The sequence below is a fragment of the Tachyglossus aculeatus genome, chromosome 25 (genome assembly GCF_015852505.1).
Source record: "Tachyglossus aculeatus isolate mTacAcu1 chromosome 25, mTacAcu1.pri, whole genome shotgun sequence".
Classification (NCBI taxonomy): domain Eukaryota; kingdom Metazoa; phylum Chordata; class Mammalia; order Monotremata; family Tachyglossidae; genus Tachyglossus; species Tachyglossus aculeatus.
In genome coordinates, this window is record NC_052090.1 from 27,091,037 (window position 1) to 27,141,715 (window position 50,679).

Below are 50,679 nucleotides of genomic sequence, written 5' to 3' on the forward strand. Positions count from 1 at the left end.
CATCTCCCAGCCCGGGGAACTGGTGGCAGGACCCCGTGGGCAGCGGTGCCCGGGCCAGGCCAGTGGGTGGGTCCGTGTTGGGTGGCGGGGTCAGTGGGCCCTCGGCCTTGCTTGAGATTGAAGATGAGTTTATTTTCCTACGCTGTACTATCAGGTAACTTTAAATTGTGCTAGTGGTGTGGAAAACGTTGAAGCTTGCAATTCTGCCAGACCCACCCACCATCAGGGTCAGAGTGGACGTGTAAGTGAGGAGACGGAGCTCTGCGCCTCCCCACCCCCCCTTCATTTCAGGGGCTGCCCGGCTTCGTGTTTCTGCTGGATGAGAGACCCAAGCCAGAGTGCAGAACCCTCTCTTGTCCTCAGATTGTTTCGTGTGTACCTTCTCCATCACTGTCAGCTGCCCAATGACGAGTTCGAGTTTGATTTTGGTTTTAAACCGGAGCCCCATCTTCCTCCTGCTCCTCCTCCTCCTTCCCTTCTTCCCTCCCCCCCGCCCCCCTCCTCATTGTTCTAGACTGAAATGAGTAATGTGTAATTCTGGTGGGGTCCAAAGTAGAAATTAGTTGGGCAAAGATACTATGAATGAAAAGTATTTTAAACGTTAAAGTAATGTTCTGCTTTGTGAATATGTAAGTATAGTATAAAGATTTTTTTCATCCCATTTATCCCCCTTAAAAAAAATCCATAGTTTACAATTGGTAGAACTGTCTATATATATATATATATATATATAAATATATATATTAAAAAGATATATATCTGAAATTCACCTAAATCTGCTTTATTAGAATCCAGCTCACTTACTGCATAGAAACTGGACCTAGCTTTACATTCTTAATGTACTTTTCTTTTTTTTTTTTCCTCCTCCTCAAGATATGAACTTACTCCTCTTGAAACTGAATCTTTTACTACTTCGATCATTTATGTATATCTGGTAAATTCTGACCAAATTTGTTGTTAGATTGCATACAGTAAATTGAAATATACACTTGGTACAACACTACAGAATTGTTGTGCTTTTGTTTGGGTTCCAGCAGGAACACGAGGTTGCACGTAGGCGCTTTGTTACCGCTGGATGAGAAATAGTCCATCGCTGATAACCCACTGCCTCTTCCGTTGTGACAGATGGCCTACGTTCTGGCTCATCTGATGTTTGATACTTTTTTGAAGTTTGTTTTTAGACGGGCAATCCCCAGGGAAGACGTTTCTACTCCTGAATTTATTAGCTCCGGCCTGGAAAAGCCCTTGCCGTAGGTAAACCCCTTTTATAACGGGAACAGACTTGCTACGTTTTCTATGTGCCGATGACTAAACTTACTTTTCAACACTCAGTGCCGAGGTCTCTTGCCGGAGTTTTTATTTTGACAAATAGATCCTGTATTTAACTTGCTATGCAGCGGAGGAAGCCGGGATCCTCCAGACCATGACTACGGGCTTGGGGAGGCCGGGTCCTTGGCAGGAGCTGCTGCCCGGCCTTTGGGGGTGGGGGGCTTTCGGGGGGGCCCTTCGACGAGGCCGGGTACCTCCACCCACGGTGGGCTGGAGGGGATGGTTGGGGGCGGGGATCCTGGAGAGCCTCCCTCAGCCTCCTGCTTAGAGGACGGGGAACTGGACTGCCACCTAATCCATAGCGAACCGTCTGTCTTTCTGTCCACTCTGTCCTAGAGGATAATGGTGAGAGCGACCCTGAGGGCTCTGGAGGAAGACCTCTGTGCTGTGCTGGGGCCACGGAGAGCAGTGGAGAGTTCATCGGGAGGTTAAGCATACCAAAGGACCCCAGGGCAGGCAGGTGGGGTGTGGCAGGGAAGCCCAGCCCTAGTTTAAACTCCGTTTTACCTCTACCCACCATTAGGATGTAGGGCTAAGAAACCAGAAGCTTGGCATCGGAGCCCAGTTGGCTCTGACTTGACAAGACACAGGACCCCGTGGAACTGTTGGGATGGGATGGTTGGAGGAACTCTGCGTTGTCCCAGCCGGAGGGGCAGGTTGCATTGTGGGATTTTAGGATGTGGGAGCTTGGAAGAGCTCTCAGCCCAGAAAGCCGACGGGTAGGGTCTTCTCAGCTCCGGTCAAAAACTCCCGCATCTTGTTGGAGGTTGGGGCACATGAGGCTGGGAGTCTATCTCTCACAGCCCTGGGGGCTGTCACCCTCCTGGAGTTGCAATCTGGGGCGCCAGCTCTGGCTCTGGGTCTGTCTCTCTGCCCACCTGTAACAGCATGGGACAATTAATGATCTCCTCCTTCCTTGTTTGAGGTGATTGTCGCCCTGGGTGGTGCAATTAATCAGTAAGCCAAAAATATTGCATGCCTACCATGGGCAGAGCACAGTGCTATGTGCTTGGAAGAGTGCCGTGGGGTTGTTAACACACAACCCCTGCCCTCAAGAAGCTAAAAGTCTAGTGGGGAAGAAAGACACTAAAATGATTTGAGGTAGTTGGAAGGAATAGAGCCTAAAGGTATGTGCATTGTCATGTGTGTGAACACGTGTGTGTGTGTGCATGCGCGCGCGTGTTTGCTAAGGTGACTATTGGGGCATAAAAAGTGGGGAGTTGGGAGATTGAGGAATCATTGCAAACTCAGGTTAATATTTTCCCCTCCTGGAAATTCAGTCTCTGTGGAAGGAGTTGGGTTGAATGAAGGCCGTGCAGATGGTGGGTTTTTTTCTTTTTCTTTTTTCCTCCTTCCGGAGTGGTAGCACACCTTGAGCCTGCTCTCAGGGCATCCTGGCGAGAAACGGAGCAGGGTGAGGGGAGGGGCACCTGCTCACCCTCTCCATCCTCGACCATCTGGTTCTGGGCTGTAGGAGATTGGAACAACTGGGTCTTGCATTCATGTTAGACTGGTGTCCCCAAGGTTGCTGTTTATCTTGCACAGGCCACAGGATCAGATTTGAATCAGAATCAGATGGAAGGGAATTCTCCCTGCTCTCCCCCACCCCCATCCTTCTCCCCCCCACCCCCCCAACACACACGTGGTGCCATTCAGTCACCCCGATCCTTAACGGTGGCATTCCTATCACTGTCCTGTCACGAGTCACAGTGGCCTGAAATTCTCCCCAAGCTACAGCTGCCCTCCTTATTCCTGCCCCCCATGGCGGGGGGCGGGGGGGGGGCACGGGGGTTGGGTGGCAAGGAGGAGCCCCTCTCCCAGGCCTGCGGGGAGTTCTTCACCAAGATAACAACTGGCCTGGGGGAGGGTGGGGAGGGGAGAGCAATCTCTGAACAGGAGCGTCAGCATTTTAAACAGTGTAAGCCTCAGAGAACACTGCCTTCTACATGCTGTTGCTTGCGAAAGACCACCTTGCGATGTAATCTCTCGGCTAGTAAAAGTGTCTTGAGACATGTTTGTAAACTTCCAAAAAGGTTCTGTCGCTATATTGAGAAAATACACCAGATTCTATACCAACCTAAAAAAATATAAACTTGTGAGCACTAAATTCCTTCCTGTTTTGTGGATTTATTTACCCTTTCTGACTCAGTAGTGAAGATCTGGACTGGGCTGTCTTTTCAGAAACCACAGAGCTAGAGCCTGCCAGAGTTCTAGGGGTCACCTTGGCTCACTCGGACATATGGATGGCGGAGAGTCCACGGTGGCGGTCGGCGCCCAATGGTCACTGGCCGTGGAGAGGGCGAGGCCAGTCTGGTGGAGTGGCTGCAAGGGACCTTGGGGAGTGGCGGGGCCGGGGGGTGGGTTTCTCTTGGTAGGGAGGGATGAGGACGCACACATTCCCGATCAGTGAAAGCTTGGGGCACCGGCCACAGATTTCCCTGCCCGGAGCTACCTGCCACAACTGGGGGCGGGGGAATGGGGCCAGGGGCCGCAGCAGGAAAACCCACTTCCCCTGAGCATGCCCCAAAAGAGGAAATCATCTGATCTGCTTAGCCTGGAAACGGGTTTAAGGGGGAATTTCTCAGTCAAGATACTGTTCCTGAAAACGAAGGGAACTGTAGTGCCCCTAGCACAGTGCCTCACACCCGGTAAATGTTGGTGAAAATGGGTTCTCTTCCTAATCTGGGCCTGAGCTGTTGGGGTTGTGAGCAGCCCTGTCTCCACTCAGGAGAAGCGATTTGGGAAACTGTCGCTCCATTCTCTCCTTGACCCCCTCCCATCTGACTTCCACCCCCTTCACGGACAACTGCCTCTGACACCGAGGACCACCTCCTTCTGGAAACATTATCTCAATCACTTATTGAGTGCTTACTGTGTATAGAGCACTGTACTAAGCGCTTGGGAGACTAGAATATGACAGCGAGCTTACAGTCTAGAGATCTAACCTTGGCTTCACTGCGTTGTCCTCTGGTTCTCTTCCTTTCTGTCTGGGTGCACCTTCTGAGTCTCTCTTGCCTGCTCCTCCTCTTCCTCCCACCCCTACCTAGGAGTGTCCCTCAAGGCTCAATTCTGGGTCCCCTTCTCCACCTAGACCCATTCCCATGGAGAACTCATAGGCTCCCATGGCCTCATCTCTAGGCAAATCTACATCTCCAGCCCAGACCTCTTCTCTGCAGTCTCACATTTCCTCATGCCTTCAGGACATCTCTACTTGGATATCCACCTGACACCTCAAACTTAAGATGTCCAAAACAGAACTCATTTTCCCACCCAAATCCTGTCCTCCCCCTGCCTTTCCCATCAGTGCAGACAGCACCACCATCCTGCGTATGTCACAAGGCCATGAGCTTGACTTTATCCTCCACTTATCGCTCTCATTCAACCCACATATTTAGTCTGTCGTCCAGTCCTCTCTCTTCAACCTTCACAACACCACTAAAGTCCACCCTTTCCTCTCCATTCACACTGCTACTATGCTGAACTAAGCGCTTATGATAGCCTGGTTTGATTACAGGGTCAGCCTCCTTAGTGAATTCCCTGCCTTCTGTGTCTCCCTTCTCAGTTCGTACTTCTCTCTGCTGCCCATATCATTTTCCTAAAAAAAAAAATCAATCTTATTGAGCACATAGTATATGCAGAGCAATGTACTAAGTGCTTGGGAGAGTACAATTAGAATACAGCAGAATTAGCAGACACATTCACTGTCCATAATGAGCTTACAGTCTAGAGGTTCAGTTTGTGTTCATTCATTGTCATATTTATTGAGCGCTTACTGTGTGCAGAGCACTCTACTAAGCACTTGGGAAGTACAAGTTGGCAACATATAGAGAATGGTTCCTGTCCAACAACGGACTCACAGTTTAGAAGGGGGAGACAGACAACAAAACAAAACAGGTGGTCAGGTGTCAAGTCATCAGAATAAATGGAAGTAAAGCTAGATGCACATTATTGACAAAATAAATAGAATACCAAATATGTACAAGTAGGATAAATAGAGTAATAAATCTGTATAAACATATATACAGGTGCTGTGGGGAAGGGAAGGAGGTAGGGCCGCGGGGATGGGGAGAGGGAGAGGGGAAAAGTGGGCTCAGTCTGGGAAGGCCTCCTGGAGGAGGTGAGCTCTCAGTAGGGCTTTGAAGGGAGGAAGAGAGCTAGCTTGGCGGATGGGCAGAGGGAGGGCATTCCAGGCCCGGGGGATGATGTGGGCCGGGGGTCGATGGCGGGACAGGCGAGAACGAGGTACGGTGAGGAGATTAGCAGCAGAGGAGCGGAGGGTGCGGGGTGGGCTGGACAAGGAGAGAAGGGAGGTGAGGTAGGAGGGGGCGAGGGGATGGACAGCCTTGTAGCCGAGAGTGAGGAGTTTTTGCTTGATGTGTAGATTGACTGGTAGCCAGTGGAGATTTTTGAGGAGGGGAGTAACATGCCCAGAGCGTTTCTGCACAAAGGTGATCCGGGCAGCAGCGTGAAGTATAGATTGAAGTGGGGAGAGACAGGAGGATGGGAGATCAGAGAGGAGGCTGATGCAGTAATCCAGTCGGGATAGGATGAGAGATTGAACCAGATGTGTTCATCTAACAGCCTTCAGTGGTTGCTCATCCAGCTCCGCATCAAACAGAAACTCCTTCCTATGGGCTTTAAAGCACTCCATCAGGTTGCCCCCTTGATTTGACTAAGGAGCAAAGGCCTCTGGAGAGACGCCTCAAGGTGGCGAGGGTGGACCTGAGCTAGAGCAGTTAGCAGTTTGAGAGTCCTGAGTCTGAGCTGTCACAAGAAGAGCGAGTGATGGACCTGCCCTTGAGGAAGAAAGAATTTCTGACAGGAGCTGAGTGTCTGTGTTCACATGTGATAATAATAATTGTGGCATTGAGTGTTTACTATGTGTCAAGCACTTCACTAAGCACTAGGTTGGACTCAGTCCCTGTCCCACATGGGGCCAAAGTGTCAGTCCCCATTTTACAGATGAGGTAACTGAAGCACAGAGAAGTGAAATGACTTGGCCCAGGACACACAGCAGGCGTGGCAGAGCGGAATTAGAACCCAGATCCCTCTAATTCCCAGGCCTGGGCTCTAGCCACTAGGCCATGCTGCTTCTCGATCCACTAGGCCATGTTTGCACTTGTGTGTATTTGTGTGTGTGTGTGTGTGTGTGTGTGTGTGTGTGTGTGCGCACTTTGCGTGTGCATGGGCACGTACCATGCCACATGGATGGTTCCCTGGGAAGAAACTGAGAACGCGGATCACCTGGAAGCCCTCTAGCAGTGCCCATCCCGGTGCCATCCCTGCCAGCTGTTTTGGCCAGGAACAACTGGAGGTCCTGGCTGCTTTGGGCAGAGCACTGGAGCTGCCCGCCAGAACCCACACCCACAGGGCCTGGGAGCTGAGTGACCAGACATGGGTGGACCGAGGTAGGGGGTGGACATAGGGATGGGGGCGGCCTCACTGTGGAGCATGAAGAGCTGGCCCCAGGGCCTGCCAAAGAAAAGGAGTATGCAATTTCTTCCCTGCCAACCAGAACAGAGTGCCCGGGGCACAGTTCATCCAAATGACACATTTGGGCTTCCGGTGCCAGAGACGCTATGTTGCTTAGCCCCGGGCTGCCCAAGGAAATCCCAACTAATTGGCTTCTTAATTGCTGTACAATTTTAACATGCAATCCTAATTGTGCCACGGGGTATACATTAGCCCAGGAGATGGGGGTGGGTATAGGTGTGGAAGTTCTCAGCTACTTGGTATTTTCCTACATTGCCAATTTTTAGCCCGATTTGTTTCCGCCCTCGTGTTGCCAACCCTTCATCCACAGTCAGTGACATGGGGTCTTTGTAGGGAGGTGAGATGGGAGGAAGGGCATCTGCCAGCAGGGAAGTAAGGCCCAGACCAACACCAGTGCCGTCCTCTCAGCGCCACGGGAAAGGAGCCGGCCGGCCCAGTCGGAGAGGCCTTTTGGCCAGGAAAGATGTATCGTTTAGTCTGTCCAGCCGGGTGAGCTGGCCCGCGTCCTCTGGGAGCCTCCCGTCCCGGCGGATGTGTCCGGTGACGGATTGCATCACCTTCCAGCAAGCTGGAGGCCCAGAAAACCCGGCTTCTGGATGGATGTGGCACCTACTGTTAGTGTCTTACTCTGGTCCTGTGCGAACCCGCTGCTCCCGTAAAATTCCGGGTGGGACATTGTGGCCGGTGGCCGGTGAAGGTGTGTGTGTTTGGCGGTGGAGAGGCGTCCAAGACCGACTCGTCGGAGCACCCAGGAGGAGAACGGCCGCAAGTGGAGTCGGTCGGGGCAGGGCGGGGCCCTCTTCCTTTTATGAGGTTGGACTAAGGCTCATCCTTGGGCCGGCGGAAAGGCCGTCCGACTCGGCAAGGGGCCGTCCAGGCCGTTGGGCTCAGCCTAGAGTGATTCTCGTTCCAATTCACCACTGAGGGAGTTCCACTGGAGCAGCTGTTGTGAGCACTGGATTAAGCACTGGCAGAATCCCAGCCCTGTCTTTCTGCCAGAGAGGCCCCCAGGGGATCAGATTCACAGCCCCACGTTATCTGTGCACTTCCGTTTGGGGGAGGGCCGTGTCCATGGACTCCCGTCCTTTCCTTCCTTCAATCGTATTTATTGAGCACTTACTGTGTGCAGAGCACTGTACTAAGCGCTTGGAAAGTACAATTCGGCAACAGATAGAGACAATCCCTACCCAACGACGGGCTCACAGTCTAGAAGGGGGAAGACAGACAACAAAACAAAATGATAGTCAAAGTCCAATTTTTTAAATGGCATTTGTTAAGCGCTGATTAGGTGCCAGGGACTGTACTAAGCGCTGGGGTGGATCCGAGATAATCAGGTAGTCCCACATAGGGTCATCATTCTTAATCCCCGTTTTGCAGGTGAGGCCCAGAGATGTGAAGCGACCAGCCCCGGGTCACACAGCAGGCAAGGGGCAGAGGTGGAATTAGAACCCGGGCTCGAAATTGCCTTCTGGGCAGCCTGTGGGTGGTTTCCTAGCCAGGGGGAGAGGGCCTGCCTGGGGTTTCCCCGGAGAAGAGTAGGAATAATGATAATAATAATAATAATGATATTTGTTAAGTGCTTACTATGTGCAAAGCACTGTTCTAAGTGCTGGGGGGAGATACAAGGTGATCAGGTTGTCCCACGTGGGGCTCACAGTCTTCATCCCCATTTGACAGATGAGGTAACAGGCTCAGAGAAGTTAAGTGACTTGCCCAAGGTCACACAGCAGACGTGGGGGAGCCGGGATTAGAACCCATGACCTCTGACTGCCAAACCAGGGCTTTTTCCACTGACAGCGTGGTCTAGTGGATAGAGCATAGGCCTGGGAGTTAGTAGGTTTTAATTCCAGCTCTGCCACCAGTCTGCTGTGTGATCTAGGGCAAATCGCTTTAACTTCTCTGTGCCTCAGTTACCTCATCTGTAAAATGGGGATTAAGACCGTGAACACCATGTGGGACATAGACTGTGTCCAACCTGATTAGCTTGTATCTACCCCAGTTCTTAGCACAGGGCCTGGAACAAAAGGAAGGGTTTAAACATACCGTAAGAAAAAGAGCACTGTTGATTGTGTGTGGCTGAGTGTGGAGAGCTGTGTGTAATTGGTGTATCTTTTTCAATTGGCTTCAACCCTGTGACCAAAAGATAGTTTGTAAATCTAATCTGAGAGCGTTTTGACATTGGGAGAGTTTCAAGCATCTTTAATTCTATGAGACAGTTGTTGGAAATTAGGTCGTCAACGTTCCCTTGTGCTGCTGTCTGATTCTGACGAGTTAAGTCTCTGCCACCTCCCAGCTCTGGGAGGGGTCGCTTACTCACCCCTGAACTCTATGGAGCCTCTGGTGTGGAAAACCTCTCCAGAGGGCTGGGGTTTGACGGATGGAGGCGGGGCAGGGGAGGTTATTGGAAGGGAAGATGGGCTGGGGGAGGGTCCTGAGGCTGGGGGGTCAGGAGTGAAGGATGCACTCTGGCCCTCTGTTCAACCTGCTATTCAGGGCGACTCTGTCCGCAGTCGCCCTCCCTCCACCCCTGCAAGCCAACCAGAGGTGTGGTGTTGATTATAATACAAGGGGGTCAGTGGGCCGAGGGGCCGTCTTGAGTCCGGGTAAGAGGGCCAGGACAGCATCTCTGCGTTCCTTCCAACGCCTCCCTTCAAGGCCCTACTGAGAGCTCACCTCCTCCAGGAGGCCTTCCCAGACTGAGCCCCTTCCTTCCTCCCCCCCTCGCCCCCTCTCCATCCCCCCATCTTACCTCCTTCCCTTCCCCACAGCACCTGTATAAATGTATATATGTTTGTACATATTTATTACTCTATTTATTTTACTTGTACATATCTATCCTATTTATTTTATTTTGTTAGTATGTTTGGTTTTGTTCTCTGTCTCCCCCTTTTAGACTGTGAGCCCACTGTTGGGTAGGGACTGTCTCTATATGTTGCCAATTTGTACTTCCCAAGTGCTTAGTACAGTGTCTGCACACAGTAAGCGCTCAATAAATACGATTGGTGATGATGAACGCCTCCTTCTGTACAATCAGTCAGTGGCAGTGGGGCCTACGGTATGCAGGGGCGCTGGGTTGATTCTTGGGGCAGGACAGTGGAGGTAAAAGCAATAGCTCCTTCCCTCAAGGAGCTATCAGTCTAATGGAGGGGAAACAAGAAAAATATTACTGTTCACCAGGACCCCAAAAGATTCCACATTCATTTCCCCATTTTCAAGTCAGCCCAGTGGTGTTCGGGGATTTGGCAGGAGCAAGTCAAAGTTATCTGACAGCAAGTGACACCCGTTACGCGAATAGAGCTAATTCCCAGCAGAACCCTGTCCCTGGGAAGAGCGTCCCGCAGAGTGACCCTGTAGAAAGAACCCCGTAGAGGTTGTCGAGAGCAGAGATGGGATCTATCGGTTCTGTATTGTATTGTACCCTTCTAAAGAATTAGTTGAGTGCTCCGTACACAGTAAATGCTCAATACTATTGATTGATCGATAGACCCCATAGAGACAAACCTGCCGCCTGGCACTCGGGTTGATATTTTCTCCCCCGCATGGTTTGCGTGCAGGCCACCCAGAGGATGGAGAGATGTCGGTCACTTCCTTCTCAACCACCCAGCCTTACTGTGCCGGCTTAACGTGTGCTTGTGTTTTACATTCGCTTGGTGTAACCATTCAAATGAGGCTCTCGCAACGTAAAAATCATCCTGTTTTCCGCTGTGCAAGTCTGGTAGTCTTGAGTGGGGGCTAATAGGGGGGCAGCCCACCACTGGCTAGTCACTCTTGGCATCATTTCGAGGTCTGCCCCTAGTAGGAATAATAATAATCATAATCGTGGAATTTGTTAAATGAGAGAGCGGCATGGCCTAGAGGATAGAGTGTGGGCCTGGGAGTCGGAAGGTCATGGGTTCTAATTCCGGCTCCGCCACGTGTCTGCTTTGTGACCTTGGGCAAGTCACTTCACTTCTCTGGGCCTCAGTTCCCTCATCCGTAAAGTGGGGATTAAGACTGTGAACCCTCTGTGGGACAGGGACTGTGTCTAGCACAACTATTTGTATCTATCCCAGCACTTAGAATGGTGCCTGACACATAGTAAGCACGTAACTAATATTCTACCACCCTCTAGACTGTAAGCATGCAATGGACAGGGAATGTGTCTGTTTATTGTTGTATTTTATTTTCTCAAGTGCTTTCTACAGTGCTCTGCACACAGTAAGCGCTCAATACATACGAATGAATAAATGAATGAAACACTTACTGTGTGCCAGGCACCATACTAAATACTGGAATAGATTCAAACTAATCAGGTTGGACACAGTCCATGTCCCACGTGGTGCTCACAGCTTTAATCCCCATTTTGCAGATGAGGGAACTGAGGTACAGAAAAATGAAGAGACTTACCCAAGGTCACACAGCAGACAAGAGGCAGAGCCGGGATTAGAACCCAGGTCCTCTGACTCCTGGGAACTTGAATATCGTGGTGGCTAGCTGGAGCCGGGGCTTCTCCTTTTCTTTGGCTCCGAGCCTTTTATGTCCGCTGGGCCTGCAGGCGCGGGATGTGCTCCCACCCGCTCTAATGAGCACTCTGAGATCTTGGCCGGCGTGGCTGGTGTCGCTTTTGCTTCTGGATGAGGCCCCAGGGCCCTCCTGACCAGGGCTTCACCAGAAAGGGGGAGACACAGGAAATATTGGGGCTTTCAACCCCTGCAGAGTGGAGTGCATCCGCACACATGGATAACCCCAAGGCCCCTTTAGCTACCGTGCCCGATGGTGGCCACTCGGAGCTTGGCCCGGCTGCCGCTCCACGCTCAGCAGGGCTTCTGTCCAGCCTCGTGAACTCCACGGAGGTGACCTCTGACTTCTGAACTCCCCAGGCAATGAGGCAACCTAGGCCAGTGACAGATGTGGCACCAGGCGGACACCTACTGCGGGCCCAGGGGCTGCCGGGCCATGGGGTCGCCGATTCACACCTACCCCAAGGGGTGGAAAAGATTCTCGCTCCTCCATTTCCTACTCACTCCCTCGCTCCGGCAGGGACGGCTCTGGGCCGAGGGGAGGATGAGAAAGGGAGTCACCACTGGACCAAGATGGCAGTCAATGCCGGCCCAGGCTTCTCTGGGGAAAGGCCGGTTTGAGCTCGTGGGCAGGGAATGTGTCTGCTTTTATATTGTACTCTCCCAAGGACTTAATAAAGTGCTCTGCGCACAGTAAGCGCTCAATAAATACAATTGAACAAATAAAAGGAGTAGCAGGGAGCCCTGCTCTTTCTCTCTGCCCCCAGAGATGGGCAGGAGGGCTGCTGCTCTGTTCCCCATCATGCTGAGGGGCTCCTGCCAGGAGTGTGAGGTGGGGAGTTTAGTGGTGTTGGACTGTAGCTTCAAGGAACAAACAGACTGGAAAGCCACCATTTTGGGTCTATTTAACCCGGACTGGATACTCTATCAGGTCTGGTCAGAGATGTGGGCTGAACGAGGCTGGGAGTACATGGAAGTGATGCCAGCATGGGGACCATCCCCACCTCCCTTGCTCCAGAAGTGGGCATTTGGGTAGGATTTCAGCCACATTTAGACCCTGGAGTTGGGGTTGGGAATGAATTATAATGCCTGGAATAAGCCCATTGTTCTACTTCAAAAATTAATCAAAGAGTTTAATTCACATTGACAGGAAACAAGTAGTGCAAGCCCTCCTTTGCCCCTTATTCAGTTGTCCCATTCTCCACCTCCCCGCCCACTTCTCCCTGGGTCACATGGCTGAAGATACTGAGTGACATCGGTTGGCTATTTCTTCCACGTTACATTGGACTGACACTGTACTGTATTCTACGGGATCTGCTGAAAGGGTGAGGAGGAGGCCGAGATGGGGTCATGATTGAGCACTACAATTTCATGAAGAGGGTAGGCAGTGTGAACCAGAGGGATTTGGGCAGGTGCCGGGCCCCAGGGGGTAGGGTCAGGATGTGTTGGATGGTCCGTGCTGGGTCGCTGGGGGAGAGTCTGGGATGGAGGGGATAATTGGGGTTTTTGGTTGGTCCGCGCTAGGACACTGAGGGTCAGGGGTGTTGGACGGTCTGTGCTGAATCACTGGGGGAGAGTCAGGGATGGAGAAGGGAGAGTCAGAGGAGTTGCAGGGTCTGTGCTGGGTCACTGGAGAGAGTTAAGAGCTGTTGGATGGGCCACCCCCGTCCATGAGGGCGATCAGCTCATGCTTCTTCTTAGGGGAACAGGACCAGAGCCCCCAGCCTTCCCTGAAATGTGCTGTGTCCCTCAGAGGCCACCATGCTCACTGTTTGCCACCCACCTCGAGGTTCCTTTTTGGTTCTGACCCAGCAACCAGTACATACTGTGTCACTGGGTTGGGCATGGAGTGAGGGTGGGGCAGCACGGGTATTGTGGGGCGATTCCCCTATTACCCCCCCTCCCGATTCCCTACTGGTCTAGGTGGAAAGACCAGTTGTCCCGAGGTTCTGGGAACTGATGCCTTACAGGAAAGGGGCCACCCACTCTGTCTGGGAAAGGAATTCCGGTCTATCATGGTCTGGGGATCATTGGCTCTGAAAGGGCAAGGAGAGAAGATGGTTTGATAACTGCACCTCTCGTTGGAGCCAGGCTCCGAGGTTGACCAAGTGAGAGAGGAGGAAGATTTCCAGGAAAGCTGGGGACAGTGTGCTCAGCAACAAGAACCTCTCTGGGCTCCTTTCTGCCCAGTGATCCAGGTGCCCTGTCTGCGGCTCTGGACACCAGCGGTGGGTTTACGTTGGGCAAAGACACGGGTTTCCCAGATAAATTGGGCGACAGCTTGGCGAGGGAGGCCACTTTTGGGAAATGCATCTCTGGATCTAATGTATTGAGGGCTGGCTGTGGGCCAGGGATGATGGATGGTGCCACTGCACGACAGTTTCTTCCCTGGATGTCCATACGTGGCCCAGAGCTCTGAGTCTCCGTGGGGCCGGCTCTCTCTGACCCCACAGCTGGACAGCTTGCCTCCTGCCTGGGACACCCCCTTGAGAAAGGCTGGCTGGTGCCTGGCAGCTGTGGGGATGGCTGGGGGTGCACTCGGGTTTTGGTTTCTGTAGATCACGGTGTGTGTGAAAGAGAAAGGAAGAGCGAGGGAGAGAGAGATGACTGTCCGTAAAGAGTCTGGTGTCTTCAGAGCTGACCTTGCTGGAGCAGCTCGCCTCGGAGGAGGATAGCCCTTGGTCTAAGAAGACAGTGTGCAGCAAGTTCTGAGCCTGCGAGGCAGGCCGCCTCGGCCCGTTTCAGGAAGAAAGTCAGGTCCTTCTGTGCCAAACAAGCTCCCTGCGGTTCCCAGACCCTTGTCCCCTGGAAGACACAGCCAGTGGATCTCTGATCCTGCTGCCCACCCTACTGGGGCCCGGGTCGAATGAACCAGTATCCCAGGAATTGCATTAGGAAAACCAATTTGCCTAGAATTTTTCGGAGATTTAATTTTCAGCTTTGGCATTCCAAATACCATTCTCAATCTACGACCGTCAGCAAAGTTACAAAAAGTGAGATTGTCTTGCAAAACGTAAATCTCTAGAAAACCCGATCACGGAGGGCAGCTCTTTCTGGGTGGCCCATCCCCCACCCCGGGGGACCCTGGGGTGGAGAGGTCAGAGGTCAGAGAGAGTCGCTCCACGGTTGCCCGAGGACTGGATTGCCGGCTGAGGACCAGCCAGTGTGTACACAGAGGGATGGGCTGCTGGAGGCTAGGACAGCAGTTGGCAGGAGGAGCCAATGGACAGGGAATGCTTCCTGGCTCCAGCCTGTCCGCCCCGGGGGTGGCTGGAGAAGGAGAAGGTTACCGCAGAGCCTCAGGCTTCTGTCTGGGACCGCCACTGGCTGGCAGCTTCTTCTTTGACAACTGGCTCCATCTGGGCTCCCAGTGTGTTTCCCAACAGGCCTCACCCTGTTCTTCCTTGGCCAGCGAGCCGGCCTCACTCTTGCTCTCCCTGAGGAAGTGAGACGAGTTTGCATTTACGAGGGTTGGAAGGGATAGTTCTGGATAGGATGAGAGATATTTTCGGCGGGGGGAGGGGGAAGAAATGTCTCTGTGGAGGGACTAAGGGAGAAGAGACATCTATGCGACAGAGTGGGGGCTCAGAGTGGGAGGACCATGCCCTCTGTGCCCTGGAGGACAGAACTCTGAGAAGCTGGTGGGGGGAGAGGGAGGTGAGGAGAGCAGGAGGAGGGATGCTCAGTGCCACCTTCTCCCCTGCTCTCTGGGGATCTGTGGGAGGGGAGCCTGTCTGGTGGTTCCCCACCCCCCACAATCCAGCTGCATGTTTTTGGGGTCAGCCCCGAGAGGCTCCTGCAGCTGGGGACCCTCCCCCAAGTTTGGCACCCGTCGCAGCCTGGTTGTAGGTGGGTCATCCTGTAGAGGTGCTACCGGGGCTACTGGCCCGTGGCCAGGGAGCCAGACGGGAACATGTCCAGGCTGGGAGCCAAAGCAGGAGGAAGCAAGGCCACTCTGGCCCTGCTTTGCCGCCGGCCAGGGCCCAGCCATGAGACCAGCCACAGGACTGCCCACGGGGTGGCCTTTCGGGAGGTTTGGGAGAGGCAGCAAGCTTCCCTAGAAGGGGGACGGATGAAAAATCTGAGTTTGGTCTGACAGGCTGGGCGGGGCCTATGCTGGTTCCTTCTGGTGCCCGGTTCTTACCAGCGCTGCTGTTCTTGCTGTCACTGCCAACAAATCCATTGCCGATCTGCTACTGGAAATGCCCCTTCTTGCTTGATTCCATATTGATTATTTCCCCCTGGAGATTTCCACATGAAACCCCCAAGAAACAGTCACGGTGGGCCAGGATGACCTGGGGGTCCACGGGGGAGGAATTTCCTGTGCCTGGAAGATGAGTCAGGGAGCCTGGGATGACTCCTGGGAGCCTAGCCCAAGCTGCCCCGGGCCGTAGGCCTGACTCTCAGATTGGCATTTGCCCTCCCATGGCTGGGCCAGGGCTGGTGCCAGGCAAGGCCAGGGAGTGACTGTCTTGTGAGGGAGAGGTGGACAGGGCTGTTGTCGAGGTTGGAGAGAGCTTTTAGATGGTAGTTCCATATTGGCCTAGGGAGGCCGGATGTCACCAGTGTTTTCTGAGCCCTGCGGTTTCGTGGCTTTGCCCCAAATGGGCAGGCTGGATCGATGGGCCAGTCACCCACTGGGGCTAGAAGAGTCCAGCGGGGCAGGGGAGACTGTGGCTAAAAGATAAGAACATCACGGAGCGGGGTAGGGACGGGAGGTGGAATGGGCATTGAATGGCCATATGCCAGCTGCCTTCACTTCCTTTGCCAGAATAAGAAATGAGCCCTTGGCAGGTCCTAGGTGACTCCCAACCCACCCTCTTTCGGTGGTCACTGTGACACCCCCGGTTGACAATCTCCCCAGGCACCCCTGCGACCCCTGCCCCCGTGACTCAGTCCTGAGCACACCTCCTCTACAGTGCTGGCTTTTGTTGGCTCGGGAGGAGAGAGTAACCTCGGGGAGAGCAAATGTGGCTCTGACCTCTGGATGGCCAAGTCTCCCAGGGGCTTCCCGGCGTTCAGAACGTCAGTTCGCCTTCTGGAGGAATGGTGATTGGCAGCCCTGGGCTTTCTTTCTCCCTGTCCTCTCCTGTCTGTCCCAAGGGCACAGAGCCCTGGGAGTGCATTTGGAGTGGACGCTGCTCTGGAGCTCCCTGGAAGGGCAGTCCCCACAGGGCAGAGCACCACACTGCCAGGGGGCCCGCTGGGCCCGGAGCTCATCAGGGAAAGGGCCCCCTTAGATTTTGGGGCAGGCTGAGGGCCACCTGCTTGTGCCCAATCAGATATCGGTGAGGGGTGGCTGGGGGCTGCAGGCCAGGAGGCATCGGGTGCAGCCTCGGGAAACATAAGGAAGGGCAGGGTCTCTGGCAATACCGAGAATGAGACTCCTCCAGGGTCTCCTGGCCACGAGGGCTGGGCGGAGCATAGCTCACGGGGCTCCCGTCTGCGCGTGCTGCGGATGTAGCTCACGCTGTGGCAGTGATGAGGCGGGAGTCCGGGGGAGGGCTGCCTTCGTTGGGGAGAGACCTAGGTGGTGGTGGGGATTTTTGCTGCTGTTTGTCTGGGGGTCTGAGGTGCTGCTGGCTCTGTGGACTTGACATAGAGAACAAGTCCTTTTCCAAACCCGGCATGGTGGGCCGGGGCAGGGTCCGTGGCGAGGTCCGGGGAGGGGTCGGGGGTTCTATCAGCTCCTCAGTCCGTGAAGCGCTGACAGGCCTTCTTCCAGCGGCAGGCCGTGCACCAGAGGTCCCGGTTGTCCGTGCCGTACACTTTCCGGCACTTCCTGCCCTCCCCTCGTGGCTTCCTGGAAGACAGAGGCGGGTGGGTGCCGGTCACTGGCAGTTTTCCCACCTCCCACCACCCCTGCTCTGGGCAAGCTTGGGCAGCTAATCCTGGCTGGGAACCTTCTGGCCCCAGGGGTCGAACCCAGACCTGGGTCTGGCGGCTCCCCCAGTGATGGGTCCCGGGGTCCTTCATAGGGAGGCTGTGCCCCTGAGGCGATGGGGCTCTGCTGCCCAAGCCGAGCCTCTGCTGCAAAGCCGGCCTAGAGCGTGTTGTCTTCTCAGGACCTCGGCCGCTGTCGGCAACAGGAAGCCTGGTTCTGGAAGAACTGGCAGTGTTTCCCTTATAATAATTCATCATTTTGGTGTTTGTTAAGCGCTTACTATGTACCAAGCACTGTTCTAACCTCTGGGGACAGGTACAAGATATTCAGTTTGGACACAGCCCCTGTCCACATGGGGCACATAGTTTAAGTATAGGAAGTAGAATTTAATCCCCATTTTACAGATGAGGTAACTGAGGCACAGAGAAGTGAAGTGACTTTTACACAGCAGACAACTGGCAGAGCCAGGATTAGAACCCAGATCCTCTGAATCCCAGGCCCGTGCTCTTCCCATTAGCCCATGCTGCGTGGCTTAGTGGCAAGAGCACAGGCTTGGGCGTCAGAGGATGTGGGTTCTAATCCCAGATCTGCCATTTATCTGCTGTGTGAACTTGGGCAAGTCACTTCACTTTTCTGTGCCTCAGTTACCTCATCTTTAAAACCGGGATGAAGACTGTGAGTCTCACATGGGACAACCTAATTACCTTGCATCTATCAGCATTCAGAACAGTGCTTGACAGCGCTTAACAAATACCATTATTATTCTTATGCATCAGTCACCCTGCCACAGAGGTAGGTGGCTCTGGTTGGGTGATGGGATTGTATGAGTCCAGTACTAACCCTGGGCAGCTGCTGTCATTCAGGGACAAAAAGAAGAAAACCCTGTTGCAGAGCCTTGTGAGCCTACATGCTCGCGCTCTTTCTCTCACATGTGCATGCGCGCACACACACACACATGTGTACATATGGCCTTTCTGAAGGTAGAACCCTGCCTTTTGCCACAGCTTACAGCTAGACTATAAGATCGTTGTGGGTAGGGAGTGTATCCCTTTGTTGTTGTATTGTACTCTCCCAAGCACTTAGTACAGTGCTCTGCACACACTAAGTGCTTAATAATATGACTGACACGTGTGTGTGTGTATGCATGTGCAAGGTGCGTGTACGGACTGCAGCGTCTTCCACTCGGACAGGAAGTGAGGGCGAGGGGATCGGCAGGGGATGGGGTGACCGGACCAGGCCAGACGGTACCTCAGGCTGAACACTCCTCTGGGCGGGGAGGACAGGATTGCTTGCACGTGCTGCCTCTGCTCAACCTGGGCCGCCGGGCGACAGTCCACCATGGGGGACACCTATAAGGCATGAGGAAGCACAATTGGGCATTGGGAGTTCTGGGTCACAAGGTGTGACCCTCACCCCCTTGGGGCTAAGCCCAGGGGGCGGCAGAGCCCGAGTCCTGGAGGGAAGGAAAGGGGTCCCAGTTGGTGCGGCTTGTTCAGGTCAGGTTGCACCCGTGGGGCTCTGGGGAACGTTTGGGTGACGATCCAAGCCTGCCTGGATCGGGCACGCGTTGCCCCGGCCCAGAGAACCGCCGCTGCTGTTCAAATCTTTCCGGGTGAGGGCACCGGACCCCTGTGGACGTGGGTGCTGGGGGATGTGAGCCTCCTGGGGCCTTGCACTTGTCAGGAGGGAGCGGCAATCACGACACCCTTAGTTTAGGTGAAATGGTTCAGCCTCTCAGTACTTGTGAGGTTCTTCAGGCCGTCATGATTTAAAGCCTCAAACCTAGTCCTCTTCCTCTCACACTTAAATCCCTTTGTCTGTTCCCGCACACGTTTCCTTTCTTTTTGCCTAGGCCAGGCCAGGCCTCGCAGAAAGGTCACCGACGGGTTTTTGTTTGTTTGGATCCCAATATCCATAAAGGGTTCTTCCCAAGGTATGGCTGTTCTGGGTCCTGGCCCGGGCCTCGGATCCGCGGGCGGGAGTCCAGATGAGGGAGGGGAGAGGAGCTGTGTATGGCGGGGGACGTTTGAGGACAGGCTTGGAAAGAGTTTGCAGCCCGGCCCAGGGCCCCAGACAACTTCCCTCATGCAGAAGTGGACACAGTAAGCATCTCGGGGAGGTCATTTGTTCCCCGTGAACGGATGGGATGAGATCTCCCAAGTTTATTCTTTCCTGCCTTAACTCTGCCCTCTCCTCTGCCAGGCAAAACTATTTCTCCTCCCTTATTGACACCCATGCCCATCATCCCCATCAGCTCTTCCGTTCATTTAACTCCCTTCTCAGGGCCCCTGTTCCTCCCCTTCCTCCATCCCTCACCCACAACGATCTGGCCTCCTACTTCATTAGTAAAATTAACTCCATCAGGTCTGAGCTCCCCAAAGTCATTCCTCCCCCTTCTCCAACACCCCCGCTCTCAACCCTCTCCGCTACTCTCCCATCCTTCCCAGCAGTATCTTCAGATGAGATCTCCTCCCTCCTCTCAAGTGCTACTCCATCCACCTGTGATTCAGACCCCATTCCTTCTCATCTTAGGAAATCTCTCGCCCCTTCCCTCCTCCCCTCCTTAACTTCCACCTTCATCAGCTCACTCTCCACTGGTTCCTTCCCCTCTGCCTTCAAACATGCCCACATCTCCCCCATCCTAAAAAAGCCCTCTCTTGACCCCACCCCCCCTTCTAGTTATCACCCTATCTCCCTCCTACCCTTCCTTTCCAAGCTCCTAGAACGACTCGTCTACACCCGCTGCCTCGAATTCCTCAACGCCAACTCTCTCCTTGACCCCCTCCAATCTGGCTTCTGTCCCCTACATGCCACCAAAACTGCCCTATCCAAGGTCACCAACGACCTCCTTCTTGTCAAATCCAACGGCTCCTACTCTATCCTAATCCTCCTCGACCTCTCAGCTGCCTTCGAACCTGTGGACCACCTCCTTCTCATTCTTTCATTCATTCATTCATTCATTCATTCAATCGTATTGATGGAGCACTACTGTGTGCAGAACACTGTACTAAGCGCTTGGGAAGTACAAGTTGGCAACATATAGAGATGGTCCCTACCCAACAATGGGCTCACGGTCTCCTCAACATGCTATGCAACCTTGGCTTCACAGACTCCGTCCTCTCCTGGTTCTCCTCTTATCTCTCCCACCATTCATTCTCAGTCTCCTTTGCAGGCTCCTCCTTCCCCTCCCATCCCCTTACTGTAGGGGTTCCTCAAGGGTCAGTTCTTGGTCCCCTTCTGTTCTCTATCTATACTCCCTTGGTGAACTCATTCGCTCCCACAGCTTCAACTATCACCTCTATGCTGATGACACCCAAATCTACATCTCTGCTCCTGCTCTCTCTCCCTCCCTCCAGGCTCATGTCCTTCCTGCCTTCAGGACATCTCCATCTGGATGTCTGCCCGCCATCTAAAACTCAGTATGTTCAAGACTGAACTCCTTATCTTCCCTCCCAAAACCCTGCCCTCTCCCTGACTTTCCCGTCACTGTAGACGGCACTACCATCCTTCCTGTCTCACAAGCCCGCAACCTTGGTGTCATCCTCGACTCCGCTCTCTCGTTCACCCCACACATCCAATCCGTTACCAAAACCTGTCAGTCTCACCTCCGCAACATTGCCAAGATCTACCCTTTCCTCTCCATCCAAACCGCTACCTTGCTGGTTCAATCTCTCATCCTAGCCCAACTGGATTACTGCATCAGCCCCCACTCTGATCTCCCATCCTCCTGTCTCTCCCCGCTTCAGTCTATACTTCACTCTGCTGCCCGGATCATCTTTGTGCAGAAACGCTCTGGGCATGTTACTCCCCTCCTCAAAAATCTCCAGTGGCTGCCTGTCAACCTACCCATCAAGCAAAAACTCCTCACTCTCGGCTTCAAGGCTGTCCATCCCCTCGCCCCCTCCTACCTCACCTCCCTAATCTCCTTCTCCAGCCCAGCCCGCACTCCCCACTCCTCTGCCGCTAACCTCCTCACTGTACCTTGTTCTCACCCATCTCGCCGTCGACCCCTGGCCCATCCTTCCCCCGGCCTGGAATGCCCTCCCTCCACACATTCGCCAAACTAGGTCTCTTCCTCCCTTCAAAGCCCTACTGAGAACTCACCTCCTCCAGGAGGCCTTCCCAGACTGAGCCCCCTTTTTCCTCTCCTCCTCCCCATCCCCCCGCCCTACCTCCTTCCCCTTCCCACAGCACTTGTATATATATATTTGTACAGACTTATTACTCTATTTACCTGTACATATTTACCATTCTATTTGTTAATGATACGCATATAGCTTTAATTCTACTTGTTCTGATGATTTTGACACCTGTCTACATGTTTTGTTGTCTGTCTCCCCTTTCTAGACTGTGAGCCTGTTACTGGGTAGGGACTGTCTCTATATGTTGCCGACTTGTGCTTCTCAAGCGCTTAGTACAGTGCTCTGCACACAGTAAGCGCTCAACAAATACAATCGAATGAATTAATGAATCTCACTGCCCTGCTCCCAGACATTCCTAGAAGTCAGGCCCCAGCCACCCAGAAAGGGACATGCTCACCCCGCTTTCTGGCTGGCCCGCCCACCCACCCCATCCCTCCCACCCTCCCGCCCGGCTCACCGGCGTGCCTGTGAAAGGGACCGGGGGGGACTGCCAAGAGATGCTGAAGCTGCCGCCACTGGGGGTGAACCTGGCTGGGCCAGGGATGCTCACCGGGGGTGTGGCCTATTTCCGTCCAGGAGATGGGCACAGACACGGAAAGAGAGACCAGAAGGAAGGAAGTGAGAAGCAATTATTACTTTGCAGGCCACCCCCAACTCCTCTCCCTCCTCCAGCATCACCACCATGCCAAGAAAACAGCCCAGTGGGATCCACGGCCGAGAAGAGGGTAGCTAGCTGAGCTGGGGAGGCAGTTTGGGTTTTCTGTTTGCTGTTCAAACCTCGGGAGCACAAACGCCAGTCCCGGGGAAGCCCCACCAGCTTTGGCGAGCGGGAGCCCTGGTGGAGGAGCTGGGAGACAAAGGACGGTGCTCCGGGCCGACAGGTGAGTTCCTACCTTGGAACCCCAAGCAGCCCAGAAAGGGTGATCAACGAGGGTGGAGTCTGGGACTGGAGATGGCCCACAGCCCCTGGCCGGCACCTCCTGGCCCCGGGGAACCTGGGCCATCGCCCCTCCTGTGGGCCGGGATCCTTCCTTCTCCCTCCCGCTGCAACCTGCTCCCCATCTTCTAGGATGCCCCGGAGAGCCAGTCCCCTGGGGTGAAGTCAGAAGAGGGGACTGGGGAGGTAAAGCCTCCTCCTCCTCCTCCTCACAGTCCGCCCCCTGCCCTCTTCACCCTCATTTATTACCTGGTAGGCATGGTCCGTGTGCACGAGGTAGAGGGTGCTGGGAGCCGAACGGCTCAGGGGTGTCCCCGGTTTCATCTCCTCGGGCTTGGCGACAGGCCTTCGGCCAGTGGACGCGGTCCAGCCCCCATCCGGGACGGGGAAAACGATAGGGGGTGGTGCGAGAGGTGGGGAGGGGGATGCCGGGGAAAGGCTGCCGAGCCCCTCAGTGACTGAGTCGGTGTTGAGTTTTATCTCCGTGTAGTAAAAATCCTCCTCGCCATCGCTGTAGTCCGAGTCACCCACACGCCTAGGATGGAGCAGGTGGAGGAAGTGCTCGCTGGGCTCTGCCCAGCTCAGGGGCCTCGAGTTCCCTGGGCAGCCTGGGTCTCCCTCCGGGCTCAGCCGGCGTCCTCCCAGGAAACCCCGAGTGCTTCCAGCTGGGCCACGCAGGACCCCGTCACACTCCAGCCTGATGCTTAACAAAGGCATGAGCTCCGGCGGATGGCGGGGCAGAAGGGACGGGTTCCCTGTTCCTGGCTTCTGCGGATTTGCCAAACCAACAACGCTCTCAAAAACCCTCTTTTTCAACATTCCTGCTCCACAGAAGTTATGCTTGGGATGGATCCTGCCCTTCTGCCATCAGACTTCTAACAACCACCTAGTAGCTACCAGCTCTTAAATGGCAGAGCAGGACAGGAGTGTAAGACCCTCTGGTCCATCTCTCTGCCTCCAAGCAGGTAATGCGCTGCCCCGTCTGGGTCGGATGGTGTCTATTTTCTTCTTAAGGCAGGGAGTGGGGAGAAGGGGCATGGCCCAGTGAATAAAGCTTGGAGCTGGGAATCAGAAGGACCTGGGTTTTAATCCTGGCTTTGCCACTTGTTTGCTGTGTGACCTTGGGTAAGTTACTTCACTTCTCTGAGCCTAAGTTTCCTCATCTTTAAAATGGGAATTAAGACTGTAAGCCCTTTGTGGGACAGGGACTGTACTTAACCAGATTAGCTTGTAACTATCCCAGCCCTTAGAACAGTGCTTGACTCATAGTAAGTGCTTAACAAATGCTATTATTATTATTACTAGTGTGTGTGTATGTGCATGCGCACGTGTGCACAGACCCTGCAATTTCACCCCTTGACCCCCTGGCCATCCCCGCCTGATCTGTCTACCTCAGGGTGAAGCCCCTTTTCCCACTGCTGCCCATCACAGAGGGCGAGGGGCCTATAAACATCCTCAGCAATCCTTCTCATGGTTCTGCCATTTCCTCTTCCCCCTCAGCCTGGTCTCCTCCTGTCCCATCTCCCTTCAACCCTGTTTACAACCCTTCAACCCTGGGCTGGGCAGAATTGGACTAGGCCAGGCCGGGCCAGGCAGGGCCGGGGGAGCAGAACTGTTGACTCATAGAGTGGGCAGTTATGGCAGGACTCCAGGTCTCCCCATCCAGCAATGCTGCTGTATCTGACGGCTCTGGCCCTTTCCTGCTCCTTCCCAGAGGAAGCTCCTCCTCTCTCCCCCAGGGACGACCACCCCGGCTCTGTGGAGGTTGGGAGCAGTGGGCTCTGGACCGGGCTCTCACAAGCATGGTTGTCGGGATACCCGATTGGAGGGAGACCGTCCCATTGGGATGAGGGATGGGACAGGTTCCCACTGGCCCGGGGAGTGGAGGGAGGCGGCGGGGGATGGATGGATGGACTGACGAATGTGGGGAGCTGCCTTACCCTAGGTGGACAGTCCGGATATGCTTCTGGATCCCGGCCGCAGTGCTCAGAACTTTCCCGCAGTTTTTCCACAGGCACTTGAACACCACCTTCATGGAGTTCTGCCAAGTGCGATGGCCAGAAGATTAACCAGAGCCCGGCCACGACTGGTCTCCTTTGTTACTGCCGTGTGGGCAATTCCCATGGAAGGGGCCTTGCACCCTTCGACCCAGAGGGAGGTCCCGGGGCCGACAGAACCTGTTTTTCCTGGACCCCAGGGGTAGCCCAGGATGTGAAGGGGGGGGTCTCTTTCTAGTAGGGGAGGGCGGAGTCGGCCTACCTGGCCCCCTTATCTCCCGGGAAAAGCCGGAGCCAGCTTTAGCCCCCACCCAAGAAGAAGCGTGTCTGGAGCTGGAGAAAACAGGGTACTACTCCTTTCTCGAAGCTTCTGCGAGCCCCTTCTCCCGACTGAATCCATACACCTCACTGGGAGGGGCCTCTCCCACCCCTGCGGCCTGCTCAGTGCTCTCTCAGGCACAGTTCCTATTGAATATTTCATTCCTCCATGCGCTTGGATCTAATTGTTTGTGTCTCTTCGATCACTCTAGCCTTTCCCACAACTAAAGTGAGCTCCTTCCCCTGGGCTGGGTTGCACCTCCCGCCTTAAGAAGCAGCGTGGCTTAGTGGAAACAGCACAGGCTTGGGAGTCAGAGGACCTGGGTTTTAATCTCCATTCTGCCACTTGTCTGCTGTGTGACCTTGGGTAAGTCACTTCGCTTCCTCTGTTCCTGGGTTACCTCATCTGTACATGGGGATTAAGACGATAAGCCCCATGTGGGACATGGACTGTGCCCAACCTGATTAGCTTGTGTTTACCCAGGGCTTAGTGCAGTGCCTGGCACGTAGTAAGCGCTCAACAAATACCATACCAAAAAAATTAAGTAACGCTCATTGGGTTCTCAGGGCTGCGGGCTGAAAGGGCACCAGTGGCCTGTTCTTTGGGTACCCAGGGCTGGGCTCTGTGGGGCATCGAGTACTTGCTCTCCAGGTGTCCAGGGCAGTGACTTGAGTGCGTACTGAAGGTGCCCAGAGCTATGCTCTGCGGAGGCACCAAGGGTACCCTCTCTCCCAGCTTGCTACCACCCCGGGGAAACCAGAAGATATTTCTTGGAGGGAAAGGCGGCAGCAAGCAGGAACTGACCTTCCTTTTCCTGGGAATGGGCTCATCGAAGAGAAGGCTGTTGGCTTCTGTTTCGTCGATGCCGTCGTCCGGCTGCAAGGGCGTCCGGAAGGGCTTGAAGCTGTCCGCAGAGAGCGGGGGCGATGGGGTGGAGGGGTTGGACTGGTCACTAGGCACGCTCCAGCTCCAGAAGCCGCTGCTGCTCGCGCTCGAAGGCACAAAGGCTCCTTCCTTCCACGACCCATAGAGGCCCTCTGGGAAGTCACAGAGACGAGCCCAGTGTTAACACCTGCTGCTGCTGCTCGCTGCCCATAGGGCGGGTGCCTGTGGGGACGGCTGGGAACCGGGTCAGGAGGCTGAAGGTGCCTTGGTCCCTCACGGCCAGCCTTGGGCCTCAGATGGTGCCCCAGCGTCGCCAAATCCATCAGGCCAAGACTCACTTGCCAGCCATTTCTGAACTCCAAACACCGGATCCAAACGCAGTCCTGGGGAATGCGCAAGCTCCTTCCCCGCTGCCTGTTATCCTTGTGATCCCAGTGCAGAGAGGGAAAGTGAGGTGCCCAGTCCCCATCCTGGATGAGGTGCAGAATTGGCAAATGGCACGGAGCTTCCTTACCTCCTGCCTGGCCACAGGTCAGCCCACCCCACCCTCTGCCCCTGACTCGATAAGTCTTCGTGCCAAGGGCACCTGGGGGACCGGCCGATACCTGCCCAGACACCCCGACCTGGCCCTCGGGGAAAGCTGGCACTGGGCTAGGGGATGACCAGCCCAGCCCTCTGCATGGTGGCTTTGTTGGGGCACAGGTAAGGACCCTAACTCTTCCATCTGTTCTGGGTGCTGGAGGCTGCTAGGGTAGACACATTCCCCCACTCCCACTGGAGCACGGTCAGGGAGATGGTTCCGCTGGTTCCCTGATGCCACGGAAGCCCCACGGACGGGCTCCATGTACACATGCATGCATGCAAACACAGCACTCGTCATCTTCCCACCTACCCCTGGGGACCTACCTTGGCACCCACCCTGGTGACCTTTGGCCACCTCTGGCCAGGGAGGGAGGCAGTATGGACACCCCCTCCTCCCAACCCGGCCGCTTACCACCAGGGCGAACAGGCGGGCTGCGGACCAGAGGGCTGGTGGATAAACTGGTGAGCACCATTGCTGCAGTCACTCGGTCCATGTCCAGTTCTTGGGAAGACTTCCTGCAGCACACAGGGTGGAGGAGGAGGAGAGTCAGAGGTGACCGGGATGCTGGTAAGAAGACACCCCCCTGCCCTCGCCGCTGGCTTGAGGAAGACGTGGCAGCCCTTAACTCTGGCCAACTCACCCAGGACCCAGCACTGACATGAAGGTAAGGCGACTGTCCCTGTGGGCAACAAGACCCAATGGGCAACCCCTCCCCTCCCCCCTCCCTGCCCAAACTCCACCTCCCATCCAAACCAGCTGGACAGGATGGAGTTTATTACTCCGGAAAGGGCCTGGACCTGGGAGTTGGAGGAACTGGGTTCCAATTCCAGCTCTGTCTCTTGCCTGCTGTGTGACCTCGGGCAAATCACTTGACTTCTCTGACCCTCAGTTTCCTCAACCGTGAAAGGGGGTTAAATACCTGTTGTCCTTCCTCTTTGACTGCTAGTTCCCTGTGGGATGTGGTCTGTCTGACCTAACTGCCTTGTATTTTTCCCACTGTTCAGTACAGTGTTTGGACCACAGTATGCACTCAAAATATACCACAATGATTATCATGACTCCGTGGCCCCACGGAACTGGGCCAGCCCCGACTGGAACACAAGCATGTCAACAGTGGCCAGGGTACTTCCCAAGCGCTTAGTACAGTGCTCTGCACACAGTAAGCGCTCAATAAATACGATTGATGATGATGATGATCTCGCTGTCCCCAGGGGTGGGCTTTGTTCTCCACTATGGTGGAACTGGGGCTCTGGGTGCTTCCCAGAGGCCTGCAGGGCTCTGAGGGTGGGCTGGTGGGGTTGGCAGGGCCGTGGCCGATCTGCGAGAGTCCCTCCATCGGGATCATCACCCCAGATGCTGCCCATGGCAGGAAAAAATAATAATAATAATAATAATGATAATAATAATAATAATAATAATAATGGCATTTATTAAGTGCTTACTATGTGCAAAGCACTGTTCTAAGCACTGGGGAGGTTACAAGGTGATCAGGTTGTCCCACTGGGGGCTCACAGTCTTCATCCCCATTTTACAGATGAGGTGACTGAGGCAAAGAGAAATTAAGTGAATAGCCCAAAGTCACACAGCTAACAATTGGTAGAGCTGGGATTTGAACCCATGACCTCTGACTCCAAAGCCTGGGCTCTTTCCACTGAGCCACACTGCTTCTCTCACAGGAAATCATTTCTTCCTGTGAGCTGGAGGCTGACCTCCACCCTCCAGCCGCCACACAACCTGCTCCGGAGTCAGGCCCGCTCTTCTCCTGACAATGGGCTATGGGATTTCCTGTCAAACCATGAATTACTTTGTTCAGAAACGGGCTACTGAGAAGCAGCGCGGTCGAGTGGCTAGAGCATCGGCCTGGGAGTCAGAAGGACCTGGGTTCTAATTCCGGCTCTGCCACTTATCTGCTGTGTGACTTTGGGCAAGTCACCTGACTTCCCTTTGCCCCAGTTACCTCATCTTTAAAATGGGGATTGAGACTGTGAGCCCCACATGGATCAGGGACTGTGTTCAAGCTGATTTACTTGTATCCACCCCAGTGTGTAGTACAGTGCCTGGCACATAGCAAGCGCTCAACAAATACCACAATTATTATTACTGAGTTGGGATTGGTGGAGAGGAAATGCGATTTTGAACTTGCTTGGGCCTCGCTCTACTCCATCATTGTTTGCTTAGCCAGCTAACCTCTCCCGAGGAGTTCTGGGAAGGTCACAGAGAGCATTAGGTGATGGGCAAGACTTTCAGAGGCCAGCACACCGGACTGAGATGGGTGGCCACACATGAGCCAGCAGCTGGCACACTGGGAAAGGAAGGGGGATTGTTTCTCTCAGATGCTACTATGTCGGGATAAGCCGGGCGGCTGCACATGTCCCAGAGGCTGGCACGCCAGGGCAGGGAGGGCGTCCATGCCTTGAGGAGCCGGACCCCAGGCTGGAGAATCGAGGGGCGTCGGGAATGGTCCCTAAGCACTGGAGGTCACAGTGACCACAGGCTCCCCGAGTGTGCCTGGTGTGCGGTGCCACCTGGTACCTCTCCTCTGGGTCTCTGGACCTGTAGGCCAGGAGAGGAGGTCCATTTTGTCTGAACCGGTGATACCCTGCGGCCTGGCACTCACTAGTTAAGATGAAGATCGACTTGAGAGCAGAGTTCCCTGCCTCCTCATCTTCCTCAAACCCACACTGAGGCTGCTGGTTGGTTAAGCAGCAAGAGACACAATTTACACCAGATATCTTTTCCAGTGCTGGAAATAGAATTTTGCTCTCCGGTGAAAGGCTTGCACCAGTAAAGTTCAAGATACGTTTGAGTCTTCTGGGGAAGTTGGAATTCTGGTGGTGGGAAGCTACCATGTTGGAGTCAGTGGCTCAGTTACTGATTGGATCTGTTTGGCATCCAACCTTGCAGAACCTAGCCAACAGAACAAACACGTGCCACCTCTGGCAGGGGAGAGCCCCCATCCTCCCCCACCTGACCCTGGAAGAAGGAGCCATCTGAAAAGCATTTGACTGGCGGCTGGTTTGGGGGAGAAAGGGGCAGGTGTGGACTGCAATGATGTGGCCTTGCCTCAGCTCTCCATGCCTTCACCCCAGCCCCAAAATAGTCTCACCCTGTCCTGTGGAATAATAATAATGATAACAATAACAATAATAATAATGATGATGATGACGGTATTTGTTAACCGCTTACTATATGTCAAGCATTGTTCTAAGCGCTGGGGTATATACAGGCTTATCAGTTTGGACACAGTCCCTGTCCCACATGGGGTTCATGGTCTTAATCCCCATTTAACAGATGAGGTCACTGAGGCTCAGGGAAATAAAATGACTTGCCCAAGGTCACACAGCAGACAAGTAGAGGAGACAGGATTAGAACTCGGGTCCTTTTGACTATCAGGCCAAATAATAATAATATCAGTGACCTCCCACTCACCGTGTCCTGGGACACCGTTTTTTGAGTGGTCTGGGGCCGGCAAGCCCCAAACTGGGCCCTCTACCACCCTCAGGCAAACAGAGCCTCAGGTCCCCATGACCCTGGTTTCTTCCCATGCTGGACCCCATCCCATCCTCACCACTAGTAAGGGTGGACACGTATCACAGCAGCAACAAAGCGGGAAGAGGAAAGTATCAGAACACCTGAATGGAGAGAATCAATCAATCAATCGTATTTCTTGAGTGCTTACTGTGTGCAGAGCACTGTACTAAGAGCTTGGGAAGTACAAGTTGGCAACATATAGAGACAGTCCCTACCCAACAGTGGGCTCACAGTCTAAAAGAATGTGAAGTAAGGACTTAATTGATTTGGTAAGAACAGTCTTTTTTCAAAAGCTGCAGGTCTTCAGAAAAGCCCATGCCTGGCAAATAATAATGATGAGGATGATAAAGATAATAATAATAATAATACTGTTATTTAAACCTACAATGTTGCAAGCTTACTTCTTAAGCTTACTATGCTAGGCCCTGGGGTGGCACAACGTAATCGGATCTGACACAGCCTGTCACACATGGGGCTCCCAGTTTAAGGAGGCGTGAGAGAACAGGTATTTAGACCCCATTTCACAGATGAAGAAACTGAGGCACAGAACAGTTAAGTGACTTGGCCAAGGCCACACCACAGGTAAGAGATGAAGCCATGATTAGAACCCAGATCTTCTGACTCCCAGTCCTGTGCTCTGGCCACTAACCACGCTGTTTCACTTGTCTGATTCAAAAATGGAAATCAGTGGAATGGGAGCTTAAGGATCAGCTCGAGGCCAATGGGAATGCACTACGCCTACCCCTCAAAAGGACACGGAAGGTGAGAGCGGATGGTATCTCTCTGGGAAAGAGGCACCAAAACCAGTGAGTTTTCCTCTATGACAGAACATGCCCACAGGCCGCTGGTGCTCACAGAGTCCCTTTCTGGAGTAGTGGCAGCAATGGCACTGAACGATGGCCACTGGGTGCCTTATTCATTTCCTTTTTCAGCATTTTCAAAGAATGTAACAATGGCCTGCTACTATATACAAACACACACACACACACACACACACACATCACACCAAACCACACATATACACACATTTTGATGGTGAAGTTCACCTCTGAATCCCTGTGTGGCTGAAAAGGTTAACATGGGGCCTAAAGTTTTGCCCACATTGGGTTCACCACAAGGTCCCCTTTTTGTTGTGATGATGCGCTTAATGTTTGCAGCCTGGTGTCATTCTCTCCTAATATTGATAATGATAATAACTGTGGTGTTTGTTAAGTGTTTACTATGTGCCAGGCACTGTACTGAGCACTGGAGAAGACAGAAGGTAATCGGGTTGGACACAGTCCCTGTCCCACATAGGGTTCACAGCCTTAATCGCCATTTTAATGAGGGAACTGAGGCCCAGAGAAGTGAAGTGGCTAGCCCAAGGTCACACAGAAGACAAGGAACAGAGCCACGATTAGAACCCAGGTCCTTCTGACTCCCGGGCCCATGCTCTATCCATCAGACCATGCTGTTTCTCCTTCGTCTCCTTGTCTCTTTTTGTGCGAAGGGGTTTCTCAAAGTGGGCTGCTTCCTTCTTGATGGCAGGCGCCACGCTGATCTGTCCTTGGCAAATGGCTCCCAGTTTTCAGCTGAGGTTTAACACTCTCTGAGGCTCTGTAGGTTACCAAACACGTGGGGTTACTACTGTTCTCCTAAATCACAAGGATTCTTGAGAGAGAGGGATTTTAAGCAGTAGTAGCAGTGATATGTACTGAGCAACCACCAAGTGCACTGCCCTGTAGTAAGCCATTAGGAAAGTACAACAGAGGCACGAGATCCATTGCCTCCACCCTTCACCAAGGTAGGGACTGACATTCTAAGAGGGGAGACGGACACAGAAACAGCTTTAGAGTCATGGTGCAGTAATGGTTCCTACTGAATGTCCTCCTACTGAATGAGATCAACTTCTATTGTATGCTCTCCCAAGCACTCAACACAATGCCCTGCACACAGAAGGTGTTAAGTAAACACTGTTGATTGACTGATGGAAGGACAGCTCCCCAACAGAGGGGAGAGACAGACAGACAGACAGACAGAGAGACAGAGATGCTTAAAAAAAAATCTGCAAGGTTCACATCGGCCACTATTACATAGGGAAAAATTTTCGGCCAATTCTCTTCCCTTTCCTGGTTGCAACTGGTTTGCTAATAGCTTCCTTCAACTGTAGGGTTATAATTAGAAGACAGTTACTGATTTGCATAATCAAATTGTAATTGCTGTTTGGGTGGCATCCAACCAAATTAAGGTTTGGAATCCTCCAAAAACAAGAAATCAGATGGAGCTGAGGAGTGAGCCCTAGGTTTCCATGCTTCTCCAGGCAACGCTTCCTAACTCCTACAGTTCCAGTGGCTGAGGGTCCTCAGGAGGCCAAGGCCCCTCTCTCATCCGCACCCCTACCCCCCGGGAGGCCGGACTCTGCTGCCAGGCTGCCCTGGGAAGGCCTCCCATGGAGATTTCCTCGGGCCGCCTTCTTGGCTTTGGTTTTTGACATCAATCCACTTCAGGATTGCTGTGTTTAGAGCATTGAATCAATCAATCAATGGTATTTACTAAGTGCTTATTTTGGGCAGGGCACTCCACTAAGAGCTTGGGAGTATAGTAGAGTTGGTAGACATGATCTCTGCCCTCAAGGAGCTTAGAGTCTAACAGGTGAGACTGATATTACAATAAATTACAAGTAAGGAAGTAACTGAATAGCACCGTGGCCTAGTGGAGAGATCACTGGCCTGGGAGACAGAGGCATTAGATTCTAATCCTGGCTCCAATATTTGCTTGTTGGGTGACTTTGGGCAAGTCACTCAGCTTCTCTGGACCTCATGTCTAGTTTTGGGGGAGCTCTCCCAAGGGTGGCAGGGTGAGGAGCAACCGACAGGTGCAGGGTCAATGCCATTGAAGGTCATACTGTGCTCCCTAGAGGGCTGCTACTGCAGCATTCAAGGGGGTCCGTCAACCCCTCTTTGCCCCCAACCACGGTCGGGTCCAAGGAGGCTCTGATTACTGAGCCTTCCTGAGGTCCTTCTTTCCCAACATTAGTTGATCATGGGCTGACAAGCCCTCGGCTCAAGAAAAGTCCTTTCAAACTTGGGAGAGAGAAGACCCAGAGTTTCCAGGGCCCTAATATTCATCAGCCCAACGTCTCCCTCTGAAAGGACACATGCTGGACCACAGGGCAAACCCAACGAGGTCGCTCAGGGGGTCACTAAGGCCAGGGTGGCAGTGGCAGGGAATTGTTTAACGTCTGAAGAACTGAGGGGACTGAGAAACATGGGCTTTGTGGAGAATAATCCAAAATTCAGTGGTTGCCACAAAAAAAACCTTTCGATATGGAATGACCCTGGCCAAGGCTGGTGATCTCAAGGAAAGCAAATCAGCAGCCACCAGGGGTCCCTCGGATGGATGACACCATCCTTCTTGAGAAGCAGCGTGGCTCAGTGGAAAGAGCATGGGCTTTGGAGTCAGAGGTCATGGGTTCAAATCCCGGCTCCGCCAACTGTCAGCTTTATGACTTTGGGCAAGTCACTTTACTTCTCTCTGCCTCAGTTACGTTATCTGTAAAATGGGGATGAAAACTGTGAGCCCCCTGTGGGACAACCTGATCACCTTGTAACCTCCCCAGAGCTTAGAACAGTGCTTTGCACATAGTAAGCGCTTAACAAATACCATTATTATTATTATTGTCCTCCTCTCCCACAACAGCCTCATGGCTTCTGTCCAAGGCCCCAGCAGCACTGGGGAGCGGCTCCAGCGATCAGATCTGTAAAAGGGCTAGCAGTGAGAGGAAGGAAGGAGGTCTCCCCATCATCCCCAGACCCTACCGGGGATCTCAGCACTCAGCGGCACCTGCTGCCACTCCTGAAACCAGAGAACACAAACCCTCTGCTTCTCAAGCTACCTCCGCTCCGAGGAGGAAGGGCCAGGTCGCAGGGGATCTGTGCTCTCCGTCTCTCTGGACAGAGGAGAGTTTTCCCGTGGCTCACCTTACCTTGCAGGGGGAACATCGATGTTTGATGACACGACTTTGCGCTTCTGCTCGAGGAGGCAGATGGAGCGGGGCTTTTCCCTGTCATGGTCGTGCAGCCGGTGGAGGCTTTTGGCATCGGCGGCTTTGGCTTCTCCCTCCATGGCCGAGAGGAGCGGATGCTGGTGAGGTCCCGTTGGGCCGACGCCCAGCTCTCGGTCTTCCAGTTGGGACGTGAAGGCCATTTTCCACTTAGTGCCGCCAGCCTGCCCGGTGCAAGAGAATGCCGGTTCAGAGACTCTGGCCTGTGTGGGCCTTGCTGCTTCCTGCCCAAGGAGACCGCCTGCCTGCCCGTCTGCCCGCCCACTGGCCTGCCCAGCACCGCAGACTCAGCGTGGAGAGCCCGCCGCAGCAGCGTCCTTTCTACCAATGCTCTGGAGGGAGGTGGAGCACACTGCGACAATCAGACTGTCAAAGGTTAAACAGAGGTAATAAAAATAATTATGGTACTTGGTAAGCGCTTACTACGTGCCAAACACTGCTCTAAGCACTGCGGTAGATACAAGTTAATCAGGTTGGACACAGTCCCTGTCCTACATGGGGGCTCACACTCTTAATCCCGATTCTACAGATGCAGTAATTGAGGGCCAGAGAAGTTCATTCATTCATTCAATCGTATTTATTGAGCGTTTACTGTGTGCAGAGCACTGTACTAAGCACTTGGAAAGTACAATTCAGCAGCAAAGAGAGATGATCCCTGCCCATAACGGGCTCACAGTCTAGAAGGGGGAGACAGGCATTGAAACAAGTAAACAGGCATCAATAGCATCAATATAAATAAATAGAATTATAGATATATACACATCAAAACAAGTAAACAGGCATTAATATAAATAAACAGAATTTTAGATCTGTACAGGTGCTGTGGGGCAGGGAGTGGGGTAGAGCAAAAGGAGCGAGTCGGGGTGATGGGGAGGGGGATTTGAGGAAAAGGGAGGCTTAGTCTGGGAAGGCCTCCTGGAGGAGGTGAGCCTTCAGCAGGGTTTTGTAGGGGGAAGTGTGATTGTTTGGCGGACTTGAGGAGGAAGGGCATTCCAGGCCAGAGTAAGGGCGTAGGCCATGGGTTGATGGTGGGATAGGCGAGAAGGAGGCAGAGTGAGAAGGTCAGCACCAGAGGAGCCGAGTGTGCAGACTGGGATGTAGAAGGAGAGAAGGGAGGTGAGATAGGAGGGGGAAAGGTGATGGGCAGCTTTGAAGCCAACAGTGAAGTGAACTTGCCCAAGGTCACGCGGCATACAAGTGCCAGAGCCAGGATTAGACCCTGGTCCCTGGTCTATCCTCTAAGCCATGCTGTTTCCTGGAAGTGGGGAGACGTCAATTCCACACCCCACTTTCTCCTACCCCCTCAAGGGGGTCCTGTCTCAGATGTGGGGGTGCAGGCCTGAGCCACTGTTCTTTCTCTGATGGTCTCCCATTCATTCATTCATTCATCCAATCAATCATATTTATTGAGTGCTTACTGTGTGCAGAGGACTGAACTAAGTGCTTGGAAGAGTATAATATAACAATATAATAGACACATTCCCTGCCCACAATGAGTTTACAGTCTAGAGGTCTCCTCCTTCTGCCCTTCCCCACCAGGACATTGGGAATTATGTGTCCTGGGGGCTGGGGCGCCAGCCTCTGCAATATGGCAACAAGGTTTGGGCCACTTTCCCCTCCATCCCTACCTGAAGGCGCGCGTGCCAGTGAAGTCACGCCCCGACCGGCACCCATCCGCGCTTCCCCAAACGCCTCACAGTACCCAGAAGTCTCATCTTACCCTGGCGCAAGCCCAGCACCTCTCCTTCCAACCCCACCTCATGTTCCAGGAGGACAGAGGGACAGATGGATGAAAGGCATTTATTTACATTAATGTCTGTCACCCTCTCTTGACTGTAAACTCGTTGTGGGCAGGGAATGTGTCTGCTTTTGTTATATTGTTCTCCCCCAAATGCGTAGTACAGTGCTCTGCACACAGTAAGTGCTCAATAAATACAATCGAATGAATGAATGTCCACCAGCTGTCCAGCAACGTTCTCACCGAGATAGGGAAGGAAGCCAAGCTCTGGCGGATGGACTGCGGTTGGAAAAATGTTCATCTTATCAAACTTTTCTCATCTGAAAAACCAGCTCCAAATATAAGGGCCGAAAAAGTAAAATGGACGTTGATGTCGGCCCAGAGATCATGGGTGACCACCCGATGCCCCCTGCGTGGGAAGAACCCATGTCCACTGGGTGGGAGGAACCCAGTGCTCAGGGTGGCGAACAGACAGTTGCCTCTCCTCCAAACTACAGAGGGAGGCAGCTGCTCATGCTGGGCACAAAAGCAAAGACTCTCTCCAAGGCCAAATTAACAATATTGTAACAACCTCAGGGCTTAGCACAGTGCTTGCAGAAGCAGCACGGCCTAGTGAATAGAGGACAGGCCAGGGAGCCAGAAGGACCTGGGTTCTAATCCTGGCTCTGCCATGTGTCTGCTGTGTGACTTTGGACTTCTCTATGCCTCAGTTACTTCATCTGTAAAATGGGGAATAAGACTGTGAGCCCAGTGTGGAACAGGGTCTGTGTCCAACCCAATTACCTTATAACCACTCCATGCACTTAGTACAGAGTCTGGCACATAGTAAGCGTTTAAAAATACCACAATTATTACTATTATTATTAGACTGGAGGCACTAGCACTATTCTTCACGAGAATAATAATAATAATAGTAATAATAACATTGGCATTTGTTAAGTGCTTACTATGTGCAAAGCACTGTTCTAAGCGCTGGGGGGGGATACAAAGTGATCAGGTTGTCCCACGTGGGGCTCACAGTCTTAATCCCCATTTTACACATGAGGTAATTTAGGCTCAGAGAAGTTAAGTGACTTGTCCAAGGTCACACAGCTGACATGTGGTGGAGCCAGAATTCGAACCCCTGACCTCTGACTCCAAAGCCCGTCCTCTTTCCACTGAGCCACGCTGCTTCCCCGAGAATGGCTGGGAGCCTTGCAAGTGCACAGAATTCTTGTAAACCTGGGCTTTGGACTGGGCTTACACTGAGGGCAGCTTCCCGTGGTTCTGGTTTTCTCTGGGAAGGGAGGAATTGGCTGTGACCAGCCGCCCCACCCCCACCCCCTGCTCACTCCCTGCCTCCATAATGGGGGAGGCAAGCAGACACCAAGTGCCAATATGCACTCAACGAAAGAGTAGGCATGCCTGCACGATGACGAAAAATAAAACCCAGAAGAAATTAAAGTAGCAGACACATAGTTGAGGTCGCTGAGAGGGTGGTGGGACCCGAAAGGGGGAGAAGTGGTGAGGGAGCCGCTTCTCTGGAGGGCCTCCTCCCATCCCACCACCTCATCAACCTACTGGGACTATCCACTCCTCCCCGCATCCAGCGGAAACTCCTGACCATTGGCTGTAAGGCTCTCCACCAGCTCTCCCTCTCTTGCCTAGCTACCCTCTTCTCCCACTAGCCCCCAGCTCCACTCTCTACTCTCCATTCCTCCCAGGCTCCCCTCTTTCCCACTTTCTCACCTCTGACTCCGGCCCGCACGCTTCTTTCTGCCTGGACCTCCCTCCCCTTTGAAGTCACCAGACCACAGTTCCAAAGCCCTTCTGGAACCCCACCTCCTTCAGGTGATTGATTCCCTGATGAATTTTTCTTCTCCCCAGCTCATATCCTCTCCTCATTCCCCTCAATATATATTAATATATATTCTCCTCATAGCCTCTCAAATATTATCTCTGTGTTTTATATGCACCAATTTACACACTCTAGTATTCAAGCACCTCTTCCTGTAAATTATTTCTGTAAATTATTATATATTTGTCTTCCCAAGAGACTGTAAGCTCCTTGTGGACAGGAATTTATTTATTTTACTTGTACATATCTATTTTATTTATTTTATTTTGTTAATATGTTTTGTTTTGTTCTCTGTCTCCCCCTTCTAGACTGTGAGCCCACTGTTGGGTAGGGATATATGTTGCCAACTTGTACTTCCCAAGCGCTTAGTACAGTGCTCTGCACACAGTAAGCGCTCAATAAATAAGATTGATTGATTGAATCATGACTGCTTATTCTATGATATGCCCCCAAGCACTCAGTACAGTGCTGTGCATATAGTACACTGTAAGCTCCTTGAGGGCAGAGATCAGGTCTTCTAAATCTATTGTACTCCTCCAAGTGCTCAGTACAATGCACTGCACACAGCAGACTGTAACCTCGCTGAAGGAAGGGATTGCGTCTTCCAACTCGATTGAATTCTTTCCTTCATTCAATCGTATTTATTGAGCGTTTACTGTGTTCAGAGCACTGTACTAAGCACTTGGGAAGTACAAGTCGGCAACATACAGAGACGGTCCCTACCCAACAACGGGCTCACAGTCTAGAAGATGGGCTCACAGTCTAGAAGAATAATGATGGTATTTGTTAAGCACTTACTATGTGCCAAGCACTGTTCTAAGCACGGGGGTACATACAAGGTCATCAGGTTGTCCCACATGGGGCTCAGTTTTCATTCCCATTTTACAGATGAGGTAACTGAGGCCCAGAGAAGTGAAGTGATTTGCCCAAAGTCACACAACTGACAAGTGGCAGAGCTGGGATTAGAACCCACAACCTCTGACTCCCAAGCCCGGGCTCCTTCCACTGAGCCACGCTGCTTCTCCAAGTCTTCCAAGTACTTAGTGCAATGCTCGGAACACAGTGGGTGCTCAATAAATACTGCTGATTGACTGAATGTAGGGAGTGTTGTGGATTGTGGGGAAGGGGAGAAGATGGGGTAGGGGAAAAGGAGAGGCCGGGTATTCCATGCAGGAGGAAAAAGGGAGCAATAGCCAGAGGCAAGACAGTCGGGGGGAGGGTGGCAGCAAGAAGCTTGGGATATCAATCAATCAATGGTATTTGTTGAACGCTTACTATTTATGGAGCACTGTACTAAGTGCTTGGGAGAGTACAACAGAATTAGCAGATACCATTCCCTGCTTACAATAAGCTTATTTCTTAAGTGCTTACTATTACGCACTATTACTATTTAATAGTATTTAAATATTAAATATTTAAATATTAAATAAATATTTAAATATTTAGTATTTAAATATTAAAAATATTAAATAGTGCTAATTAATACTATTACTATTACTTCCTTCCCTTCCCCACTGCCCCCTTCCCTTCCCCACTGCACCTCTATATATGTATATATGTTTGTACATATTTGTCACTCTTTTTATTTATTTATTTATTTTATTTGTACATATCTATTATATTTATTTTATTAGTATGTTTGGTTTTGTTCTCTGTCTCCCCCTTTTAGACTGTGAGCCCACTGTTGGGTAGGGACCGTCTCTATATGTTACCAACTTGTACTTCCCAAGTGCTTAGTACAGTGCTCTGCACACAGTAAACGCTCAATAAATACGATTGATGATGATGATGATGATGATATGCACTGTAGTAAGCACTGACGTAGGTACAAGACAATCAGGTTGGACACAATCCCTGTCCCTCATCAGGCTAAAGGTCTAAGTAGGAGGGACAACAGGGAAGAGCAAAGAGGGTGAGCTGGGCTGTGGCAGAAGAGAGTGGATAAGGAAGAGGGTGAGAGCTGATGAGAAGTCTAGAAGACAAGGGTCCAGTGCTTAATACAGTGCTTTGCACTCAGCTGGTACCTACTATATGGCTATTACTACTACAAGGTGTGGAGAAATGCGTTGCCAGTGGAGGTTATGCTGGTGAGGAGTGATGTTTTTCAGATTAGGGAGAGGAGATGAGCAGGTTAGAACCAGAGTTACTGTGGTGGAGATGGGGAGAAGGAGACCCAAGCAAGATTTTTTTTGGGGGGGGATATTTGTTAAACTCCTTCTATATGTCAAGCACTCTTTTAAGCACTGGGGTAGATACAAGTTAATTAGTTTGGACGGAGTCTCTGTCCTGCATGGGGCTCACAGTCTAAGGTTGCAGGAGAATAGGATAACTGAGGCACAGAGAAGTTGTGACTTGCCCAAGGTCACACAGCAAGCATTTGGCAGAGGTGGGATTGGAACACAGGTCCTATAATAGTAATAATGATAATTATGGTACTTGTTAAGCGCTTACTATGTGCCAGGCACGGTTCTAAGCGCTGAGGGAGATACAAGGTAGTCAGGAGGGACACAGTCCCTGGTCCATATAGGGCTCATACTTTTAATCCCCATTCTACAGGTGAGGTAACTGAGGCTCACAGAAGGGAAGCGACTTGCCCAAGATCACAAAATAGACATGTGGCGGAGCCGGGATTAGAACCCATGACCTTCTGACTCCCAGGCCCAAGCTCTTTCCACTAGGCCATGCTGTTTCTTGGGATTGCAGGTAAAGAAAGATCTGCAGGGAGACCTGAGAAAGATTGCAAGGAAGGGGTGAGGGGTGGCAGGGACAGGGTTCCCTAAATGTGCCGGCTGGGCTGTAGTAATAATAACAATAATAATAATAATAATTGTGGTATTTGTTAAGTGGTTACTATGTGCCAAGTACTGTACAAAGCGCTGGGGTGGATAACAGTACATTGGACAGTCCCTTTCCCACATGGGACTCACAGTCTCAAGCCCCATTTTGCAGATGAGGTTACTGAGATGTAGAGAATAATAATAATAATAACAATGATGGCATTGGTTAAGCACTTACTATGTGCAGAGCACTGTTCTAAGCGCTGCGGGGATACAAGGTGATCAAGTTGTCCCACGTGGGGCTCACAGTCTTAATCCTCATTTTACAGATGAGGTCACTGAGGCCCAGAGAAGTTGACTTGCCCAAGGTCACACAGCAGACATGTGGCGGAGTGGAATTCGAACCCATGACCTCTGACTCCAAAGCCCGTGCTCTTTCCACTGAGCCACACTGCTTCTCAAGAGAAGTGAAGTGACTTGCCAAAAGTCAACCAGCAGACAAGTGGTGGAGTCGGGATTAGAACCCACATCCTTCTGACTCTAAGGTCCATGCTCTATCCACTAGACCACACTGCAACAAGGTAAGGGAGGGGGTGGAAAACTGACTGAACACTTTAAAGCCAATGGTAAGGAGTTTCTGTTTGTTCAGGAGGTGGGTGGGCAACTAAGGGAGGTTCTTGAAGACTGGGGATATCCAGACTGAACTTTTTTTAAGGAAAATGATCTGGGCAGCAGAGTGAAATAAGGACTGGAGTGGAGAGAGGCAGGAGGCGGGGAGGTCAGCGAGGAGGCTGACACAATAATTAAGGCAGGATGTAAGTGCTTGGATCAGTGTCCTAGCAATTGGGACAGAAAGTAAAGGGCCAATCTTAGTGATAGTGTGCAGGTAATACCCACAGGTTTGCTGACAGATTGAATATGTAGGTTGAATAATAATTTTAATAATTTTGGTATTTGTTAAGTGCTTACTATGTGCAAAGCACTGTTCTAAGGGCTGGGGAAGATACAAGGTGATCAGGTTGTCCCATGTGGGGCTCACAATCTTAATCCCCATTTTACAGATGAGGTCACTGAGGCACAGAAAAGTTAAGTGACTTGCCCGAAGTTACACAGCTGACACTGAATGAAAGCGATGAGTCGTGGATAGGGTTACATCCTTGTTGAGGCAGGGAGGATAGTGGTGCTACAGTGGTCTTCAGTGATGGGAGAGTCAGGGGAAAGATAGGTTTGGGTAGAAAATAAGGTGTTCTGTTTGGGACACGTTAAGTTTGAGCTGTTGGCAGGACATCCAAGTAGAGATGCTCTGAAGGCAGGAGGAAACGTGAGTCTGCAAAATAGAGAGGTCAGGGCTGGAAATGTAGTTTTGGGAATCATTTGCTAAGAGATGGCAGTTGAAGCCATGGGAGCCAAGTGTGAGTGTAAAAGGGGGTCGGTGTAAATAATATAATAATAATAATGATAATAATTGCAGCATTTAAGTGCTTACTATGTGACAAGCACTTTTCGAAGTGCTGGGGCAGGTACAAGATAATCAGGTCCCATATGGGGCTCACAGGCTAAACAGGAGGGCAAACAGATATTGAATCCCCATTTTGCAAAACAGAGAACTAAAGCACAGAGAGTTATGTGACTTGCCCAAGGTCGCAGAGCAAATAAGTGGTAGAGCCGGGATTAGGATTAGCCAGGCCCTCTAGAGGGGCTGCCAATCAATCAATCAGTCTAATATATTGAGTGCTTACTGTGTGCAGAGCACTGTATTAAGTGCTCGGGAGAGCACAAAATAACAGAGTTGGTAGGCATGTTCCCTGCCCACACAAGCTTACAGTTTAGAGGGGGAGAAAGACATTAATATAAACAAATAAAAATAAAGATATGTACATAAGTGCTGTGGGGTTGAGGAAGGGGTGAATAAAGGGTGCAAACCCAAGTGCAAGGTTGACGCAGAAGGGAGTGGGAGAAGAGGAAATGAGGGCCTAGACGAGAAAGGAGTCTTGGAGGAGATGTAATTTTAATAAAGCTTTGAAGGTGGGGAAAGTCTTCGTTTGTGGGATATCCATTCATTCAATCGTATTTATTGAGTGCTTACTGTGTGCAGAGCACTGTACTAAGGGCTTGGAAAGTACAATTCAGCAATAGAGAGAGAAGATCCCTTCTAGGAGAGAGAGGACATGGGGGAGGGGTCAGAGGCGAGATAAATTAAATAGAATAGTGAGTAGGTTGGCATTAGATTTCTAGACTATGAGCCCGTTGTTGGGCAGGGACTGTGTCTATTTGTTGCTGAATTGTACTTTCCAAGCGCTTAGTACAGTGCTCTGCACACAGTAAGCACTCAATAAATATGATTGAATGAATAAATGAATGAGAGAAGCATGCAGGCAGGATTGTAGGAGGGGGCAAGGTGATTTAGTGCTTTGAAGATGATGGTAAGGAGTTTCTGTTTGATGCAGACATGGATGGGCAACTACTAGAGGTTCTTGATAAGTGAGGCGACGAGGCCTGAACATTTTAAAAAAGGTGATCCGGACAGCAGAGTGAAGTATGGACTAGAGTGGGGAGAGACAGGAGGCAGGGAGGTTGGAAAGGAGGCTGACAGTAATTAAGGTGGGGTAGGATAAATGCTTGGATTAACATGGTAGCAGTTTGGATGGAGAGGAAAGGGCAGATTTTAGCAGTGTCCTGAAGGTTGAACCGAAAGGATGTGGTGTCAGACTGAGTATGCCAGGCCTGTGCTCTTTCAATTAGGCCACATTGTTTCTGCGTAGATGGAGAATAGAAGGGGATTCAGAACTGGGCCTTCAGGATCCCTACTCTTTTGTTCTTTGTTTAAAAAGAAAACTTTTTAAAGCATGCTAATTGTTTCCTTAAAGCATATAACACTCTACCTGTTGCTTATAATTACCAAAGATGCCTATAGAATCACTATGAAGAGTGGCACCTTTTACCCTGCTTGTGCAGAAAGAAATGACCTACTGCATTATTTGCAATCCAGATGTGGTTTTTTCAAAGCAGAAGGAAAAAAACTTAACTTTATAGTAACAGAACACAGGAAACTGGGAACCAGGAGAGCTGGGTTCTACTTCAGGCTCAATTATCTGCCTGATGAGTGATGTTGGGAAAGTCACTTTATTTCTCTGTGCCTGAATTTGCTCACCTGTAAAAAGGGGAAGAAACACCTCTATTCCCTCCCCTGTCCCTGACCCTATGTTAGAAAGGGACTGTATCTCATCTGATTGTACAGTACATACCCTAGAGTTTAGGACAGTGCTAGGCACAGAATAAGCAGTTCACAAATACCACAACTACTGTATAAAAAAGCAGAAGTAGCTGATCAGAAAGTATGCTATTATTGCGATGGGTCTCATAAAATCACCATGAAGTGTAAATGGCATATGTAAGACTGGTTAAGTGTGACATGGTTAAGTGTGAGAAGCAGTGTGGCTCAGTGGAAAGAGCACAGGCTTTGGAGTCAGAGATCATGGGTTCAAATCCCAGCTCCGTGAACTGTCAGCTGTGTGACTTTGGGCAAGTGACTTAACTTCTCTGTGCCTCAGTTACCTCATCTGTAAAATGGGGATTAGAACTGTGAGCCCCCCATGGGATAACCTGATCACCTTGTAACCTCCCCAGCACTTAGAACAGTGCTTTGCACATACTAAGCACTTAACAAATGCCATCATCATCATTATCATCATCATCATCATCATGCACCCCAACCCTCCAAAATTATCTGTGCTCAATCACTTTCAAAAAGAATGGCCCATGGGCTGGCTGACAGAGCAATGCACATAAGAGGAATACCAAGTGTAGGACTTAGGCTCCAGATGAAAATTATTATCTTCTGCTGCCAGAGTAACCTTCTTGGTGCCCAAGGGACAAAGTTCATCCTTCCACAAGGAAAGACTCACTGACATTCTTTTCCCCAGCCCTCACAAATTAAGCACCCGGGATTTATTTTTCATTTATTTTTTTAAATTTCTGGCCAAAAGAAAAACAGACCTTTTTTATGGTATTTGTTAAGCAGCATGTAGAGTTGGTAGCAGCCGGTAGAGAAGCAGCGTGGCTCAGTGGAAAGAGCATGGGCTTTGGAGTCAGTGGTCATGGGTTCAAATCCCGGCCCCGCCAATTGTCAGCTGTGTGACTTTGGGCAAGTCACTTAACTTCTCTGTGCCTCAGTTACTTCATCTTCAAAATGGGGATTGACTGTGAGCCCCCCGTGGGACAACCTGATCACCTCATAACCTCCCCAGTGCTTAGAACAATGCTTTGCACATAGTAAGTGCTTAATAAATGTCATTATTATTATTATTATTATTATTATTAAGTGCTAATTATGTGCCAGGCATTGTACCGAGTTCTGAGGTAGATAGAAGTTAATCAGGTTGGACACACTGTCCTCTTCTCCCACTCCCTTCTGCATCACCCTGACTTGCTTCCTCTTTATTCATCCCCCACTCCCAGCCCCCCCAGCACTTATGTACAGATCTGGAATTTTATTTATTTATATTAATGTCTGTTTCCCCCTCTACCTAGTAAACTCACTGTGGGAAAGTAATGTGTCCGGTATATTGTACTCTCCCCAGCACTTAATACAGTGCTCTGCATACAGTAAGTGCTCAACAAATACGATTGACTGACTGACCGACACTCACTCCATGTCCCAACATGGGGCTCAGTCTTAATCCCCATTTTCTAGATGAGGTAACTGAGGCCCAGAGAAGTGAAGTGACATGTCCAAGATCACACAGAGGATAAGGGCTGGAGCTGAGATTAGAACCCAGGTCCTTCTGACTCCCGGGTCCGTACTCTATCCACTAGGCCACGCTGCTTCTCTGTGGGAAGAACTTCCTGGAGCCCCTCTTTCAGAAGGACTGGCGATGAGCAGTGGTCCGCTGGGGAATTTTTAGTTTGTGGGAAGTGGAACTGAGGGATTGATGGAGTCAAAAATAGCCAAAAAGTGAAATAATCTCAGAAACCAATTGTTTGGATTAAAATGAAACTTTCTCCTCCCCAACATTAGATTGTCAACTCTTCGAGGGCGGGGGTCATGTCTTCTGATTACACCTTACAGCTTCAACTGCCATTTCTCAACTTTGATAAGCAATGTAGTACTTGATAAGTGCTTACTCTGTGGCAAGCGCTGTACTAAGGGCTGTGGTAGATACAAGTTATTTAGCAAATCCAGCGCTTAGAACGGTGCTTGGCACATAGCACGCACTTAACAAATACCATAATTATTATTAAGTCTAAGTAGGAGGGAAAGTAGATATTGACTCCCCATTTTGCAGATGAGGGAACTGAGGTGCAGAGAAGTTAAGTGACTTGCCTGAGGTCACAGAGCAAACAAGTGGCAAACTGGGATTAGAACCCAGGTCCTCTGACTCCTGGGCCAGACTCTTTCTACGAGGCCACACTGTTTTTCTAATCTGTTGTGGGCCCTAAGCACTTCAGTGCCTGTATTTATACTCTATTGTTTCCCTTAATCTACAACTTAATTCATTGCCTGTCTTAGAGCTAGACTGTAAAATTCCTGAAGGGAGAGTTGGTGTCTAAATCTCTTTTACTCACCTAAGTACTTTGGAAGTAGCACAGCCCAATAAATAGAGCACGGGCCTGGGAGTCAGAGAACCTGGGTTCTAATTCTGACTCCATCACTTGTCTGTTGTGTGAGTTTGGGCATGTCACTTCACTTCTCTGTGCCTCAGTTCCCTCATCTGTAAACTGGGGATTAAGATTATGAGACTCATGTGGGACATGGATTGTGTCCAACCTAATTAGCTTATATCTACCCCAGCGCTTAGTACAGTGCCTGGCCCATAGTAAGCACGTCACAAAGACCATTAAAAAAAAGGTAGGCGCTCAATAAACAGCATTAATTGACTGATCCGATGAGAAATTTTTACTTCTGATACATGCTCTTTGCGTATGTGGCATCCCATTTCAATTCCCAGGCTACAGAGCTGAGGCTTTTCCTCCAAATATAAGTGTTTTTGTTTTCTGTAAATCTTTTAAGCTCAGAATTTGACAGGGCATGTTTATGTAATCTTTCTGGCTGCAACAGACCAGACCAGCAGGAAACAGCTCGCCGGAAAACTGTATTTATGAAAAATGGTGATTTCTCCCTCGGTAGCCTAGCCGCTGTGGCTTCAAACTTTCTGGGCTTCGTGGGGCTGCCTGCCTGCTTGCCCGCCCGGCCAGGAGAGCGGCTCGCTCAGATCACACGGCAGTTTCCGGGCTGGCCGGCACCCCATCAGGCACAAGGGCCTGCCCCGGTGTTGGGGGCACCCAGGCTTTCGGAAGCGCTCCGGACATTGTGGTTCCGGACTCTGGGCAGTGTGGACCTGGGCTGTGACCAGTGTGGGCTGAGGCTCTGGTCAGTGTAGACCTGGGTTCTGGGCTTTTGGGCCCCAGACTCTAGGCAATGTGGACCTATGCTTCGGGAAGTGCAGATTTGGACTCTAGGCAATATAGGCCCAGGCTGTGGGCAGATTGTGGATTTGATTCAGGTTCTGGGCAGTGTGGGCCCGGGCTATGGGCAGTGTGGGTCTGGGCTTTGAGCAGCATGGACCTGGGCTGTGGGCAGTGTGGACCCCGGTGCTGGGAAGTATAGACCCAGGCTCCACGCATAATAGACAACAGGTTGTGGGCAGTGTGGATCTGACCTGAGCTGTGGGCTGTGTGTGTGGATCTTGCCTGGAGTGTGGGCTCCTGTATCAGCCTCCTCTCCAATCTCCCATCCTCCTGTCTCTCCCCACTTCAATCCATACTTCACGCCGCTCCCCGGATTGTCTTTGTCCAGAAATGCTCTGGGCATGTTACTCCCCTCCTCAAAAATCTCCAGTGGCTACCAATCAAACTACGCATCAGGCAGAAACTCCTCACCCTCGGCTTCAAGGCTCTCCATCACCTCACCCCCTCCTACCTCACCTCCCTTTTCTCCTTCTACAGCCCAGCCCACACCCTCCGCTCCTCTGCCGCTAATCTCCTCACCGTGCCTCGTTCTCGCCTCGTTCTCGCCTGTCCCGCCATCGACCCCCGGCCCAGGTCATCCCCCTGGCCTGGAATGCCCTCCCTCCGCACATCCACCAAGCTAGCTCTCTTCCTCCCTTCAAGGCGCTATTGAGAGCTCACCTCCTCCAGAAGGCTTTCCCAGACTGAGCCCCCTCCTTCCTCTCCCCCTCCTCTCCTTCTCCATCCCCCCGGCCTTGCCTCCTTCCCTTCCCCACAGCACCTGTATATATGTATATATGTTCGTACATATTTATTACTCTATTTTACTTGTACATATTCTATTTTATTTTGTTAATATGTTTTGTTTTGTTCTCTGTCTCCCCCTTCTAGACTGTGAGCCCACTGTTGGATAGGGACCGTCTCTATATGTTGCCAACTTGTACTTCCCACGTGCTTAGTACAGTGCTCTGCACACAGTAAGCGCTCAATAAATACGATTGAATGAATGAATGAATGTGGGCAGTGCGACCTGGGCGGTGGGCAGTGTGGTCCTGGGGAATGTGGACCCTGACCTGGGGTGGGGTGAACCTGGTCAGTGGGCAGAGTGGGTCTGACCCTGGTACTGGGCAGTGTGGACCTGAACCAGGCCCCGGGGGACAACGTGGATCTGACCCAGGCACTGGGTAGCCTGGACCTTATCCAGGCCCCAGGGGGCAAGGCGGATCTTACCCAAGCCCTGGAGTGCAAGATGGATCTGACCCAGGCACTGGGTAGCGTGGACCTTATCCAGGCCCCAGGGGGCAAGGCGGATCTGACCCAAGCCCTGGAGTGCAAGGTGGATCTGACTTCGGTCCCCGGGGGGCAGCGTGGATCTAGCGTGGCTCTGTGGAAAGAGCATGAGCTTTGGAGTCAGAGGTCATGAGTTCAAATCCTGGCTCCACCTATTGTCAGCTGTGTGACTTTGGGCAAGTCACTTAACTTCTCTGTGCCTCGGTTACCTCATCTGTAAAATGGGGATTAAGACTGTGAGCCCTCCGTGGGACAACTTGATCACCTTATAACCTCCCCAGCGCTTAGAACAGTGCTTTGCACATAGTAAGTGCTTAACAAATGCCATTATTATTATTATTATTATTATTATTATTATTATCATCTAGGCTCTGGCAGTTAGTACTCTAGGGCTGGGACAGGGTTGGGGGCCCATTGACGGTGCTGGCAGTAACCTTCCTGGGGGTCTTCTGTCCCACCCGCGGTGCGACCCTGGAGGCCCCTAGTGGACCCAGAAGATCCCCAGTGGACGCAAGAGACCCCCAACAGGACTCATAAGACCCCCAGTGGACCCAGGAGATCCCTGGCAGGACCCAAGAGACCCCCGGCGGGATCCTGGAGACCCCTGGCAGGACCCAGGGGACCACAAGTGGACACTGAGACCCCCAGTGGGACCCAGAAGACCCCCCAATGGGACCCAGTAGACCCCCAAAGGGACCCAGTAGACCCCCAAAGGGACCCAGGAGACCCCCAGTGGACCAAGGAGATACCCCGGGGGGCCCAGGAGACCCCCGGTGGGACCCAGGAGATGCCCCCAATGGGATGAAGGAGATCCCCAGTGGATCCAGGAGACCCCCAACGGGACCAAAGAGATTCCTAGTGGACCCAGGAGACCCCCGGCAGGACGCAGGAGACCCCCTGTGGGACCCAGAAGACCCCCAATGGGATCCAGTAGACCCCCATTGGACCCAGGAGACCCCCAGTGGGACCCAGGAGACCCCCCCCCCTCAAAGGGATCCAGGATATCCCCAGTGGATCCAGGAGACCCCCAACGGGACCAAGGAGATCCCCAGTGGGCCCAGGAGACCGCCGGTGGGACCCAGAAGACCCTTCAATGGGACCCAGGAGACTCCCAGTGGACCCAAGAGACGCCCGGGGGGCCCAGGAGACCCCAGGTGGGACCCAGGAGACCCCCCTCCCCCAACGGGATCCAGGAGCTCCCCAGTGGATCCAGGAGAACCCCGGCACGACCCAGGAGACCCCCAACGGGACCCAGGAGACCTCCCCAACGGGATCCAGGAGACCCCCGGCAGGACCCAGGAGAGTCCCAACAGGACCCAGGAGAATCCCGGCGGGACCCAGGAGACCCCCCCTACGGGATCCAGGAGACCCCCAACGGGCCCCAGGAGATCCCCAACGGGATCCAGGAGCCCCCCGGCCGGACCAGGAGCCCCCCAACGGGCCCCAGGAGCCCCAGGCTGTGTGTGCTTGCGTCCCTCGGGGTGGGACTTGGGTCCGGTGGGCCGGCCGCACAAGTGCCCCCTCGTCCCCCGGGGGTCCCCGGCGCCTCCCCTCCCCTCTCCCTCCCCCCTCCCTCCCCTCTCCCTCCTCCTCCCGCCGCGGGGCCTCCGAGCCCAGGCCCCGATCGGCGGGGAGCCCGGACCCGGACCCGGATCCTCCGGATCCTCCGCCCGCCCCTGCGCCCGCCAAGGCCTGCGCCGCCGGCCCGGGCCCCCGATGGGCCCCCGGTGGGCCCCCGATGGGCCCCCGATCGCCCCCCTCCCGCCCCCGGGGCCCCGGGGTCGGGCCGCGCTGCGGCCCCGGACGGCCCGGATTAGCCCGCGGCCCCCGGATCCCCCGGATCCCCCCGGATCCCCGGCGGGGGGTGGGTCTGACCTGCAGGCCGGGCCGGGGCCGGGGCCGGTGATACCGGTGCCGGTGATACCGGTGCCCCGCGGGCCCCGGTGCCGGGGGGCGCGGCGGGGGCCATGGTGGGGGGCGCGGCGCGGGGGGGGGGGGGGGTCTCCGCGCCGCTCGGCTCCTCCCGCGCTCCTCCCCGACCGCCCCCCGCCTCCGGACCCGCCCTCTCCCCCTCCCCGAAAACCGCGCCCCCTTTCCTCCCTTCCCCCTTCCATCCCCTCCCTCCCTCCCTCCCCCCATAATGACAATTAATAATAATTAGGATGGGATTTGGGAAGCGCGCACTACGTGCCCGGCACCGTTCTAAGCGCCGGGGGAGATCCAAGGTCATCAGGTTATCCCACGTGGGGCTCACAGCCTCAATCCCCATTTTACAGATGAGGGAACTGAGGCCCAGGGAAGGTAAGCGGCCTGCCCAAGGCCACACAGCAGACAAGTGGCGGAGCCGGGATAATAATAATGATAATAATAATAATGGCATTTGTTAAGCGCTTACTATGTACCGAGCACTGCTCTAAGCACTGGGGGTCATGTAAGTCATCAGTTTGTCCCACGTGGGGCTCACAGTCTCAATCCCCATTTCACAGATGAGGTCACTGAGGCCCAGAGGAGGTAAGAAGCCAGTCCAAGGTCATGCATCAGACAAGTGGCGGAGCCGGGATAATAATAATAATAATAATAATAATAATAATAATAATAATAATGGCATTTGTTAAGCACTTACTATGTACCAAGCACTGCTCTAAGTGCTGGGGGGCATATAAGTCATCAGTTTGTCCCACGTGGGGCTCACAGTCTCAATCCCCATTTCACAGATGAGGTCACTGAGGCCCAGAGAAGGTAGGCGGCCTGCCCAAGGTCACACAGCAGACAAGTGGCGGAGCCGGGATAATAATAATAATAATTAATAATAATAATAATTAATGGCATTCGTTAAGCGCTTACTATGTACCAAGCACTGCTCTAAGCGCTGGGGAGCATATAAGTCATCAGTTTGTCCCACGTGGGGCCCACAGTCTCAATCCCCATTTCACAGATGAGGTCACTGAG

The 50,679-nt window shown here is 52.4% G+C and overlaps 1 protein-coding gene across 2 annotated transcripts; it reads right to left on the reverse strand.

Moving 5' to 3' along the window:
• Positions 1-13,302: 13,302 nt before the first annotated feature.
• Positions 13,303-49,665, reverse strand: ZNF704 (zinc finger protein 704). Of its 2 annotated transcripts, XR_005456245.1 has the most exons (10): positions 49,606-49,665; positions 33,564-33,805; positions 26,480-26,583; positions 25,405-25,637; positions 24,225-24,325; positions 22,534-22,819; positions 21,805-21,909; positions 18,454-18,554; positions 15,466-17,124; positions 13,303-14,758 (listed from the first exon to the last, which is right to left on the reverse strand). XR_005456245.1 is itself a non-coding variant. In XM_038766734.1 (9 exons), exons 2-9 carry the CDS (start codon positions 33,782-33,784, stop codon positions 17,013-17,015), a joined length of 1,263 nt encoding a protein of 420 aa, XP_038622662.1. In that variant the 5' UTR covers positions 33,785-33,805; positions 49,606-49,665; the 3' UTR covers positions 13,303-17,012. The 2 variants fall into 2 exon arrangements, 1 of the variants encoding a protein (XP_038622662.1); XM_038766734.1 differs by having other exon boundaries at positions 13,303-17,124.
• Between the last annotated feature and the right edge of the window lie 1,014 nt (positions 49,666-50,679).

Excerpts from the sequence above, each read along its gene's own strand:
- ZNF704 (XM_038766734.1), bottom strand. The coding sequence starts at position 33,784 with ATGGCCTTCACGTCCCAACTGGAAGACCGAGAGCTGGGCGTCGGCCCA. Across the intron at positions 25,638-26,479 it reads CCCGCCTGTTCGCCCTGGTG|AGGGCCTCTATGGGTCGTGG; the intron begins GTAAGCGGCCGG and ends GTGACTTCCCAG. Across the intron at positions 22,820-24,224 it reads ATCCGGACTGTCCACCTAGG|GCGTGTGGGTGACTCGGACT; the intron begins GTAAGGCAGCTC and ends GCTCCATCCTAG.